The following is a 72,089-nucleotide window of genomic DNA, read 5'->3' on the forward strand; positions in this document are numbered from 1 at the left end:
AAGAGAAGAGTTCACCACTGGGTGAGATCTTGTGCATCTGAGCTTAATGGTATGCATACATCAACGCAAGTTAATGTGCTTCCTTTGGGATCATATAACATGCTTTTCAGCATGGATTGGTTGTTTACTCATATGACCAAGGTAGATTTCTATGAGAAGGCCATTGAGTGTCTGGATGATGATGGAGAAAATAGAATCTTATAGTGAAAGAAGAAGCCTACATTAGTGAGAATGGTTATAGTTATGCAAGCTAAGTGCAGTTGCAGGAAAGGGTGTGTATTGTTTGCATTTCATGTTTCGAGTGGCAAAGGGAAGGATGTTGAGGATTATGACGTCCTGAGGAAGTATCCCATCTTACAACAATACCAGGATGTGTTTCCTGTAGAGATTCCAAAGTTTCCTCCTCATAGAGAGGTGGATTTCTCTATTGAGATAATACCAGGAGCAGCACCAGCATCTAAGGAACCTTACAGGATGAGTACACCAGAGTTGGTGGAATTGAAGTTGCAACTTAAGGAAATGCTTGATAAGGGATACATAAGTCCAAGTGTGTCTCCTTGGGGTGCATCAATGTTGTTTGTAAAGAAGAAGGGAGATACTCTCATATTGTGCATTGCTTACAAGCAACTGAATAAGGTGACTATGAAGAATAGGTACCCATTTCCTCAGATTGATGATCTTTTTTATCAGCTAAACAAAGCAACACTATTCTCAAATATTGATCTGATGTCAGGGTATCATCAGGTGCACATCTACAAGACTGCATTTTTTGCAAGGCATTTGGTCTGACCAATGTTCCATCCACATTTATGTGTTTGATGAAAAATGTGTTAAGCCCTTACCTGGATAAGTTTGTGATAGTGTTTATTGATGATATATTGGTATACTCCAAGAATGAGGAGGAACATGCAGAGCACTTGGCAACAATGTTGAGATTGTTGAGAGAGCATAAGTTGTATGCCAAGCTCAGTAAGTGTAATTTCTTTTAGTCTCAAATCCATTACTTGGGACATGTTGTTTCCAAGGAAGGGGTACTAATGGATTCATAAAATATTAAAGCTATCATGGAGTGGTGAGATCTAAGGAATGTGGGTGAGGTCAGATCATTCATGGGACTAGCAAGTTATTACAGGCTGTTCATCAAGAACTTCTCCAAGAATGGCTATCCTATTACATCTTTGTAGAGAAAAGGAAATAATTTTGAATGGACTAACGAGTATGCAACTAGTTTTAAGTAGTTTAAGCATTTGCTTACAAATTCTCTAGTTTTCAAGATTGCAGATCTTGATAAGGAGTTTGTAGTATGTACAGATGCTTGCAAGAAAGGACTTGGTGGAGTCTTGATGCAGAAAGGACAGGTGGTATTCTATGATTCAAGGAAGATGAATGAGAATGAGCATAACTATGTGACTCATGATCTTGAGCTGGTAGCTATCATTCATGCATTGAATATGTCGGTACATTATCTCCTTCTCAGGAGGTTTGTTCTAACTAGTGATCATAGTGAGCTAAGGTACTTGTTTGACCAACAAAATTTGAATGCAAGGAAAGCAAGATCGTTGGCTATTCTCGGTGAGTTTGATTTTGAGATCAAGTACATTAAGGGCAAGGATAGAAAGGTTCCAAATTCTCTCAGTAGGAGAGTGTAGGTGAACCATATTTCAGCTGTGAAGCCCATTTCCAAGAAGCAATCCATCCAAGGTGAATCTGTGTTCGTGCACGAGGCTTGTTTTTAAAGCATATGTTTAAAGAATGAGTGTGTTGTTTGTTGTTGTTATGTATTATTGAGGTTGAGGGAGTAAACACATAAGACAACATAAAAACCACTTTGGAAGCTAGGATCTAGCCCTGCCAGCTTCAGAGAAGGATCTCCCTGTAAAATTTAGCTATGTTTGATGTAAATTTTAGGCTAGTTATGACTGTACTAATTGTTTTGATTTGATTCTTATAATTCCATTGGGCTATGGAGTCTAAAGATTAACTAGATTTGCATCAAATTTTAGAGGAGTTTCACAGGGAAAGCTAGGTTGTAATATTTGGATCTTTAAGAATATTAAATGAATTGTGAAATAACATAAATGTAAGATTCAGTAGAAATTTATGAGAAATGAAGAATTCCTAAATTTGACTTCATAAAAAAACAGTAAATTACTAACAACCAGAATAGGGTGCTTTAAATAACATATCATATCTATCACAATTCCTGGTATGTAATTAAGATTTCATAAACAACATAGAAAAAAAACAATGATCAAACACATAAACTGAAGAAAAACATCACCATTTTGTACACCGCATGAATCTTGTGAAAATGTCCCTGTATTATTGATGCTTCCAGCAACATCGAAAAATTACAATATATAGAGGAAAATTATCTTCAAAAAACAGCCCTTAATACTTCAAACAGTGAAGTATTTATAAAAATAATTACAAAATCGTTGTGTCAACCGAAAGTGTATTATTAACCTTATTCTAAACAATAAAATTTATCTTTGGCCGGAAAATAGGCAACATAGACAACAACATGAAGAGGTGGCTCTCTTTTGGTGCATTCGATTGATGAATTGGCCTCAAAACTGTGTTGCGCTGAAGTGTTGGCTATTGTGTTAGCTGTTGAGTTGTCTATTGAGTTGGCTGTTGTAATGGCCATTGTTTTTACTGCATCTGAATTACTTTTTAATCTAGTAAATCTCATAATTCCTCCCACCTTTTCTCACATGAAATGGTTAATTTAATTACCCTTTAGTAAATCTCATCAACCTCAGTATACTTTGCAAAAGTTGGCTTTACTGTTAAAACATGTTTTATTTCATTTTGGATATAGAAGTCATTTGTCATAGTTTCTAAGAATTCTCTTGCTATCATACTTCCTTTTATGCCACTGAACTTGACACTGCTTCTGGCCACTTCCTTCATCTTCAGAACATAATCTTCTTGAGTGATTAATTTATCATTAATTACATATATGTTGGGAAACCCTTTCTGGATTAATGCTTCAATTCTGTTGGAAAACCTATTCACTCCCAACTCTAGTGTCTCACACCTTTCTTCCAATTGATCAATGAGGTTTATTTTAGTCAAAACTTTCTTGACTTCCAAGATGGTAGCAGTCTTGTCACTAATTCCTAATACTTCAAGTTCATATTTAGTCTTCGAATTTAGGAATATGATGATATTGGAGGCTTCTGTGGGCATATCTCCCAGCTTTTCCCTTACCTGAACAATGGTTTTTGTGGCCTTTTCTATCAATTATTTCGTTTCAAAAATGATTTGGATACATGGCCAAGTATCATTCATAGAGTCTAGAATACCCATCCAATTTGTTTCCTTGCTTTTGGCCAAGGTCTGACCAATTGATGTATCCTTTTCTACCTTCTGCAACCTCTCCAACAATCTCTATGATTTCTGCACTTCAGCCATATGAGAGGCTTCAATTCTAGCTTTCTGTTCTTGCAGAGCTTTGAGCTTCCCTTGAAATGTCTAGATCTCTTATGACTGGATTGCCATATTCTCCAATTTTTTTTTCACTTGTAGTATGAGTGGAAGGAGTAGTTGTAATGGTTGTTCCTGTTGCTAGGAGTTGAGTGATGGGTATGGCATCCAGGGGGACTATGGCCATCTTCTGAATCTGTTCCTTCTCCTTGATCATTTTTTCCATTTTTGCCTCCATCTGTCTAATATGTATACTTTTCTCTATGATTAGTTTCATCATGTCGACCTTCTACGTCTCATTTTCTTCAATGTCTTTAGTCAAGGGATTCTCTTTGGCTGGAAACTTCAGCTTCTTTCTCAATGCTACAATATCTAGATTTTTATTCTTGGTGATCTCCTCTGCAACATTTATATCTTTAGGATCGTATCCTATCTTGACTACCAAATATTTCAAATATTTGATCCTATTATCCTTTGCTAAGGAGGATACCTTTTCCATTTTCAACTCAGACTGAATTTTGGCATATGAAACCTACAACTTATACAATGACATGGCAGTATTAGTTAATTTAGAAGAAATCATCTCACCAATCTACTTATGCATCTCCATTTGATCAATGGGATGGATATCTTTGGTGTTGAACTCAAAGGTACTACTCTTGTAATATGCTGATGTTTTTGGATGTGGAATTTGGGCCTCAAGGAAGGCCATCTACATATTTCCCTGCTTTGTATCAAAAACTGAGAGTAATCTACTTTGTGAGCTTAAAGTTTTCTTCCAAAACTAATTGTAGGTATTGTTCTTAAGAATCTCATTCTTAAGTTTAATCTCTCGGTACCTATAAACAACAATATTTTCCTTTTATCCTTGGACACTGTGTGAATCTAGCTCTGTTTCTTTTTGACCTTGTGATGTTGAAGTCCCAAAAGGAGATGCAACAAATTTGCTGCTTGTAGGTGGTGAATCTGCAATTATAATGGCAACATGATCTTCTGTCTCCTTTTCAACATTTGTCCTAGGAGTCACTTTTTCCCTTTTCCTGTAACTGATTCTGAACTCTTTGGCTTCACTACCTATTGTTGATGATGATCCCTCCTCTTTGTGTCTCTTACTTGTTTTCTCCTGAGGAGTGGGAGTCTATAAACTTAAAGTAGAAAGCAGTTGTTTTTCAACTTCCTTCAAAATATTCTCTGCCCATTCCAACTGATTTGCATACTTTTCTATCTCAAGTCTTGAGGTATGAATATAGGGAGTAGTTTTATTTTCTACTTTGAGCTTTGAAATAATACCCCAAGGGTCATAAGACCATGTAAAACTCAGGTTGAATTTCATCTCTTTAAGAATTTTGTCTGCCTCTTCTCCTGTTGTCCTGGTATTGCATATAAATGGGCCCACCTGTGTCTTTATGTGAAACTGTGACTTCTTCTTTGCCACCACAAAGTGAATATCATCCAAATTTAACATTTTTCTAATGTATTCCAAGGAAAAAATCCTCATGGGGAGGTATTTTGGGAGTTTATATGGTGCCAACTCGCATCCATAAACTCTGATTTCTGTATAGTTTTGGTATAAATACCAATCTCCAGTCTTGGCCTGATCTATTAGATGTAAAATCCTTTTGATATCTTCACTGATTTTGGGTTGTATGGAACTGTTAAGGATGTTCATAGCTGGGTGAACAAACTCCTCAATAAACTGCTTGTATGAGAATTCTTGCTGCTCTTTCATGACCAATGAAGTCCAAAATATCACAAGCTATTGGTTTCCCTCATCATCTAGCTTTTGCATTGCAAAATTGAACCTGTCTGCTTGATAATAAAGAAACATGTAGATTAAAATGGAAGTGTAATTAAACACTTGCTCTGTTGGAAATTTCAGAAACTGCTCATGGATGCTATCAGCCAAAAATTGACTGAAATTGAACAAAATGGATGGTTTGTTGTCTGTGGAAAAAATAGAAAGGAAGCCTAGAATGGGTTCATCTACCCACTGATCATAATAATAACCCAAAATATATGAAATTATGGTTATAATCTATTTAGCTTGATCAGGGAATATTGAGGAAGGGTATGGAGGGTTCTTCTTGGGTAATTGGGCATTTTCAAGTAAGAAGATCTCAAAGATTTTGGCTCTTGTAGCGAAATCAAGCTTCTGATAGAGCTGGGTGAGGGCTTCTAAGGAAAATGGGGCATTGTTTTCCACAGAGGAGGCTAACATCATTTGGTTTATAGATTGGGCAGTAATGGTAAACAGGATGTCACCAAATGGGGCCATAATAGCTCTTTGGTCAGGGACATAATAGGCTTGACACTTTTTGGTGAATTCAGGGGCATGGAAGGACAAAGGGAAGATATAATGAGGAATATTGGACCCATAGAGTCAAATTTCATCAGTTTTGTCGACATGTTTGTCTTCAAACCAACATTAGATATCTAAAAACTCACAGTCACACTGCGTTTCACTGATCTGATAGTCCCTATCAGCTAAAGGAATGTGATCTAAATCTATGGAGGGAGGGATTAATGGATTGACAAGTTTCTCCAAGGTTTTTCTCTTTGGAGGCATGATTAGATCAATGGATAATAACAGTAATTCATAGGATATCTTACTGGGAACAACTAAGGTAATGAATTGTCAGAGGAAGGAGATAGAGTGCTGAGAATTTGATCAGCTCAGGTTCAAAAAATACTTTGAAAATGATCGCTTTGTAGAAACTGTGAATTACAGGGGATGAGCAGTGAAAGGGAGAAAGCCAATGGTTCGAAAATTTTAAAGGCAAAGAGGTAATTACCATTGGAGGTTTGGCATGGGACCGTTAAAGTTTGAACGGTTATGCAAGAAGGAAAATTGAATGCTGAATGGTAATTTTTTGCTAGGAGAGAAACTAATTGGGCAACGGATATGCGACGTGGTAGGAGATGAGTGGAAAAGTGTCGTGGTAGGGACATGATCGCGCGGATGAGGGAAAGGTGGTTTCGTAGGGGGTAGATGGTGGTAAGCAGTATCGGTCAGGGGTGCGAAATGAGGAGAAAGCGCCACGTTCGGATGGGTCCCGACGGGAGAAAATTCCTTTTCAAACCCCCCTGTTATGTCCCTATACTAATAGTGTAAGCCCTTATTGTTATTAGTACAACCCCCTTATTACATTTTGTCCCCATGTAGTCCCCATATTGTTATTATTGTGCCCCATAGAAGCCCACTATTGTTATTATTGTGCCCTTACATTATTATTGTTAGGTCGGCTCTAATTATATTATGACCCCTCAGACTCCTATATATAGAAAGGAGGTCTTGTCATTTGTATCATCCAAGAATTGTTCATTTGTGTAATGTAAATGAGGTTTCCCCCTTGAAGAGGATTATTTTGGAGGCGTTTATCTATTTTTTTCTATCTTTTTGTGAGCTGGTTTCATAACATTTGGTATCAGAGCTTTGGATTCTCGGGTTTCGTTGCTCCAAACAGGTCATCGTGGAATTTTCGCTATGACGTTTTTTCTGCGACGTTTCAGAAGCTAAAAACAAAACCCATTTGAGATAAAATATCGTTGAACCTCGGGTCTGAATTTCAGATCCCGTCGCGCTATATTTTCGGAGATATGATCTGAGGAAGTTAGGGTTTTGGCAAGCTCGAGAATTCCAGGTTTTGGCAAGCTCGAGAATTCCATCTCAAATAGGACATTGTGGATTTTTCACTATAATTGTTTTTCTAAGCAGTTTCAGACCCTGAATTTAAAACCCATTTGATCTGAACATTTGGTGAATCAAGGGACCAAATTTCAAATCTTGTTTCGCTATATTTTCGAAGATACAGACTAAGATAGTTAGGGTTTCTACAAGCTCCCAAATTACAACCCAAACAGGTGACCTTGGGAAAATCTTCATAACTCTCTCTTGGAGCATCTGATTCAAATTTCATAAAAAGTGACAAAAAGAAGACAACCTTTAGCTTGTTGGGTATTAGTTTCAAAACCTAAGGGCAAAACAGTGACACATGGAACGTCATACAAGTTCACTCTACTGAACCAATCTATAATCAGGGCATCCCGGGAAATTGGGCATAACACTTTCTTCGGGAATTCAATTGCGATCAAACTTGTGGGATTAGAAAGAGGACTCAAAGGGATATCACAGACCGATATTTCATAACTTAAAGATCTAAAATTACTAGTTACAATCGTTTCAAGATTGAGCTCCTAAAATAAATAAAAAGCGATATGAGGAAGTTTGATGGCAAAGATCCGGTAAATTGGATACTACAGATGGAGAAATATTTTGCTCTACCTGAGGTGCAACTGTTACAAAACATACGTATGACATCTTTATATTTAGAACCGAATCAATTTTTATGGTATAAAGGGCTTTGTTCTCGTAAACCACTTGTCACATGGTAAATTTTCACGGAGGAAATGATAGCACATTATGAGGATATAAAGAGCAACACCTTCTTTAGCCAATTGATAAATCTCAAACAAAAGGGTTCAATGGAAGAGCACACTGAGGACTTTCAAAAATTGAATATAAGGGTAAAGGATATTCAGAGAAGCAAAGGATTGATGTCTTCATAGGGACTTTAAAGGATAACATTCAACATGAGGTTCATCTTTGGGAACCTGATTTATTGGAGAAGGCATTTAGGTTGGAAAGAAAAATTGAAAGTGAAATTATGGAAACAAGGAATCCCACCACTCATGACTATAATTATGAAAGTGTTTTTCTCCTAGCCTTCCACAACGTACAAGGTTTACACCACAACAATCGGAAGAAAAAAGAGAAAAAGGGCTTTGTTACAATTTTGATAGAAAATACAGCAAAGGTCATAAGTGTGCTGAGAAGAAATTATTTTACATAGATTATGAAGAGGAGGAAGAAAATGATCAAGAAACATAAAAAAGAGAGGATATACATCAGGAACCAACCCCATAGAAAGAAGAAATGAATCCGACCATATCTTGTAAAGCATTGACAAGATTTACCACTCCTCAAACTCTCAAGATAGAAGGAGATATCAAGAAGAAAAAGGTTCAAGAAGTGAAAGATCACATTGAGAAAGAAGAAATGAATCTAACCATATCTTGTAATGCATTTGATGGAATTATCACTCCTCAAACTATCAAGATAGAATGACATATCAAGAAGAAAAATGTTCAAGTGAAAGATCACATCGAACATCAAGAAATGAATCCGACCATATCGTGTAATGCATTGGAAGAAATTGCCACTCCTCAAACTCTCAAGATAGAAGGACATGTCAAGAAGAAAAAGATTCAATCAGTGAAAGATCACATCAAGCATCAACAACAAGTTCTCCAACTTTTAAAGGATAATGCCACTTTGATGCAGAAACGAATGAAACAACAGGTAGATCAACATCGCAGTAAAAGAAGTTTTGATGTAGGTGATTGGGTATTTTTACGACTACATCTCAAGCAAGCTATTTATGAGAAGGAAACGTTGGCAATACTACATGCACTTAAGAAATGGTGACCTTACCTAATCAGAAGACACTTCAAGGTAAAAATGGATCATGATAGTCTTAAATGTAGGAATTTACAGCGTGAGTTCCTCAGAAAGAACACCAAAAGGACACCGCTCACAACCAGATCACAGATCAATACACCAGTATTTTTGACGTGGTTAAAACCCTCAAAGAGGGAAATAGTCCACGGCCTGCGCCAACGTGGCTACTACAGGCAATTTATTAATCAAAGAATGAAAATTTACATAAGCTTCTCTCATGCACGGATTACCCGAACAATGACCCTCCATGCGCTTTAAATAGAACTCATGGACCAATCAGGTGTCAAGCCACGGATCAAGTGTCGGTAATACCGAGGAGAGAGTGAACCGTCGGATCACTACATATCGTGACCGTCAGATTGTAAGTTACAAAATGTACAACGGTAAAGAAACACACTTTACCTAACTCTATACCTAACTCTAAACTAGACCAAGTTGTACTTAACTATTTCCTATGTGTCGGAATATCCTAACATCCCCCCTTAAGAACAACTTGGGATAGGATTGAAGGATTTACAAATATGACACAATAGGAGAAGGAAGGAGGCACTAGAGCCTATCCCCCCTTAGTGACAACTTCCTGAACTCCAAGCATATATCGAAGTTTAGTGAACTTCGCCTCAGTGAGAGCCTTTGTGAAGATGTCTGCAACCTGATCATCTGTTGAACAATATTGCACTTCAAGAACATGGTCATGAATGAGCTTTCTGATGAAGTGCATGTGTATTTCAATGTGTTTGCTGCGCTGATGCTGAACTGGATCTTTGCATAGCTGAATGGAACTTTGATTATCACACCAAAGTGTGGTTGGATGCTGCTGCTCAAAGCCAAACTCTGATAGGATCTGACGAAGCCACAAGGCTTCCTTACTAGCTTCCACAGCACCACGATACTCTTCTTCTGCTGACGAAAGAGAAATGGCAGCCTGTTTCTTACAAGCCCATGTAATAGGTCCTGAACCAAGAGTGAAGACATAACCGGCAGTAGAATTCCGATCATCAGGGTCACCAGCCCAATCAGAATCAGTGAAACCAGCTAATAGAGGAGCTGCTTTGGCACTGTAATGAATCCCAAACTGAACTGTACCTCGAACATAACGAAGTATTCTTTTAGCTGCTTTCCAATGACTTTCACGGGGGTTTTGCATGAACCGAGCAACAAGGTCAACAGCAAAGGAAAGGTCAGGACGAGTATGGGTTAAATACAAGAGTTTTCCTACAAGTTGACGGTATAATGTAGCATCAACTTCAGGAGAAGTACAAGAGACTGAAAGTTTGACTCCAGACTGAAAGGGAGAAGGGGCTGGCTTACAGTCTTCCATGTGAAAATGATGAAGAATATCACAAGCATACTTGGACTGGGAAAGGGAAATACCCTCCTTGGATTGCAAGACTTGAAGACCGAGAAAATAGTGTAAGTGTCCTAAGTCTGTCATTTCAAATTTCTTTTTAAGGCTGGACTTCACATGGTTGATAAGGTTGGGATCACTACCAGTAAGAAAAGAGAGTTGCCCACTTTCTTGGTGTAGACAGTATTGTCAGAATAACACCGAGAAAAGCCAGATTCTAAAAGAAAGCTATCCATTTTGGCATACCAAGCCCGAGGAGCTTGCTTGAGACCATAGAGAGATTTCTTAAGTCGACATACAAGGCTGGAGTCTGTTTGGATGAAGCCAATGGGTTGTTCCATATAGATTTCTTCATGCAAGTCCCCATGCAAGAAGGCAGATTTAACATCCATCTGATGGACTTCCCATTTTAAAGAGGCAGCAAGGGAAAGAACAAGGCGGATAGAGTTCATTTTGGAAACAGGGGAGAAGGTTTCAGTGTAGTCAATGCCTTCAACCTGTGAAAAACCCTTAGCAACAAGACGAGCTTTATGTTTATCAACTTTCCCATCTGGTCCATACTTGGTTCTGTAAACCCATTTACATCTAACAAGTTTGCGTCCCTTTGGTAGAGGAACAAGATACCATGTATCATTTGTCAACAATGAATGATATTCTTCATTCATAGCTGCTTCCCAATGTGGATGGCCTGAAGCTTCTGCAAAAGTGTCAGGATCATGATTTACTGGAGCTTGAGCCAGTAAAGAAGAGGCTCTTTCAAACTGAGAACGTGTACGTCGCTGATCTGTAGGATCACCGGCAAGATCACCTACTGCATCCCGAGTAGCACGGACCCATCTTGGAAGTTGAGGATCCTGAGAAGGTGGGGGAGGATTATCATCCTCACTTTCATCATCGGAAGAAGAAATGTTTTCAAAAGTAGAAGAGATAGGAAGAGGTGGCACATCCGCCGGACTAGGCTCGCAGGCCGATTTATTTTCATCAAATTTTACATCTCTTCGAATGATAACATTTTTGGACTTAAATGGAATAAGACTATAACCTTTTACATCTTCAGAATATCCAACAAAAGTAAATTTCTCACTCTTAGGTTCTAAAGCTTTATGCTTTTCATCTGGAATATGGGCCCATGCTTCACTTCCAAAAACACGAAAGTGACTTACATCTGGTTTAATGGAACTCCAAGCTTCTTCTGGAGTGATATTCTTTAGAACCTTAGTAGGAGTACGATTGATTATATAATTTGCACAATTAATTGCTTCGGCCCAAAAACTAAGACTGAGTCCTTTAGATTGTAGCATACAATTAGCCATTTCCTTTAAGGTGCGATTTTTCCTTTCAGCTACACCATTTTGTTGTGGAGTGTATGGAACAGTATGTTGCATTTGAATTCCATTTTCGGTGCAAAAGTTGATGAATGTGTTTTTAACATATTCTCCACCATTATCAGTTCTTAGCTTAAGAATTTGATGTCCAGATTGTTTTTCAACAAAGGATTTGAAGGCCAAAAATGTGTTAAATACTTCGCTCTTGAGTTTTAAGAAGTATACCCAAGTGCATCTGGAGAAATCATCAATGAAAGTTAAGAAATACTTGCAGCCAGAGAATGAAGCAACAGGAAGTGGACCACATAAATCACTGTGCACAAGCTGTAAAGGGCTGAGGCGTGCAAAGAGGCACGTTTTTCAAAACTGTCCTGATGATGTTTTCTGAGTACACATCCGGAACAAACACCATCTCTGCAAGATACCATAGGAAGACCTGTCACCATATTTTCTTTACATAGAGGCTGAAGGGAGTGATAGTTTAAGTGACCAAATCGCTCATGCCAAAGTTTGCTCACTTCATCATTATGAGCAACAAATACTGAGGGAAGATTTGATGACCCAAAGTTGTGAAACTTATACAACCTTGTGGAATCATCAGCAATACCAGTAGCTAGAATCTGTTTAGGATCTCTTAGATCCTTGATTACAACATCATGAGGTGAAAATTCAACAATTTTACCTTCACCTGAATGAGTTATCTGATATACAGATAGAAGGTTGCAGGATAAGGTTGGAACACATAATACATCATTAAACTGACCATTGTCTAGATGAACAGTTCCAGTCCCTACAACGTTAAGAGATCTATCATCACCAACATATATATTTTTGGTGTTACAATCATTTAAAGAAGAAAACATGGCTTGGTTTTTGGCCATGTGATAAGAGGCTCCAGAATCAATGAGCCACTCATGAGAAGGAGAAGAAGAAGATACATTTAATGCATAACCAGACTGAGATGATTGACAACGACATGCAGAAAGTGCCATTCCGGAAGTTGAAGTTGAAGTATGCTCCACATGGATGTTATGTTTCTTCATTGCGGCTTCCAAGGCTTCCATCTTCTTAAAGCATTTAGATTCTAAGTGGCCATCTCGATTACAAAAGTTACAATGTCTATCAGTCTTCTTCCATTTGTTTTTATTGGTCTTATCATTTTGCTGAAATGATCTTTCATTTTGAGGTTGAGTTTGCTTAGGACCCTTGTTTGGTTTAGGACCATTCTTTTTAGGATATGACTTCTTAGGATTCTTTGAATTTGGTTGTTGCTGGGCGGCTAACGCTTTCTTGGAAGAGTTTCCAAGATTAAGAAGACCAAGGTGTAAGAGTTTTTCTTGTTCTCTTATTAAGGAATCACAAAAGGAGTCAAAGGAAGGGGCCTTGTAGTCTTTTCCTTGACAAATGAAAGCTTCCCTTGTAGAATGGAAAGTGGAAACAAATACAGAATAGGCTGGTCCCAACTTAGTAAGGATGGAATAAATAAGGTTACCATCTTCTTTCTTAACCTTAACACCTTCAAAGAGATATCTAAGGGTCTTGAATTTGGACAAGAAATCTTCAATGCAAGAAAAATTATTAGGATCCAAAGTAAACAACTCATTTTCAAGTTGATGGGCTCTAATTTCATTTTTAATCCCAAAAACTTTAGCGATTTTTTCCAATGCTTCATGAGGAGTCTCAAGTTCTGCAATATTAAATCTAAGATCAGGAGAAATAGACATCCCTATCAAACCACGTGCTTGATCTTGTCTATTTTCCCATTTTTCAGCCTTGCCTTCATCTTTTGGTTTCTTCTCTTGGTCTGTGGCTATTCTGTAGAGACCTTTACTTCTAAGTAAATCTTCCATGTAGGCTATCCATTGGAAGTAGTTAGTGCTGTCAAGAATGACTTGGCATGGACTTTCCATTTTTTTAAAAAAAACTGAAGCTGAAGATGTTGAAAGTAAGTGTTTCAATGGATAGATCTCGAAAAATTAGGCTGTTTTAAAAAAAACGGCTCTGAAAAAGGCTTCCGGATGAAGAAGTTATGGCTTTTTGAAAAACAATTGTTGAAGTTGCCGGCAAAGTGTGCGAATGTGCGGGAATGAAAAAATCTGCCCCCACAAAATGGAGACTTGAACCCAAGACCTCTACTCTCTTAAAATAGCTTTGAACCAATTGATCTATACAAAAAATTTGAGAGAGAGAGAGGCCTTGGTTTGCGTGCTTGCCTTGAGAAAGCTCTTTTTCCCTACAAAACACAAAACCCAACACGAATATGCAAAGAAAAACGAACCTTGCGGCTCGAAGTTAGCTTTAGCCAAAAAACTAGATATTTAAAAAAAAAATGAACCTTGCGGCTCAAAGTTAGCTTTAGCCGAAAAACTAAATATTTTTCTCAATGTTTCTGATTTTCCGAGATCACACTAAGGTGCAGGGAAAAGAGCATACGCATGAGAAAAATCCTTCCTTTCTGTTTCTGATTTGCCCAGATCGCACAGAGTTGCAGGGCAAAGAGCATACGCAGAAATGAAAGGTATAGATCCGGTTAAAAAAAGGGCTAAATAAACCGAAACTGAAATAAGCAGAGAGAAAATAACAGTAAACTGCAAAAAACACTGTATACCTCCCGATCTGAAAAATGACGCAGCTAGGGCTACCGGAAACCTTTTCGCGTGAAACGAAAGGGGTTCCTCACTGGAAAAGATGCTCCGAACGCAACAGAGTAGTCCTCTCGGCCCGAAAGCAGTCAGAAACAACAGATCTAGGAAATGACAGCCGCATGCAGTTCTACCGGCTTCAGATTTGGATCACCAACGGACGCGGCCCTCAAATAGCTCTGATACCATGTAGGAATTTACAGGGTAAGTTCCTCAGAAAGAACATCAAAAGGACACCGCTCACAACCAAATCACAGATCAATACACCAATATTTTTGACGTGGTTAAAACCCTCAAAGAGGGAAATAGTCCATGGCCTACGCCAACGTGGCTACTACAGGCAATTTATTAATCAAAGAATGAAAATTTACATAAGCTTCTCTCATGCACGGATTACCCGAACAATGACCCTCCATGCGCTTTAAATAGAACTCATGGACCAATCGGGTGTCAAGCCACGGATCAAGTGTCGGTAATACCGAGGAGAGAGTGAACCGTCGGATCACTACATATCGTGACCGTCAGATTGTAAGTTACAAAATGTACAACGATAAAGAAACACACTTTACCTAACTCTATACCTAACTCTAAACTAGACCAAGTTGTACTTAACTATTTCCTATGTGTCAGAATATCCTAACATTAAATACTTTTTAGAACAAATATTATCTTTAGAAGAACATAAAAAATGGGTCACAAATATGTTGGCTGATGACTTTGAAATCATCTACAAAAAAGGGAAGAAAAATGTTGTTGCAGATGCACTCTCAAGAAAGGATGAGGATGTGGAAGAATTATTTTGTGCTATTTCTATTATCCAGCTAGATTGGATAAACGAAGTAAGGGATGAATGAAAGAAGGACGAAGAAGTGTGGCCACTCATTCAAAAGTTGCAAAAGATCCCAGTTCAAACAATATTGCCAGAACTTGATGAGGAAGGAAAAATCATATTAGAACCTGGAGCAGTCACAAAAAAAAGAACCGGACAGCTACGAAATCAATCAATTTCAAAGTATCTCATCAAGTGGAAGAACTTACCCGCTGAAGGTTCCACATGGGAAGATAAGAATTTTATATAGAAGCATAAAAAACTACTCAAGCATTGAGGACAACACTTTTTGAAGGAAAGGGGAATGTTAGGTCCCTATACTACTAGTGTAACCCCTTATTGTTATTAGTACAACCCCCTTATTATATTTTTGTGCCCATGTAGTCCCCATATTGTTATTATTTTGCCCCATAGAAGCCTACTATTGTTATTATTGTGCCCGTACATTATTATTGTTAGGTCAACTCTGATTATATTATGACACCTTAGACTCCTATATATAGAGATGAGGTCTTGTCATTTGTATCATCCAAGAATTGTTCATTTCTGTAATGTAAAGGAGGTTTCCCCCTCGAAGAGGCTTATTTTGAAGGCGTTTATTTATCTTTTCTATATTTTTGTGAGCTGGTTTCATAACACCCCCTCGACAGTAAAGATAGGATGGAGAGGGGGGGGCGAAAAAAGATATGAATCGTTGATCGTGCATATGGGTGAATCCCAAAGTTTTGACTGCGACCCCTTTTAACCACAAACGACGAAATAAATTTTTCCATGCGATCCTTTATTTATTTCTTTTGAACTTAGGATAAAGGTCGAAATATGAAATATATAAAAAAAACTTTATCCCATCGTGCATATTTGATTTTTATAATGTCATTAAACTTAGAATAACATGGCACATAAGCATATTTATAAAACCAACTATTTCTACCTACCCTTTAACTAAAATAACATTTTTATTCTTTTAAGGGGGGCACTTAGACTAGCAAATCCACATTATTTCTTTCATTAAAAATGAAAAACTATCTAAATCCTATCACTTATTTCTCCTATTGATTTAGATTAAATGGTTGAATCAATGTCATTTTCTACCTAACAACTGATTTACCAAGATTAAACTGTTTGGAAAATCTTTATTCTCTAGTCTAATTTATAGAAATTTAAACATGTTTAACCATGATTATACTGTATGATTAAACAAATAACTAGTCATTGTGGCATTTTAAACAAGTTGCACATAACCTTTATTTATCAATGATAAAGAAAACTATCTATCAGTAGTGGCATTTAGACTTGCAACACTTTCAGTATCGTTTCTTTTTGTTTCTCTTTGTTTTGGTGGGGTCCAATCTTATTTTATTTTTTCAATGTTTTTGTTTTCCTTTTCTTTATTTATACCCTCTTTTCATTTTTTATTCTATTTTTATTTTATTTGGAAATCATTTGCAGATTGACAATTATTTACAATATAATATTCCTGAGATAAAATACTAAATCACCTTGAGTTCCTATAAATTATAGGACTCTAACACTGACAACAATGCTTACATGAATGAAGATCAAAACAATGATCTTTCATATGGCCAACTCGGTCACAATGTTGGCATCTACAAATCTATTGTTTTGGAGGAGGAGCAGGAACAGGTGAATATGAACTATCATGCAAAAATCAAGCACTATGAAACTGGATGAGCTTGGAGTAGTATGGAGTGTAAAGAGAAACCTCCTTATCATATCCAATACTTGTTTTATGCTTGTTGTTGACAAGCTCTTTCCAAGGTTTGATAATTGGATTCAGAAGTGTTGGTTGAATTTCTTCTTCTGCATGCAAATCTATTCTTTCAATGACTTGATTAGTTTATGCATGTTGGTGGGAGTCAACTTCCGACTCAAAAAATGAATTGTTCTGAACAAAAACAAGTTCAGAATGACGACTACGCTATTGTAGATCCTCTTGTTGTAGTTGAGATTCAAGCTGCAGAAAATCAATTTTGTCTTGTGCATTTTCTTGTCTTGTCATCATCCATTTTCCAATAGTTTAACTTCTTGAATCCAAATGTACTCCCAAAACCAAATAAAGAATTGGTACCTTTGTTAAAAATAATATGTATTTGAATGTTACAGAAGGACTAGCACAAACACCAAATGTAAGAGTGGTGCAAGATCCAAATATCAAGAGCAAAAATGGACTGTAGCAATGGATTTCTAAAATGAATCTCTTGCGATTTAAAAATTGGTTAGCTTTCATGTAAGACTTGAGAACTTGAGGATTTCATTGGTGGTCGGCTTGATCACATAATTGATGATATCCTAGTGTATAAAATCAATATTCTTCACATTACCCTGGTTGAGTCTCTTATCCACATTGCAAAATTGATGCACACTTGCAATTCTCTTTTACTAAGAAAATTGTTGAGCACCTATAGTTAAAACATAGAAAATATTGTATATTTATCGCACCTGCAAACATACTCATGTAACATACATCTTAATATTTCTATGATATTTGGTCTTTATCTATGTCACTATCAGATTTTTTTTTTTTCATCACCATCAACAGAAAGAGTTCATGCATATGCGCCACATAGTCTTGGTAGGTTATAAATATATAATTTCCAGGAGATATAACACTCAAAGTCTGAATGAATTCACTTTTAGACGCATTTGAAGGGTTTCACGGTGTTCCATAAACACTAATATCCTTTCCTCTTGGAATATAGAGTGATCATCTTATTATGTACGCTATAATGCTCGGGCAGTTCTATATCAAACCAGCGTAGGACCCACTCACAATCGCTTCAAAAAACTGCCAAAACTTTACTAAGGTTCCACAATGGCACAAGGCTTGTATATAGCTTCAATATAAAATGTTAATGTTGTTCACATTCAATAAATAAATCCTTCCTCTTTAAGAAAAGAGAGCATCAAACTCTTGGGAAGCGGATCCAATCTACCCTTTATCTTTTCCATCTTTCTTAGGAAAAAGAGACTAATGAATGTTAGGTAGGACTCCTTCACTAGTAATGATTACAACTCCCAACAACCATCTCAGCTATTGAATCCTTTCCAATGACATCACTTAGTCTTCAGCCATTTTACTGTTGTAGCTGGGAAAATATTGACCAATTACAAAAAACACCATCAATGGGAGCACCAAAGGTCTTGCATTCATATGCAATGAGTAGAATGGAAGGATGAACATCATGGCGGAAGGTGTTTCTTCTCATGAAACATGACCATACTTCTTAGAACATGGATTGATGTCTAGTTGGAGCTATGGTCAATGTGTCAATGAAAACACTCAATACAACACACAAATAAAATTTTGGGTCAAAATTCAATGGACCGAGCTTCAAATGCACAAGGACGAAGGACTGAAGTCACTACTTATAATGAGATTAGTGTAGACTCATCCTTTATCGCAAGCATGATCTCCAATGACTGTAGAAGGAAGGTTTTCTGCAGTGAAAAGGAGAGCAACGACTACCACGTCATGAGATTGAAACCGTACAAAAGCCAATTTGTTGTGCTAAACAAGGTGAATGTTACGAACAATGTTGAACCCATTAGTGGTGATAAAAATACACAACATACTAGAAGGACAATGACATACTGGAAGCAACATAGCAATTGAGAAACATTGGACCTATGTAAGAGTTTTAATGGGAAACAAATATGTCACAGATAGAAATACACTACTCCATCAACACGGGGGGAGAGCACTTCAAAGTAATGGCTCACAATGCGTAGTCCAACATGAAGAGAAAATATTTTCACATAGTTACACTCCTTTTTCAACAAAAGTATATACTAGTCTCCAAGCTTGACATACATTTAAGGCCCAGTTGCTCCTTTCGTGACTTAATTGTTAGCTCACCATATTATAGATTCTACTGGAAAACCAACGTGATAGGAGAGAGTGCACAAAAAATAGAAAAAAATAAAATTTGACGCAAATAGGAGGAGGGGACTGAAACAAATTTGTACAATGACAAAGAGGGAAAGTGTGGAGAGTAATGCCTAACTTGGCAGAATCACACCTGAAAAGGAACTATCGAGCATTGAGTAGAAAAGACCAATGGACAGAGATGGGAGGAAGCATTAGGATTTTGAAGCTAGTGGAAACTAGATGAGTTACATTAACCAAGAAGACAATGTCTAAACTTAGAATCTAGGACCTGCACTTTGAGTATGAGGGAAAAATGCCAATTTTCTATTTCAGAATAATGGGCAGAGGTGCAGGACTGACATGCACAGAAAGGCCACAAAAACCAGTGGCTCAAATTAGATTGAGCAGTTTAGGAACGTAGCAACTCTAATACCATGCTAAACATACATGGAGAAGACGAAATATGAAAGATAAAACATGAATTCCATTTTCTATTCACATTGATGGACATTTATAATACATTGATATGATTGTTGGATTCATATTCCAACGTCTCTTGGACTCCCTTTGAGTGTTGAGCTCCCACACCTTAACCCTTAGCAGATTAGGTGTCTAACAAACACAATGAAAACTCTGGAGGTATTAGTACTTTGCAAATTAAACTGCATAAACATATGATTCTAAAGAATGTAAAATGCATCCAAAAAAATCCGAGGAAATATTCCATTTTATCTATTAGTTAAATTAGTCGTTTATAAAATAAAATGTGATCAACCCTAGCATGGTATGTTGGATCCAAAATCATTGGGTAAAAATGAGAAAAGGTTAATAAGAAGAATTAAACTAAAGGAAGAAAAATAATATTATTAAAATAAAATGAATTGTACATCAAAATAATTTATTCCCAAAACACTTTGGGCGAAAGATTTTGTCACTTTTGCGATACTAAGAAGTTGAAGATAAAAATTAATTTCTCTTGTATTGCCTAGCTCTTAATCACATATGTTCTAATTTTCAAAATATTTGGCACACTACCAACTTTCTTGACTTGTTAAGTCAGCAAAACGACAATTATTTAGGTACAATTTTTGCTCTTCTTTTCGAACATATAGAAATACAATGTTAAAGAATCTCAATTAATCTCTTACTTTCTTAAGGTCCCACAAACCATATTAATCTTAGTAAATGTTAATCATCACCATAATTATATTAAAAATAGTTTTTAGTGTTTCATAATTCAGTGTAGAGCATATATATATATATATATATATACATAATTTTTTAAAAGATCAATCTATCTTTTTTTATCTAGGCGGAAACTAGGCCTAGTCTGCTTATTGGTTGGAAGAAGACTAATCTACCCACAATGGGATGCTTATCACCAAGATTGTGCTAGACTTTGGTCAAGTCTAAACGCCCCTTGGGAAGTTTAATTCCCCCAAAGTGGCTTCCACTCCTAAGTCCCTCCCCATGAGGTTTGAACTTGTGACCTGGCATTGTTCTTACACCATCAAATATTGTTTAATAAATATAATGAATAATCAATTTGTATTTACTGACTAAACCCCACATAAATTAGATGGTCTACGCTTCATGGGTCAATTTATCTTTATTTTAAAGATAGATGTTTATATTTATTTTAAAATTATATTTATTAAACATCTAGAAGATTAAATTTGTTAATTTGTAATTTTTTTAAGGAATGTCTTTAGTGCAAATTTACAGAAAAGCTTCCAAAAAATTTCACTAAAAACAAATTGTTTTTTAATACCAACACATTAATATAAAATATAATATTAAATAAAAAAATAAATTATAATTTGATAAAATGAATTTTTTTATCATTTAATTTTAACCAATAATTTAACTAAAATCTATAATAATAAAATATTTTTAGTAATATTTATATTTTGAAATAATTTATATTTTAAAAACATATAATTAATATAATTTTTAAATATATATATATATATATATATATATGGGGAATAATGCAAAATTAAACTATATTTAAATTGATAGATATATAATTAACGGAATCCAACCCATAAAAATGTTTATAAAATTAATAATATAAAATTAATGTATTTTAGTCCATCAAAAGGATCACCAATTTAAGATATAAAATATAAAAAACATTATATTTAAAAAAAAACTTTTAATTTAAAAATAACACATTGTACAAAATTGTGATATTTCATAAATATTTTATTTTATTTTATTTTAAATTATGAAAACGGAATATTAAAAAAATATTTTATTTGAATGCTTACGCTGCAAATTTCATTTATTTTTTTATTTGAATGTGTATCACGCTGCAACCTCATGCTATGGATTGTGTGGATCCCACACGCAATTCCATAGTTCTACAAGAGACTTAATTTCATTTATCCTCTATTTATTTGAATGCGTATTTTTTAATTGAATGCCAATCACGCTGCAACCTCGGTTCTAATTTGACTGGTCTTTTATGTGGTTGCGGCTCATGGATTTCACACAATTGTTTTTTAAGTGGAATTTTTTGGTTTATTTTTTGAATTAATTTGTTCAAATTTTTTTGGAATTTATTAAATTGATAAATTTGAAGGAATTTTTTGTAAGATCTTAATTTTTTTTTAAGGGTATAGAATAGTAAAAATACGATATAAATAACTCAAATAAAACAAAATCGATTGAGAAGTCTCACACTCCACTCCACTCAAAATTAATGGTCGAGAGAGCGCAATTCCACACTCAAAATCGATTGAGAAGTCTCACACTCCACTCACTCCCGTTGTCCCCGTCAATAAAGATTGTCCTCAAAGAGTAGGTGAACACCGATGTTTGGGTTTTCATTGCAATTTCTGGGTTTTCCATTGCAATTTCTCCACAGTTTTCGTCTTTGTATTTCTCTCCGGTATTTCCAAAGTGGCAATGGCCGCATCCTCTTCCACCTCTGGCTATGGCTCTTACGACGTATTCATCAATCACCGTGGGCCTGACGTGAAGAAAACATTTGCCGGCCATCTGTATCGTCGCCTTCGTTCACATGGACTGAAAGTTTTTCTAGATCAGCCCGAATTGCAACGGGGAGACTCTTTGATTCCTCAAATAGAGAGCGCTATTAGATCCGCTTCCGCCCATGTGGCGGTTTTCTCTCCTGGATATGCAGACTCTAATTGGTGTCTCGATGAGCTCCTCCAAATGCTGAAATCCGGAAAACCCATTATCCCGGTGTTTTACGGTGCCAAACCCTCTGAGCTTCGCTGGACTCGGGGTAGTGATGGAAAGTATGCTCAAGCCCTACAATCACTCGCCAATAAGACTACTGATGTTGATCAACCTCACCAAAAGAGGTTGCGATACGACCCTGGCACTATTGACAGTTGGAGAAACGCTCTTGCTAGTGTTTCATACATATGCGGTTTCGACCTGGAGAACTGCAATGGGTGAGAACTCAACCTCCTCTCTCGTTTCATGGAATTGTATTATTTTATGTTGGATAGACATGTATATATGAAACGAATTGTATTATTTTATGTTGGATAGACATGTATATATTCAGGTTTGTTTATGATAAAAATTGATAATGTCAATTGTTTTACTAATCAAATGTGATTACATATATACACGCACACAATTACATATATACATTCACACAATTTTTTGGTTGAGAGAATATTTCAACTACACACCAATGTAGGAAATAGATCCTAATTACTAGGAACATACTTTTTTAGTAAGAATCATAATGAGACAAGTAGGAGTTACATTTTCCAACACTCCCCCTTAATGACTATTTGTTTGAATATCAATCTACAAAATCTAGTTGTGGTCAAACATAAAAATAAATAAAAATATGTTGATGTCCATATAAAGGAGCAACCATCCACTTGAATGCATGGGTACTAACTGCTGCAACCGCCAGTCTTGTAGGATGTCTTTCGCATACATGGTTCTTTCAACCATTATAACTGCATCCCTGTACGTGTACTTGTAAATCCCCCTCCATCATTGTTAATCTGGGTTTTGTCGGATTACCCGTAACCATGCATTGGGTTTTATCGGATCACCTTCAACCATGCCACAAGGGCTCTCAGTGACCAAGGCTCAACTTAGCCACGAAGGCTCAAGGCACTCCAGCCACTATGGGCCACAAACTTGCCACTAGGGCCCTCCAGCCATTCTGGGCTACAAACCTGCCACTAGGACACTCCAAAGACTAGACTCACCTAGGCCGAGGGTTCAACCATGCCACCAAGGGCTTTCACTAACCAAGGCTTAACTTAGCCACGAAGACTTAAGGCACTCCAGCCACTATGGGCCACAAACTTGCCACTAGGGCCCTCCAGCCACTCTGGGCTACAACCCTGCCACTAGGACACTCCAAAGACTAGACTCACCCAAGCCGAGGGTTTTCTCAACGACTAGACTCAACCAGGCCGAGAGTTTTCTCGCTAAACCTAAACCATGCCAACAAAAATCTCTGTCACACCTCACTCTTACACGAAGTAATCAATAATTCTTGCAAATCACTCTTACACGAAGTAAGCAAATTTCTGTATTGTTAAAATAACCCGTTCCAACATAGTTATCAGAACAATGACAATAGTTGCTCAGAACAATGTCAGTTCAATGACAACCAAAAAAAATACGATGATACAATTACCTCGAGCCCATTACTCGTATCCAATGCTTTGCTGCCATTCTCCCTGATAATATCCATGACCTCAGTGTCCTGATCCTTTTTCTTTCTTTCCATGGCCCAACAGGGGCTCGTGATTCAAATCCCGAATTTGGGTATTATCATACACAGGTAGAGAATCTTTGGGAGAATTAAATCCCTGGACTGGATGCGTTTTAGCAGGTTGGGATTTCGATTCTTCCTCCGTGAAGTGATCCTTTTCTATTTGAGGAACACCCACAAGAGGAGCCACAATGCGCTTGTAAACAAGACCGAATTCTTTATCAAAACAACACGAACAGAGGTTGAGCCCTTCACAACCTCTGTTTTTCAACAATTTCTTGAACTCATCTCTGACATGCTCCAGAAATACAAAGAGTTGCAGTTTCCCGAGCGCGTCATCCACTATGGCACAGTAAACAAATGAGCCGTCCATTAGAAAACTGTACATTTTTTCTTTTCGTGGTATGCGTGAATCGGCTGTGTAAAGGCGGAACCCTCTCTAAACATTCCGCTGCTACTTCCTCCAGCTCTGCATCGCCTTCGCTGTGCTCTGCCAGAATCATGGCGGCCTTCGAAACGCATGAAAAGTACACCAAATTTAGCACAGACCAGGACGCCATTAGATTTAGCAGGATCCAAAGCCTCAGACGATTGAAGAACAACTGGCCTGCAAACGTTGAACACAGGGCCACGCCATTCACTGCGGCAGACAGACCGCCCCAAACTTCAGCGCACGAGAACACCGCCCACACTGCTGTTGTGGGCAGATCCAAGATCATACACTGCACGTTGTCTTTGATCCGATCCCTATTGGATTGCTGACAACATATCGCTCCACGCTGCTTCACAAACAGGCATCAGCAGCACCATTGCAACTGCTTGCTGGTTTACACTTGGACGAGCAGCAATTCACCACCGCAGCTCCCGCACTTCCTCTATACCACCGTTCCACCAGCATGCAGACCCGTCTGTTTAAAATCAGCCTTCAAAACTCGTCCACACTGGATCCAGATCCGCGGTCTCCACACATATGCACAGAATCGGTCAACGCAGCAGATCTGCGCTCCAACGGATCTGCCCTACAGCAGCGATCTTTTCCACAACGGGCCACCACTCCAAAAACACAGCAGCAGCGCTGCCAGTCGGCCTCTGCCAATGCTGCCAGTCCGCCAGGTCGACCGATCTGCTGCCACGCGTTGCCAAAATCGAACCGAATAAATGGACAAACCAAAATAAAATATTCAATAAACTTTTTATTTCCCCTTAGCCCAGGACGGGCCAAGCCCTTTACCTATATTTTCCAACAGTTTCTTACTGGCTCTATTTGATTTTCTTGTGAACAACCAGGGACGAAGCCGAGTTGCTGGATCTGGTAGCTGAAGGGGTTTTGAAGAAAGTGAAGAAGACAACTTTGCATGTAGCCAAATATCCAACGGGTCTCGATGAAAAGATAAAACATTTTGAAAATGAATTTTTATTGCAGCAGCAAGAGCAAAGTGGAAAACCTCTCGTCCTGGGAATTGTTGGGTTAGGTGGTGTAGGAAAAACAACCCTGGCAAAAGAACTCTTCAATCGAAAGAGTTCGCAGTACAAAAGATGTTGTTTTTTATCGGATGTGAGAGAAAATGCAGGTAAAGGCACTTTAATTTCATTGCAGAAAAAGCTTCTTAAGGATTTGACTGGATCAGATCAACAAATAGACTGCGTCGATGAAGGTATGGAGAAGATTAAACAACATCTCTCATCTTTTCATGCCTTGATAGTTGTCGATGATGTTGATCAAGTGGATCAGATTGATTCGCTTTTGCCCGATCAAACTGTTGTCCCGTCAGATAGTTTAGTATTGATTACATCCAGAAATAAAGATATTCTCACAAGCTCAGGAATTGAAAATTCATCCATTTATAAGCTAACTGGGCTTAGCGAACAACATTCACTAGAACTCTTCTGCTCCCATGCCTTCAAGCAACCCTATCCACCATCACAGTTTGAATCTCTTGTAAATAAATTCTTAGAAGCCTGTGGGGGACTACCTCTCTCTTTGAAAGTGTTTGGGGCACTCCTCTGTGGAAAAAATAAGCAATCTTATTGGGAGGAACAATTGGACAAACTTGGACGGATACTTCACAAGGACATAAAGAAGAGTCTTCAAATTAGTGTCGATGCACTCGATTCTGAGGAACGGGAAATATTCCTAGATATTGCGTGCTTTTTCATAGGTGAGGACAGGGATATGGCCGTCAGAATGTGGGACGGGTGCAACTGGAATATTAAGCAAAAACTCTGTTTTCACCCTGAGAAATTACTGAGCTGGGTTTACTGCTGTAAATCCCCTTTTACATTCACTGCAGTGAAAAACACTTTACTGATGTAAAATAAAATTTACATATGCATGCAAATGCGCTCCACCATTTTCCTTATGCACTTCTGTGCAAAACCACACATGGTTTTTTCTCACACCTCTGTTTTACAAAATGACACACAAAACATTACAACCCTCTTCTTGTCTTTTTACACACTGCTGTGTGTTTCACCTTTTACTGCACCATCATTTTACAATGCTCCACACAAAAAAAAAATTCAACCCACGAGCTCTTTTCATTTGGCTCACATTTCATTACAATGAGGAACTAATTTTTATGCACTGCTGTGCAACACTTCAAATTCTAGATTCCCTTTCTGCGTTCCTCCTTTTTACTCTGGTCTGCGTATTGCCCCCATTTTTACTCTACCCCCTATCCTCTTTTCACACGCTACAATACCAAAAAAAATACCACGAGCAGCCACACAACTCTTATGTATGAGGGCGTGAACTTACATAATATATATAAAAACATATATATAAAAAACGTGGCCCATAATAATATTAAAGGCCCACCTAAACTACGTACATATAAAAAATATAAAACATATGTGCCCATAATCATTTAAAGCCTTTACCAAAAAAAACTACGACCAACCATTAAGAGCATTAACGCTTCCATCCTCGGCGGTCAGCGGAAAAGTCAAACACTCCACGCAATGCATTGAATTGACGCAGGCGGGTAGCAGCTTCCGAGATCGACGGCAGAGGACGAAGAGGAAAATCGGACGGCGGTGGTGAATATCGGAAACCATACAACTGCTGAAGTTTACCTCCCGAGAACGTGACGTTGCGTTACGTCAGGTCAGAAACACGTGGCGGCTCCAAATTTTCTCGGAGCTCCTTGCCGGTTTATTCCTTCGTCGGAAAGCTGGCCCGAGAGAATCCGGTGCCGAATTCCGGTCAATCCACCGCGCTGCTGAGGTTTTGGGTGCGCAGTCCTGATGCCGCCGTTGTCCATGCTGCGTCCACGAGCTTGGCTGCAGTTGGAATTAACATTCCAACACTCCCCTTTAATTTCAACTGCTGGGCATTCAAACATACCCAAACACTTCCTCACATCGAGGGATTCTCCAACTGCTTCTGATGCAGTTCCACAAACAAACAAAGTTGTCTTCCTCTTAATAGAGGGATTAACCTGAAACTGTGCTTAAGAGCACCTTCCTCGTAACAGAGGGATTCACCATAACAATGTGCTGAAGAGCACCTTCCTCTTGACAGAGGGATTCACCTGTGACTATGCTGAAAAGCATCATCCTCTTGATAGAGGGATTCACCATGTGTATGCTAAAAAGCATCTTCCTCTTAACAGAGGGATTCACTAATGACAATGTGCTGAAAAGCACCTTCCTCTTTAACAGAGGGTTTCACCAAATGACTGCTTCAAGTGCAGTTCCAAAACAAACAATCATTGCACTGCTGTGTGTGCAAACTCATTACATTGTTCTCTTATGCTGATGCATATTCTCTGCTGCACAGTTGTGCCATCTTCTTTACTGTGTCTATCCCACACTGCTGTGTCTACGCTTGCACTGCTTCTGCACATTTCAAAGACAAAATACTCTGTCTTTTCTGGAACAATTACACTGTCCCAATTTACAAATTTACACTGCTGTGTGTAAACATTTACTGCTGTTGCATATATTGCATTTCAACTCAATGAACAACAAATTCATTACATTTACCTTCACTGCTGTAAGGAAAATCTCTTTTGCATGTGCTGCTGTTCAAAACTTCTTGCTGCTGCATTTTTTGTTTGCATTGCTGTGTGCTTCTCCTTTTTCACGATGGGAAAACTTTTCTTCAAGCTGCTGCTGTCCATACACTTGCTGTTGTGTTGCTGCTGCAATTTGCACTGCTGTGTGCACATACACTTGGCACTTCATTCTCCACGAAAAAAAAATTAACACGGGCTGTTGCCTTTTCTTATGCACCCTTGCTTCACAAAATCTTCAGCTTCATTCATTTTATTTTCACAACGCACTGCTGTGCAATTCCTTTGGCTTTCTGCTGCCATACACATTCTCATTCATCCATGTGCATTAAAAATCTGCTGTCCCTGTTTTTCTTTATGTATTTCTTTGCATGTTGCATTGCATACAAAAAAAACATTACATTTTTCACTGCTGTGTGAAAATTTTCATTGCATTCTCAGTCACTGGGCATTTACGCTCTGCTGCGTTTTGCCTTCTTCTCATTTTCTTCTCACTGTTTTGCATTTTCATTCCCAATACAAAACATTTCATCTGCTGTGCATTACACTCACTCTGCTGTGAGTATATTCTCTCACATTTCAAAAAAAACTACATTCCATTGCTATGCATTTCAATGCATGTGCACCACAAAAAAAATTTCAAACTGTTGTTCATTCTAATCCATGTGCTCCAAAAAAAATTTCCAAACTGCTGTTTTATATTCTGTCTTCCCACTGCTGTGAGGGTTTCCATGCTTTGCATTTTTCTCTTATCTAGCTGCTGCTCTTTACATTTCAGCGCTGCCATCTTTTATTCTTTATGCATTTCTGTGCATATTGCATAAACACAAAGCAAAAACATTGCTGATTTCATCACTGCTGCATATTACCTTTTAGAGGGATTAACAAGGATTTCATTTGCAACTGTTGTGCTGCAATACATCCTCTATCAACAAATGACTGTTAATACAGTTCAGCAACAAAAAGTTACAAGCTCCCCTTTAATGTGTGCTTGTCTTCTTTTGGCAGACTCTTCTCAAAACAAACTTAGATCAGCTGCGTTGCTTAAGGGGCTTTCACACTGTATTTCTTTTCTCCTCCATACTTGTGTAACTTTCTTCTTTTGCATGGGTCTAGCTTGTGTAAGAGCCCATGTCAAGTTACAGTCACGTGCCATATGCCCAATGTTATGACACTTGAAGCATTCAACTTTATTCATGAATAAGAATTCATGATTTCTTCTTGTGAAATTATTTCTTGGAGATTGTTGGGAACCACAACATCTATCTCCATGAAATGCTCTACAGTCTTTTGCCATATGACCAAAGTTTGAGCAAGCATAACAATAACCAAAAAATGAACTTTGGTACCTGGGAGATGGAGGTTTTCTTAATGTACTTCTGAAGCCTTGCTGCCTTGAGATCCTTTGACGATCATCATTGCCTCTTGCCTCTTTGCCATCAGCTACATTTCTTCTTGGAGCTGGTTTTCTATTTGGAGCAGGATCTCTTCTATTGCTGCCTTCATTTTTCTCCTTGCCTTTGCTGGAACTAGGAGCATCACCATCTCTTTCTGGCTTCTTCACATCTCCTCTGCTTAAAGCATCCTCATCCTTGTTTGAGGATTCAGCTACATACCCAAGTCCTGATTTATCAAATGGAGATCTATGATAGCTGAGCATGTCATCCAGAGCTTGAGAGCTCTTCATGATTTTGTTCATCCCTTCAACCTTCTTCCTGAGGAGGACAATCTCTTCTTCTAACTTTTCACATTCATTATTTTTCTTTGCTAGTTGTCCCTCAATTTCTTCTTTGCTACGAGTAGCTTCAGCTGCTACTACTTTGAAGGAGATAATCTCTGTCTTCATTTTGGAGATTTCTTCATCTTTTGCTTGACTGCTCTTCATTTTCTTTACAACTCCTTGTGCCTGCTTCCTGGCTTCTTGTAGTTCAGACTTAAGGGAGGAGACCTCTACCTTGTACTGTCCAATCTCTTCCACAAGCTTACTCACTCTCATGTGCCTTTGTTCAAGTTCACTTGTCAAGACATCTGCTTGCTTCTTTGCTTCATTCAGCTGATTTGTCATGGATATGACTTCTTCATGATGCTTCCTCTTGCATTCATCAAGCTCCTTCTTGAGCTTGGCAAGCTCTTCATCCCTTTCTCTTACTTGAAGCTTGATGAGGTCAAGCTTTTCATTCTCAGCTTCTTTGATGGGTTCTTCTTGACTCATTGTCATGGTCAGTGCTCCCTTTGCATGAAGGTCATGCAGTCTGTCCCAAATATCCTTTGCTGATGAGTATTTTCCTAGATTCCTCTTCACAGAATCAGGCAGTCCATCCAAGATAGTCTTTGCTGCTTGTGCATCATACTCCATGGATTCTTTATCCATCTTGCTGTCATCAATCACTGACTCCCAGACTTCAATCCCCTCAGACATTAGGAAAGCCCTCATCATTATTTCCCATACATCAAAGTTTCCATCAAACTTTGGGGTTTGAAATAGAATGTATTCTAATGGATTGCCTTCTAGTTTAGTAGAGGAGGGAGACACATTTTTAGCAGGCTTGGAGGCTTTCTTCTTTGACTTTGCCATTCTTATCTAGGCTTCAAATACTTGACTGTGTTTTCTTTTTAAATCACTGACTGTTCCTTCAACAGTAACACAAAGAAAAGCTTTGAGAAATACCTTAACTCTTTTGGCTGTGGCTTCACACTGCTGTAGAGGTTTGACTGCTGCAACCACACCTTCCTTCAGCTTCTTTGAGCCTTCAAAGAGCCTGGACTAGCTCTGATACCACTGTTGGGTATTTTTAAATGGGGAAAATACCAAAACCATACCAACAAGCACCACAGAGCCAATGCTCTATTTCATTTCTTCCAGGACCTTTGCACAGCGAAGCTAATAAAACCAATTGACTCATAACAGTCCATTACACAGCATAAAAACATTTCTATTGCTTAAAATATAATGCCTCATACAAACATTCATCCTCTTTGCTGAGAGGAATTCACCAAAAAAAATATTAAGCAAAAACTCTGTTTTCACCCTGAGAAATTACTGAGCTGGGTTTACTGCTGTAAATCCCCTTTTACATTCACTGCAGTGAAAAACACTTTACTGCTGTAAAATAAAATTTACATATGCATACAAATGCGCTCCACCATTTTCCTTATGCACTTCTGTGCAAAACCACACATGGTTTTTTCTCACACCTCTGTTTTACAAAATGACACACAAAACATTACAACCCTCTTCTTGTCTTTTTACACACTGCTGTGTGTTTCACCTTTTACTGCACCATCATTTTACAATGCTCCACACAAAAAAAATTCAACCCACGAGCTCTTTTCATTTGGCTCACATTTCATTACAATGAGGAACTAATTTTTATGCACTGCTGTGCAACACTTCAAATTCTAGATTCCCTTTCTGCGTTCCTCCTTTTTACTCTGGTCTGAGTATTGCCCCCATTTTTACTCTGCCCCCTATCCTCTTTTCACACGCTACAATACCAAAAAAATACCACGAGCAGCCACACAACTCTTATGTATGAGGGCGCGAACTTACATAATATATATAAAAACATATATATAAAAAACGTGGCCCATAATAATATTAAAGGCCCACCTAAACTACGTACATATAAAAAATATAAAACATATGTGCCCATAATCATTTAAAGCCTTTACCAAAAAAAAACTACGACCAACCATTAAGAGCATTAACGCTTCCATCCTCGGCGGTCAGCGGAAAAGTCAAACACTCCACGCAATGCATTGAATTGACGCAGGCGGGTAGCAGCTTCCGAGATCGACGGCAGAGGACGAAGAGGAAAATCGGACGGCGGTGGTGAATATCGGAAACCATACAACTGCTGAAGTTTACCTCCCGAGAACGTGACGTTGCGTTACGTCAGGTCAGAAACACGTGGCGGCTCCAAATTTTCTCGGAGCTCCTTGCCGGTTTATTCCTTCGTCGGAAAGCTGGCCCGAGAGAATCCGGTGCCGAATTCCGGTCAATCCACCGCGCTGCTGAGGTTTTGGGTGCGCAGTCCTGATGCCGCCGTTGTCCATGCTGCGTCCACGAGCTTGGCTGCAGTTGGAATTAACATTCCAACAAGGTTTTCAAAATTTAGAAGAGAAGTGTCTAGTTGAATTGGACAGTGATAATGTGATACATATGCATGATCACCTTCGTGATCTGGGAAGAGATATCACCAAGGCTCCAGGATTGGTGCGTGGGACAGACAATATTGATGACTTGTTGCAATCATCCTCTGTAAGTGTTAAATCATTCAAACCTATATAAATTAGGGAATTCAAAATTGATGTTTAATTCTTCATCTTTTGTCGATGTTGAACAGGTAATAACCGAAGTGCGAGGAATTATGACGGTTGAAACTAATATATATAACGATGAGGATGAAAACGGGCTCTCAGAAATGACATGGCATCGAGGAATATTGCAAATTCCTGCAAGTGAAGATGATCTCCTGGAGCGCATTTTGACAAGGGTGCACTCACCAAATCTCCTATGGCTTCGCTGGTACAACTGTCCCTACTCTTCTCTTCCTTCCTGGATTCCAATGCAGAATTTGAGGGTTTTACAAGTGCGCGGGAAGGAATGGACATCGCTGTGGGAAGGCGAATTGCAGGTGCATAGAAATTTATTGAGTTAATGCTTGTATGGTTAATTTGCATTTAATATGGCCTCGCGTGATTCTGAAAAAAATTGAAAGGCTTTGTGTATAGGATTTTTTCATATAGTTGAAACACGGAAAAATTTTGCAGGCACCTCTGCAGTTGCGGGATTTAGAGACTGCAGGCTTCCTCTGGAATTTTCCAAGCTCTATAGGGCGGCTCAAGTACCTCGAACGGATTAATATTACCCCGGGTGGCCACACAGTATACTTACACCAAATATTAAGATTGCCAGAACAATTTTGTCAGCTTCAGTCATTGAAAACCTTGCAGTTAACCAACTGCGTAAAAATGAAGTCACTCCCAGATTCCTTTGGTGATCTAAGAAACCTCCAACGCATTGAACTCGGCCATTGCGACAATTTGGAGAGGCTGCCAGAAACCTTCGGGAATTTAATCAAACTTAAATATCTTGACTTGGGGTCTTGCTCAAAGTTAACCATGTCAAGCGAAACACTCGGAAATATAAGCACGCTTCAGCACATAAATCTTTTCTTGTGCCGGGAGATTGAAGTATTGCCTCTCAAAATAACACAACAAAGGTCGCTGAAAGAGTTAAATTTGTCGTGTACAAATTTAAAGGAATTGCCAAATGCAATTGGAGAGCTAAGCAATTTGGAAGATCTGTGTGTGGGAAGCCCTTTGCTGGACACGCTGCCTTCTTCGCTCGGTGACTTAAGGAACTTGAAGAAATTGAGCGTGGAGTATTGCCCGGAATTAAAATGTTTGCCGGTCTCTGTTGGACGGTTGACTCAGTTGACTGAGTTGGAAGTACAGGATTGTTCCATAAGTGAACTCCCCCACTCTCTCGGTGACTTGAGGAACTTGAAGACATTGCATCTGTTCAGATTGGAGGAATTGAAATGCTTGCCGGTCTCTGTTGGACGGTTGACTCAGTTGACTGAGTTGGAAGTACAGGATTGTTCCATAAGTGAACTCCCCCACTCTCTCGGTGACTTGAGGAACTTGAAGACATTGCATCTGTTCAGATTGGAGGAATTGAAATACTTGCCGGTCTCTGTTGGACGGTTGACTCAGTTGACTGAGTTGGAAATACGCGATTGTTCCATAAGCCTACTCCCCTACTCTCTCGGTGACTTAAGGAATTTGAAGAAATTGGAGCTGCTACGATGCGAGGAATTGAAATGTTTGCCGGCTTCTGTTGGACTGTTGACTCAGTTGACTGAGTTGAGAGTATATAGTTGTCCCATAACCGAACTCCACGACTCTCTCAGTGACTTGAGGAACTTGAAGACATTGCGGCTAAAGGATTGCTGGGAATTGAAATGTTTGCCGGCTTCTCTTGCACGGTTGACTCAGTTGACTAAGTTGAGAGTATGCCGTTGTTTGCCGGCTTCTGTTGGACTGTTGACTCAGTTGAATAAATTGGCAGTATTTGATTGTCCCCTTAGCGAACTCCCCCACTCACTCGGTGACTTGAGGAACTTGAAGACATTGAAACTGTGCGGATTGGAGGAATTGAAATGTTTGCCGGCTTCTGTCGGACTGTTGACTCAGTTGACTGAGTTGAGAGTAGAGGCATGTCCCATACGCGAACTCCCCTGGCTCTGTGACTTGAGGAATTTGAAGATGTTGTCGCTGGATGGTGGATGCGAGTTAGAAGAGCTTCCAGGGCTTGAACATTTGAGGTCTTTGCTGGAGCTTTGGGTCTCTGGATGTGTGAAACTAAAGAAAGTGAGAGGGTTGGCGCAGTGCACAAAGCTTCACACGCTTGATGTTTCTGGGTGCTTTGAGTTAGAGGACTTGGAAGGTGTTGAACAATGTCCGTCCTTGAGGGTGCTTAATGCCGAAGAATGTCGAAAGCTCAAGAAAGTGAGAGGGTTGGCGCAGTGCAGAAAGCTTCACACGCTTGATGTTTCTGGGTGCTCTGAGTTAGAGGACTTTGAAGGTGTTGAACAATGTCCGTCCTTGAGGGTGGTTAAAGCCCAAGAATGTCCAAAGCTCAAGAAAGTGAGAGGGTTGGCGCAGTGCAGAAAGCTTCACACGCTTGATCTTTCTGGGTGCTCTGAATTAGAGGACTTGGAAGGTGTTGAACAATGTCCGTCCTTGAGGGTGCTTTGTGCCTACGAATGTCCAAAGCTCAGGTGGGGTGGGGGAGTAGTGGAGCAGCTGCGCCAGCGACTGAAAGGAGGACTCTATCTATGAATAGCGAAGTAGAAGTTGTACAATGAAATCATTACAATCTTCGGAGAGTGCCCACTAGTCATGAGGAGCAGGTCCATGTCTATATTTTATGCGTCTTCCCAGATTTACACTAATTTAATTATTTATTTAATATGCTTTCGGAGTCTTGCATTTAACATTATTAATCATTTGGTATGTGTTTTCGTATCAAATGGAAATTAAATATAGAAAACACCTAAAAAACGAAATAGATTATAAATTAAAATAAATAAAATAATTTTATGAGTTTTTCATACGCTAGAGTGTAAAGGAAGCCAATATACTCTTAAAATTAAATATAATGAGAGCACGTAAGAGAGAGGCTACAGATTATTTTTATAATGTTAGAGGTAAATGGTATTAAAGTATGTTTTTTCCGCACTAATGAATACGTTATTATTAAGTTTTTTTTTTTAATAGAATAAAAGAGTTTGTTAAAGTTTACTCATTTTTCTTTATCTATTTTATTTTCTAAAAGTTTAGTTGATAATTTTTTCCTTAACTTGTTTGAGTAGATATAATTTTTTGAATTTTTTTTGAGTAGATAGTCTTCAAAGTTTAGAAATATGAATAGGTATTAGATATAGATATCTATTATTTAGAGAAGTCACTAATATGTTAGAAGGGATATTGGATTTAGAAACATAAGTTTATAAGAAAAATTCTAAGTAATTTTAAAGGAGACCTTATTTTATAATTCAATATTAAAGAAGTCATAGTTTGAGAGAAGGTAGTGATAAGGTAATGAGATGCCAACTTAATGATAGGTATGCCATTGGAAACCAAAGATTGAATTAATTAATCTCTTTCCAAATGTAGGGAAGTTAATGTTTTAAGGGACTTAATGAGCCATTGGTTTCTTTAAGGAGTGTTGGTGGGCAAGGATATAATCATTTGAATTGGATCCTCACCAAATATCTTTGTAAACTTTGTAATTAACATTTATTTTTAGAAAAGTTTAGGAAATGTACAAAATTTATTTGGAAGTTTAAATGAACCATTGTGATTGGTGGCCTTCCAAGGCAAACCATTAAAAATGAATATTGTGATGAAGAGGGGCATTCAATAAAGAGGAGAGACAAGAAGGAAATGAGGATTCGTAGCAACAAAGATGATAACTCAAAGAAGCAATATGCTTGATGATTAGAGGAGAATAGACATTGAATCTATCCCATGATGAGTGAGGATTGTTGTTAAGCCATGACCATATGCAAATTTCCTACCAATGAGTAACAATATGCTAAATATGTGTATAGCTCACCCTTTTGTAATCAATTTATTGCTCAATAAAATCCCATAAAATTTGGTTTTCCTGCTTAAAGTTTCCATGAAAAAATTTGTGTTTTTTGCATATTGGAAATCTCTATCGTATGTTGTGTTTATGTTGTCGTGTGATTGAATACTCTAGTTTAAATCTTATTTGGACTCTGTGTTACCACAAGAACACCCCAATCTATTCGATGGAAAAATGGTGAAATGTATTTGCATTCTCTTCAGTTGATTTTGAGTCCTAGCATTAAGGATTTTGAGTGCAATAAGTAATGATGGTATAGTGCTAACCTACAAACATCAACCTTTGAAAACATATAAAATTATATTGCTTGTATATGGGTTTTTGAATTGCATGTGTTGTTGATACAATGTTTGATTTGTTTTCCACTAGCATAACAAAATTGAAAAGTGCACTTAACTTTATTGTTGGGCATTGACCTTGCCACTACAACTAGGTAAACCAAATCATGGAACTAGATCTATTATAGAGCACATTCATGTCCATCAATGAACACTAGCCTTAGTAGTTAAAATTTTATATTGCACTCAGTTTTGTAGAGGATCCATTTTGACAAAACGAACAGGCCAGATGCCTACAATTTATGAAACATATAATATCAAAGAATCTCCATTAGAGACCTAGAAACTGCTACCATGGGAAAAGCCTTGAAGAGGGAGATGTTGGAAGAATTAAGAAACTTAAAAAAGAAGTTTCAAGAGAAAAGTTAGTATTGGAGGAAGAGAGGGGATGAGCTGGAAAAATAACTTGCCAAATGCTAGGGCTCCTTCACAACCATTGATAGGTAAAATTCCATGGATATTTCATTGGATAATTTGTCGTAACATATATGATAAAAACATATCGAAATTCGAAAATCTATACTATGAGGGTGTTGAAAATGGTTTTTATTGATACCAAAGGTTGGCATCCAAATGAAAGAGAAAGTTACATAAAAAACTAGCATTTTTCAAGACCTTTATAGTGATAGGTGGTACACCTATTGACTCCTCGCGGTTGAGGAGAAATATATATATATATATATATATATATATATATATATATATATATATATATCACAAGTTTGCCCAGCTAGTGGACAATTCGGCCACAAGACTGTTGGAAATAATACTGAGAGGGGGGGGGGGGTGAATCAGTATTATCAAATCAATAAAACTTTTTCATTTCCATATTAAGATTCATATACGCTACTTCAGTTAAGGATACCCGCGTATATACGCTACTGTGTTTAATGCAACTAGCGTATATCCAGTAAACTTATGATTCAGTTAGTTGATCTTCAATGAGTGCATCAGAACATTATTAACCATATTAACAGTAAACAGGTGCAGTAAAACAGAACAGATCATCACACATAAGGAGCACACATGAACACCATGATATAAGGTGGAAACCCAATATGGGTGGAAACCCAATGTGGGTGAAAACCACCTGCTGCAATTAGTCTCTATCTTCCTTTAATAAGAAACTTCTTTTTACAATAGTATTGGTGCAGTCTTATACTAGTACGCAGGCTTCTACCTGCAGAAGGCTACAACCTTCTCTCGTTCTCCAGACTCTCCTGGAAGGGAGCTACAACCCCCTTAGCTCTTGTACTAGCTGAAGTACTAGTACGTAGGTGCTGACCTACAGAAGGCTACAACCTTCTCTTTTCTTCCAGGGACCACGTTTCATACATTTTCATACTAGATCCATAAATACAAAACAATCACTACTGCAATACAATCATCAACTTATACCTGCATCATAAATCTCTAAATCACCCAATACTGAATCACTGAAACCCTGTCATCAAAACACAGTTACCAGAACACAGACCAGAGCCCAGAACTCTGCAACAACCACTAGAACCAAACAACAACCTGAAACACCAAATCTCATAATGCATACGCTACTTGACTATATCAAAACCGCGTGTATACGCACTTTCACCAGAGAGAACCCGCGTACAGATCTAAAGATAATTACTTATACCTTCGCTGCCATTTCCAACTTGAGCCAAGCATCACAAACCCATAACCAACATACTAGATCTTCACACTTCATCAGACATTCATTACTTGCTCATCCACCTTTGCCTAATGATCTTCTCCTTATATAGGTTTAGGCTTCTCTCAATACCATGGTCCAAAACCATGTAGAAACAATACCTTGGACCCAATACCTGGGATCAACACTTCGGACCAAATACCACGAACCAATACCAAAATACCATGGACCAAATACCACGGACCAAAACTTAGTTTTCCAACATGTACGCGCCTTTCCTTGCATGAAAGTGCGTGTATACGCATACGCGTCTTTGGAACGTCTAACCCGCGTGTATACACAGCTTGGTCATGATGAACCTGCGTATATCTCTCTCTTGACCTGTTGTACTAAGATCTATCCTCTGATTGAGTTACCATCACCTGTATCATACCTCTGAGTGAGTTGCCATCAAGGACAACACTTGTATCATAATGCCAACAATCTCCCCCTTTGGACTTGATGGCAACCACCACACCAAGTCACTCTCCCCCTTTGACATCAAGGGCAAAGGGCAGACCAAGAAGTTCTCTCCCTCTGCTGTCCATACTCCCCCTGAGTACCTGTTGAAATCTTTGATTGGGCTCCCCCTTTGTATATGTCAAGATGTATCAATCCATCCATGCTCCCCCTGAGCACATGCAAGTTCAAAGACCAGCAATCCATTCAAGACCATGATAGTCATTAGCCACTATCATACATCATATATGATCTGCACCATAAGCATCAGCATCCAAACCTGCACTACCATTCCTTTGATCAAACAACAAGATGTATCATTTAGCCTCATAAGCTTCATCACAAAAGACTTCTTACCATAATGCCAACAATGCATTATTTGAAGTATATGCTCCCCTTGAGCCTGTGCCAACCATCATATACCATGACCGAACCATTTCCTAAGTCTGTTCTACTGCCTTTTTCTTCTGAGCTCCATATACGCGACTCTGCAGCCTCTAGATCACGTATATACACGACTTATCTTCATTATATCAGCGTATGAAAAATGGAATACTGAAGGTCTTCACTTTCAGTTTCCCCTGTGTCTGTTATGTCAGCTAACTGAGTTATGTCACACCTTTCTGTCTCTAATTCTGTCTTCTTCAATACCTGGAGTTGTGATGATGTATAATCCTCTTGCTTTGGAGTTTGAATTTTTCTCCTGCATTCCCTTGCTTTATGTCCAAACTTGTTACATGCATAACATATTACATGATTTATGTTCCTTCTATTGCAATCAATTGCTTTGTGGCCAAACATATTGCAAGCAAAACAATATCCTTTGAAGTACCTGGAATGTGATGATCTTGTGTGATGGTCTTGAACCATTCTACTTCTGCATTTGGCTGCAACATGTCCAAGATTATGACATACATAACATTCAACATTATCTAATGGAGGAAATAATCGTCTATCATGTCCATAGTTAGGAGTAAAGGATTTTCTTTAAGGAATTTATTTCCTTGGTTGTTGATGAGGTTGTCCTCCCATCTCCTTGTTGAGCATTTCAGAATTCTTATTAGAGTTCCTTGCCTCACCTTGTGAGCTAGATTCGCATTCAATTGATCCATAAAAGCCAAGACCAGTTTTGATAGTAGGGGATCTTTGACTACCAAGAATGTCATCCAAAATCTTAGTACTATCTTGAAATCGTAACAGTTTATCCTTTTCTTCTAATTTACTTTTCAAGATATTTACCTCAACCTGATGTTGTTCTTCCTTTTCCAGATACTGCTTCCTTATGTTTTCTTCAGCTTTTCTTCCTTCTTCCACTTGTTGCCTTAATTCGATCACTTCATGTTCTTGTTCTTCAAGAGCTTCTCTATTCTGCTTCTTTGATTCTTTAAGATCTTCCTTTAGAGAGAGGATCTTTGATTCAAGTCTCTGAATTGTTATGCTCTGATCTTTTACTACATCCTGCAATTGCTCCCTTACTCTGGTTACTGACTCCAATTGTTCTTTTAATCTGGTAACTTCTTCTGTTTCTACGTCCTTCTTTTCATATGCCATGAGAAGTCTAATGTCTTCATCACTGTTGGATGAGTCATTACTTTTAACATGGGTATAATAACTTCTATTACCTACTTCAGACATCTTTCCTTTGTTATGAGGGCATCTAGCAGTGTAGTGACCAACTCTACCACATGAAAAGCATTTGAAAGGTAGCTTACCTTGGAACCTTCCAGATCCTCATTCAAGATTCTTGACAAAATTTACCTCATCTTCTCCTTTTGAAATATATCCTGATTCATTTGCTGATACTTCGAATGTGGCTTCTCTCATATCTGATGGTCCTACTTTTCTCATCTCATAAGCAGTTAAGATTCCGTGAAGCTGTGAAATAGTGATTTTCTGCAGATCCTCCTTTTCTTCTATGGCAGAAACTTTGGAATCAAATTTAGCAGACAGGATCTTAAAACCTTTTCAACTAAGACAACTTCCTTAAATTGTTCAACCAGATTCCTCATACGATTGACAATCTCATCTATACGCAGAAAGTAATTAGCTACGCTTTCATTACTATGCATTTTAAGATTTTCATACCATATTCTAAGAGTTTGAAGCTTTGCTCGTTTTACCTGTTCATCTCCTTCATACTTAGAATGATTTTGTCCCAAATTTCTTTGGCTGATTTGAAATGCATGACCTTCATAAATTCTGATTGTGACAAGCTTCCCAATAAGACAGTAACAACTTTGGCATTGAGTTCATATTGCTTTCTCTCTGCTGTATCTGTAGGAATTGCTGATGGATATGTGTATCCTCCTTCCACGATTCCCCAAACATCCGTTCCAAGCGATTGTAGATATGCTGTGGTTCTTATCTTCCAGTGGAAAAAGTTGCTCCCATCAAAAATTGGTGGCCTGATCGATGCCTCTTTCTCGTAGCTGCCCATGATGATAGATCTTCCTTCAAGCGGTCAAGCTTCTTCTGAAGAACCTGCTCTGATCCCAATTGTTGGAAATAATACTGAGAGGGGGGGGGGGGGGTGAATCAGTATTATCAAATCAATAAAAAATTTTCATTTCCATATTAAGATTCATATACGCTACTTCAGTTAAGGATACCCATGTATATACGCTACTGTGTTTAATGCAACTAGCGTATATCCAGTAAACTTATGATTCAGTTAGTTGATCTTCAATGAGTGCATCAGAACATTATTAACCATATTAACAGTAAACAGGTGCAGGAAAATAGAACAGATCATCACACATAAGGAGCACACATGAACACCATGATATAAGGTGGAAACCTAATGTGGGTGAAAACCACCTGTTGCAATTCATCTCTATCTTCCTTTAATAAGAAACTTCTTTTTACAATAGTACTGGTGCAGTCTTATACCAGTACGCAGGCTTCTACCTGTAGAAGGCTACAACCTTCTCTCGTTTTCCAGACTCTCCTGGAAGGGAGCTACAACCCACTTAGCTCTTGTACTAGCTGAAGTACTAGTACGTAGGTGTTGGCCTATAAAAGACTACAACCTTCTCTTTTCTTCCAGGGACCATGTTTCATACATTTTCATACTGGATCCATAAATACAAAACAATCACTGCTGCAATACAATCATCAACTTATACCTGCATCATAAATCTCTAAATCACCCAATACTGAATCACTGAAACCCTGTCATCAAAACATAGTTACCAGAACACAGACCAGAGCCCAGAACTCTGCAACAACCACTAGAACCAAACAGCAACCTGAAACACCAAATCTCATAATGCATACGCTACTTGACTATATCAAAACTGCGTGTATACGCGCTTTCACCAGAGAGAACCCGCGTACAGATCTAAAGATAATTACTTATACCTTCGCTGTCATTTCCAACTTGAGCCAAGCATCACAAACCCATAACTAGCATACTAGATCTTCACACTTCGTTAGACATTCATTACTTGGTCATCCACCTTTGCCTAATGATATTCTCCTTATATAGGTTTAGTCTTCTCTCAATACCATGGTCCAAAACCATGTAGAAACAATACCTTGGACCCAATACCTGGGATCAACACTTCAGACCAAATACCACGAACCAATACCAAAATACCATGGACCAAATACCACGGACCAAAACTTAGTTTTCCAACATGTACGTGCCTTTCCTTGTGTGAAAGTGCATGTATACGCATACGCGTCTTTGGAACGTCTAACCGGCGTGTATAAGTGGCTTGGTCACGATGAACTTGTGTATATCTCTCTCTTGACCTGCTGTACTAAGATCTGTCCTCTGATTGAGTTACCATCACCTGTATCATAACGTCAAACACTATATATATGCCACTAATGTGGCTCATTTGAGAATCATCTTTGGCTTTGGGTAAGAAATAAGGTCTGTAACAAACCACAAGGTCAAGCCTCGTAGAGATAAGGCCAAGCTAATGAGTTGTATGTTCCTAAGGAAGCATGTGTTGTGATAGGGAGGATTACAAAGTTTATAGGAGGATATTTTGCATTGTTTTTGGGAAATATTTTAGAATGTTTTTGAGAGGGAAAAGATAGCCTATAAGTCTAAACTAGGCCAAGTTGTTGATAGAAGTAAATCCCTAATTGCAAGCCAAAGAAACCTTGTTACATGATTTGTTGTAGGCCCAAATGTTAGGATATTCCGACACATAGGATATAGTTAAGTTCAACTTGGTCTAGCATAGAGTTAGGTTAGAGTTAGGTAAAGTGTGTTTCTTTACCGTTGTACATTTTGTAACTTACAATCCGACGGTCACGATATGTAGTGATCCGACGGTTCACTCTCACCTCGGTATTACCGACACTTGATCCGTGGCTTGACACCCGATTGGTCCATGAGTTCTATTTAAAGCGCATGGAGGGTCATTGTTCGGGTAATCCGTGCATGAGAGAAGCTTATGTAAATTTTCATTCTTTGATTAATAAATTGCCTGTAGTACCCACGTTGGGACAGGCCGTGGACTGTTTCCCTCCTTGCACTCTGAGGGTTTTAACCACGTCAAAAATACTGGTGTATTGATTTGAGATCTGGTTGTGAGCGGTGTCCTTTTGGTATTCTTTCTGTGGAACTTACCCTGTAAATTCCTACATGGTATCAGAGCTATTTGAGGGCCGCGTCCGTTGGTGATCCAAATCTGAAGTCGGTAGAACTGCATGCGGCTGTCGTTTCCTAGATCTGTTGTTTCTGACTGCTTTCGGGCCGAGAGGACTGCTATGTTGCGTTCGGAGCATCTGTTCCAGTGAGGAACCCCTTTCGTTTCATGCGAAAAGGTTTCCGGTAGCCCTAGCTGCGTCATTTTTCAGATCGGGAGGTATACAGTGTTTTTTTTGCAGTTTACTATTAATTTCTCTCTGCTTATTTCGGTCTCAGTTTATTTAGCCTTTTTTTTAATCGGATCTATACCTTTCATTTCTGCGTATGCTCTTTGCCCTGCGACTCTGTGCGATCTGGGCAAATCAGAAACAGAAAGGAAGGATTTTTCTCATGCGTATGCTCTTTTCCCTGCACCTTAGTGTGATCTCGGAAAATCAGAAACATTGAGAAAAATATTTAGTTTTTCGGCTAAAGCTAACCTTGAGATTTTTTTTAAAATTTCTAGTTTTTGGCTAAAGCTAACTTCGAGCCGCAAGGTTCGTTTTTCTTTGCATATTGGTGTTGGGTTTTGTGTTTTGTAGGGAAAAAAAAAAGAGCTTTCTCAAGGCAAGCACGCAAACCGAGGCACCCCCCCCCTCTCTCTCTCTCTCTCTCTCTCTCAAATTTTTTGTATAGATCAATTGGTTCAAAGCTATTTTTAGAGAGTAGAGGTCTTGGGTTCAAGTCTCCATTTTGTGGGGGCGGATTTTTTTCATTCCCGCACATTCGCGCACTTTGCCGGCAACGTCAACAAGTTTTTTTCAAAAAGCCATAACTTCTTCATCCGGAAGCCTTTTTCAGAGCCGTTTTTTTTAAAACCGCCTATTTTTTCGAGATCTATCCGTTGGTACACTTACTTTCAGCATCTTCAGCTTCAGTTTTTAAAAAAAAAATGGAAAGTCCATGCCAAGTCATTCTTGACAGCACTAACTACTTCCAATGGGTAGAATACATGGAAGATTTACTTAGAAGTAAAGGTCTCTTCAGAATAGCCACAAACCAAGAGAAGAAACCAACAGATGAAGACAAGGCGGCAAAATGGGAAAATAGACAAGATCAAGCACGTGGTTTGATAGGGATGTCTATTTCTCCTGATCTTAGATTCCACATTGCAGGACTTGAGACTCCTCATGAAGCATTAGAAAAACTTGCTAAAGTTTTTGGGATTAAAAATGAAATTAGATCCCATCAACTTGAAAATGAGCTGCTTACTTTGGATCCTAATAATTTTTCGTGCATTGAAGATTTCTTGTCCAAATTCAAGACCCTTAGATATCTCTTGGAAGGTGTTAAAGTTAAGAAAGATGATGGTAACCTTATTTATTCCATCCTTACTAAGTTAGGACCAGCCTACTCTGTATTTGTTTCCACTTTCCATTCTACAAGGGAAGCTTTCATTTGTCAAGGACAAGAATACAAGGCCCCTTCCTTTGACTCCTTTTGTGATTCCTTAATAAGAGAACAAGAAAAACTCTTACACCTTGGTCTTCTTAATCTTGGAAACTCTTCCACGAAAGCGTTAGCCGCCCAGCAGCACCCAAATTCAAAGAATCCTAAGAAGTCATATCCTCAAAAGAATGGTCCTAAACCATCTCAGCCTCAAAATGAAAGATCATTTCAGCAAAATGATAAGACCAATAAAAACAAATGGAAGAAGACTGATAGACATTGTAACTTTTGTAATCGAGATGGCCACTTAGAATCTAAATGCTTTAAGAAGATGGAAGCCTTGGAAGCCACAATGAAGAAACATAACATCCATCTGGAGCCTACTTCAACTTCAACTTCCGGAACGGCACTTTCTGCATGTCATCGTCAATCATCTCAGTCTGGTTATGCATTAAATGTATCTTCTTCTTCTTCTCATTCTCATGAGTGGCTCATTGATTCTGGAGCCTCTTGTCACATGGCCAAAAACCAAGCCATGTTTTCTTCTTTAAATGATTGTAACACCAAAAATATATATATTGGTGATGATAGATCTCTTAATGTTGTAGGGACTGGAACTGTTCATCTAGACAATGGTCAGTTCAATGATGTATTATGTGTTCCAAACTTATCCTGCAACCTTCTATCTGTCTATCAGATAACTCATTCAGGTGAAGGTAAAATTGTTGAATTTTCACCTCATGATGTTGTAATCAAGGATCTAAAAGATCCTAAACAGATTCTAGCTACTGGTCTTGCTGATGATTCCAAAAGGTTGTATAAGTTTCACAACTTTGGGTCATCCCATCTTCCCTCAGTATTTGTTGCTCATAATGATGAAGTGAGCAAACTTTGGCATGAGCGGTTTGGTCACTTAAACTATCGCTCCCTTCAGCATCTATGTAAAGAAAATATGGTGACAGGTCTTCCTATGGTATCTTGCAAAGATGGTGTTTGTTCCGGATGTGTACTCGGAAAACATCATCGGGACAGTTTTGACAAACGTGCCTCTTGGCACGCCTCAGCCCCTTTACAGCTTGTGCACAGTGATTTATGTGGTCCTCTTCCTGTTGCTTCATTCTCTGGCTGCAAGTACTTCTTAACTTTCATTGATGATTTCTCCAGACGCACTTGGGTATACTTCTTAAAACTCAAGAGCGAAGTATTTACCACTTTTTTGGCCTTCAAAGCATTTGTTGAAAAACAATCTGGACATCAAATTCTTAAGCTAAGAACTGATAATGGTGGAGAATATGTTAAAAACGCATTCATCAACTTTTGCACCGAAAATGGAATTCAAATGCAACATACTGTTCCATACACTCCACAACAAAATGGTGTAGCTGAAAGGAAAAATCGCACCTTAAAGGAAATGGCTAATTGTATGCTGCAATCTAAAGGACTCAGTCTTAGTTTTTGGGCCGAAGCAATTAATTGTGCAAATTATATAATCAATCGCACTCCTACTAAGGTTCTAGAGAATATCACTCCAGAAGAAGCTTGGAGTTCCATTAAACCAGATGTAAGTCACTTTCGTGTGTTTGGAAGTGAAGCATGGGCCCATATTCCAGATGAAAAGCATAAAGCTTTAGAACCTAAGAGTGAGAAATGTACTTTTGTTGGATATTCTGAAGATGTAAAAGGTTATAGACTTATTCCATTTAAGTCCAAAAATGTTATCATTAGAAGAGATGTAAAATTTGATGAAAATAAATCGGCCTGCGAGCCTAGTCCGGCGGATGTGCCACCTCTTCCTATCTCTTCTATCTTTGAAAACATTTCTTCTTCTGATGATGAAAGCGAGGATGATAATCCTCCCCCACCTTCTCAGGATCCTCAACTTCCAAGATGGGTTCGTGCTACTCGGGATGCAGCAGGTGATCTTGCCGGTGATCCTACAGATCAGCGACGTACACGTTCTCAGTTTGAAAGAGCCTCTTCTTTACTGGCTCAAGCTCCAGTAAATCATGATCCTGACACTTTTGCAGAAGCTTCAGGCCATCCACATTGGGAAGCAGCTATGAATGAAGAATATCATTCATTGATGACAAATGATACATGGGATCTTGTTCCTCTACCAAAGGGACGCAAACTTGTTAGATGCAAATGGGTTTACAGAACCAAGTATGGACCAGATGGGAAAGTTGATAAACATAAAGCTCGTCTAGTTGCTAAGGGCTTTTCACAGGTTGAAGGCATTGACTACACTGAAACCTTCTCTCCAGTTTCCAAAATGAACTCTATCCACCTTGTTCTTTCCCTTGCTGCCTCTTTAAAATGGGAAGTCCATCAAATGGATGTTAAATCTGCCTTCTTGCATGGGGACTTGCAGGAAGAAATCTATATGGAACAACCCATTGGCTTCATACAAACAGACTCCAGCCTCGTTTGTCGACTTAAGAAATCCATTTATGGCCTCAAGCAAGCTCCTCGGGCTTGGTATGCCAAAATGGATAGCTTTCTTTTAGAATCTGGCTTTTCTAGGTGTCATTCTGACAATACTGTCTACACCAAGAAAGTGGGCAACTCTCTTATCATCCTTGTTCTTTATGTTGATGATCTTATTCTTACTGGTAGTGATCCCAACCTTATAAAACATGTGAAGTCCAGCCTTAAAAAGAAATTTGAAATGACAGACTTAGGACACTTACACTATTTTCTCGGTCTTCAAGTCTTGCAATCCCAAGAGGGTATTTTCCTTTCCCAGTCCAAGTATGCTTGTGATATTCTTCGTCATTTTCACATGGAAGACTGTAAGCCAGCCCCTTCTCCCTTTCAGTCTGGAGTCAAACTTTCAGTCTCTTGTACTTCTCCTGAAGTTGATGCTACCTTATATCGTCAACTTGTCGGAAAACTCTTGTATTTAACCCATACTCGTCCTGATCTTTCCTTTGCTGTTGGCCTTGTTGCTCGTTTTATGCAAAACCCCCGTGAAAGTCATTGGAAAGCAGCTAAAAGAATACTTCGTTATGTTCGAGGTACAGTACAGTTTGGGATTCATTACAGTGCCAAAGCAGCTCCTCTGTTAGTTGGTTTCACTGATTCTGATTGGGCTGGTGACCTTGATGATCGGAAGTCTACTGCCGGTTATGTCTTCACTCTTGGTTCAGGACCTATTACATGGGCTTGTAAGAAACAGGCTGCCATTTCTCTTTCGTCAGCAGAAGCAGAGTATCGTGGTGCCGTGGAAGCTAGTAAGGAAGCCTTGTGGCTTCGTCAGATCCTATCAGAGTTTGGCTTTGAGCAGCAGCATCCAACCACACTTTGGTGTGATAATCAAAGTGCCATTCAGCTATGCAAAGATCCAGTCCAGCATCAGCGCAACAAACACATTGAACTACACATGCACTTCATCAGAAAGCTCATTCATGACCATGTTCTTGAAGTGCAATATTGTCCAACAGATGATCAGGTTGCAGACATCTTCACAAAGGCTCTCACAGAGGCGAAGTTCACTAAACTTCGATATATTCTTGGAGTTCAGGAAGTTGTCACTAAGGGGGGATAGGCTCTAGTGCCTCCTTCCTTCTCCTATTGTGTCATATTTGTAAATCCTTCAATCCTATCCCAAGTTGTTCTTAAGGGGGGATGTTAGGATATTCCGACACATAGGATATAGTTAAGTTCAACTTGGTCTAGCATAGAGTTAGGTTAGAGTTAGGTAAAGTGTGTTTCTTTACCGTTGTACATTTTGTAACTTACAATCCGACGGTCACGATATGTAGTGATCCGACGGTTCACTCTCACCTCGGTATTACCGACACTTGATCCATGGCTTGACACCCGATTGGTCCATGAGTTCTATTTAAAGCGCATGGAGGGTCATTGTTCGGGTAATCCGTGCATGAGAGAAGCTTATGTAAATTTTCATTCTTTGATTAATAAATTGCCTATAGTACCCACGTTGGGACAGGCCGTGGACTGTTTCCCTCCTTGCACTCTGAGGGTTTTAACCACGTCAAAAATACTGGTGTATTGATTTGAGATCTGGTTGTGAGCGGTGTCCTTTTGGTATTCTTTCTGTGGAACTTACCCTGTAAATTCCTACACCAAATTGACTTGGTTGTAGGCTTGAATTACACATGGTTGCAAGTCCAAATTACCTTTTTTTTACAGGCCCAAATTGTCTCGGCTGTAGATACGAATTATCCTAGCACAAGAAGTAGACATGTTGGATTATAGATTAGAATGAAAGCCAAGTTTTTGTGCTTGAGTAGACAGAATTATGGGAAACCTTTAGACTAGTTTTGGAGTAGGTTGAGCCTTTTTAAAGGATTGGTTTGTAACCCCTATCATAATAGACATCAGACCTGTTGAGTAGACCAAGCCCTAAATCATTGGATATTTCTTATTTATAAGACATTAGAGTTGATTGATTGCAAGGAACAAGGAAAATTTTATGGAAATTTATCTTAGAGTTTAGAAACATTGGCAAATCTTACTAGTTCCTAATATGTAAATTATAAAATGTTTGGCAATATTTTTATAAATATATTCAAATTCCTAATGATTTTATGTAGAATTTTTTACTATAGATCAACCTGATAATGCAATATAACTAAAGAAAAATACTTTAATCTAATTCTACAATCATTTAGCAGAAGCTTAAAAGATTTGAGCAAGATCAAGCGGAACACATATAAAAGAGAAGAATCAATGCACATGAAACACAAAAGATTACTCAGGGGAAAGCCTCAGCTAAAAACCCCACTATCTGTATTATCATTACAAGTTGGAAATATCTCAGAATTATACACAAAGGCCTTCTCCTCTGCCCACCAATTCTCCTATTTCCTTGCGCAGTTTCTCTTGGGTGATCCTATTGTTACCAAGTGTAACATTGATCACTCACATTGATCTCACAACCTGTAAAACTGTGCAATCCTCAAGGAATGAATTCCTTCTGCATGCATGAGTTTTGTTTATAGGAAAACACATGCAACTGATAGTACACTATCCCTGTCTTTAATCTCAATTGGGTCTTTCTCAGAATAGACATGCATGAGTTATCAATGAGAGAATATTCAGTTTTCTGGAGTACACTTGTTGGATGCATGCAAGCATTAACTGACTGAACTCACAATTAGTTCCTCAAATAGTTTGGAACTAATTTAACTGGACTTAACTCAGTAAACTGAGCTAACTAATTACAACTCAAATACAACTCAATATTATCTCCTTAATTAAGGTATAATCTCCTTAATTTAAGGGATAACAGTTGCATGACTTCAGAAAGACTTCTAACTTGAATTTCTCCAACTAATTAACTCAAGATGAATCAATTAATTATTTTTCAAGCAGCTGGTGAGACTAAATTCGAATTTTAATTCTCAATTTTAATTCAAGGACAAATTAAAATTGGAATATTCTTTTTGCCACATTTCAACACTCCCTCTCAACAAGAAAATGATTATCTGCCACCCCGATCCTGTCTCTATGGAACTCAAATTTACACTTTGACAATGCCTTTGTCAAAATGTCTGCATCTTGCTCCTATGTCAAAATATACTGCAACAACACGATCCTCCTCGCTACACAGTATCTGAGATGATGATACCGGATGTTGATGTGCTTGGACCTATCATGAAATACTAGATTCTTAGAGATTTTGATACAACTCTGATTATCACAATAGATCACAGTTGGATCCATCCTTTGATCAAACAAACCAGCTAAGATTTTCTGCATCTAGATGACCTCACATGCTGCCTGACTTGCAGCCATGTATTCAACCTCTGCCAAGCTAAGTGCAATCGACCTTTTTTTCCTGCTGTACCAAGAAACTGCAGCTGAACCAAGGTTGAAAATCCCTCCTGATGTGCTCTTCCGATATGATGGAATCCCTGCCCAATCTACATCAGTGAAGCCCTATAGCTTCACTCCCTCTGTCTGTATGTACCATAATCTATATTGAGATGTGCTTCTGAGGTATCTCAAAACATGCTTTGCTACCTTCCAAAACATCTTGGTAGGCTGAACCATCACTTGACTCAGCTGGTTCACCACATAGCACAAATATGGTCGCGTGTTCACTAAGTACATCAGTGAACCCACAAGCTGCCTATACACAGTAGTCTCTACTACTTCTCCTGAAGTAGCACCCTCCTTCCTCCAGTTACCTACTAGAGGAGTCTGCATGGGCTTGCACTTCTCATGTGGAATCTCCTGAGTATCTTGTTGGCATGCTTTCCCTGAGACACAAACAACTCCCCATCCTTTTGCCACACTCCCATGCCAAGGAAGTAATGCATGAGACCCATGTCTTTCATCTCAAATTATCTTGCAAGCTCCTCCTTGCAAGACATGATCAATTGATCATCACTTGTCAATATGATATCATCAACATAAAGTATAGTGATCAATGGCTTACCTTTCACCATGATGTGGTATAGGTTCGCATCCGCTTCACTCTTTGTGAAGCCCAACCCAGTGAAGTAGTTGTCTATCATGGTGTACCAAGCACGAAGTGCTTACTTTAGCCCATACAAAGCTCTCTTGAGTCGGCACACATGAAACTCATGATCGAAGGTCTCAAAACCTTCCAACTGCTCTATGTGCACCTCTTCCTTAATCTTGCCATTGAGGAATGCAATCTTCACATCCATCTGATGGCTCTTCCAACCCATCTGTGCTGATAGTGCCAACATCGATATAATAGATGAATACCTTGCAACAAGAGCAAAAGTCTCATCATAGTCGATCCCCTCGACTTGTGAAAATCCATAGGCAACAAATCTTTCCTTATGCTTCTCCACACTACCATCAGTAGCTTTCTTTACCTTGTAAAGCCAACAGGAACTCACAACTGACTTTTTCTCCGGTCTTGGAACCACGTCCCAAACACTGTTCCGAACTATGGAGTCATACTCCTCTACCATAGCATCAATCCAAATCTGCTGCTGCATTGCTTCCTCAAAGGAATATGTCTCGGTCTCAACACATTCTCCAACAAGGGCCATGTATCTAATGTACCTCTCAAGTGACCTCCTCTATCTGCACTGAGAAGATGGTGCTCCCACATTCTCTCTAGCATCCTCCAACAATTTGTCAGCTTCTCTTGTGCGTTTCCGTCCATCTCTAGAAGACTCTGCTTGAGTGGATATCTCCACTCTTGGAACCTCTGCATGTGGCTACTCCACATCATTCTGAGGCTCCTCCTCCTTAGCAACCAACAGTTCCTCTACAGCCTGTAGTTGGAGCTCCCTCTCAAGGGAAACTCGCATGGCCTTCTGGTCATCAAACTTGAGATCTCTACGAACCATTGTCCTCTGACTAGTAGGAAAGTACACACGATAATTATGAGGTGTATTAGTGTACCCCACAAGTATCCCTAACTCTACTGTTGGCTCAAGCTTCCTCCGTGCATCCTTTTTCACATGGAAATATACCGATGAGCCAAAGATCCTGAAGTGGCCCACATCTAGTCTCTTACCAGAGAAATCTTCCTCTGGTGTCTTCATCCCAAGTATGCGATGCAAGCTTCTATTCTGCAAATTAACCGATGTGTCTCATGCCTCAACCCACAAGTGAAGTGGTAGGCCTTGGTCATGAAACATTGCCCGTGTTGCCCCTACAATAGTTCTGTTCTCCCTCTCGAAAACCCCATTCTACTGTGGGTTATGAGGTGCCGTCAACTCTCATTTAATTCCTTCTGCTGCACAGAAGTCCTTAATCTCTTGAGAGACACATTCTCCACCGTTGTTGCTTCCCAAGGCCTTGACCTTCTTCCCTGATTCTTTCTCAACCAAAGCTTTAAACTCACAAAACTTTGAGAAGGTTTGGTCCTTCTTCTGCATGAAATAAATCCAACATTTACAAGAATAATCATCAATGAAAATCACATAATACCTTTGCTTTGTTGTGGATATCATCGAGAATGGTCCACACAAATCAGTATGAACTCCCTCTACGATCGCTTCTGCTCGACTATCTCGATCATGAAAGGAAGACTAGGCGTACTTTCCCAAGGTACAACCTTTGCTTGTGTCAACTTGCTCAAGTTTACCTTTGGGAAGTCCTGTAGATATCCACTACATTATCTTCAAGGCCCCATGATGCAAATGGCCCAACCGCCTATGCCATAACTCACCAATGTCTTGGCTTTGCACCAATTCTTCTTTCAAACTCAATGTTGCATAATCATCTACCTCTATTTTATAGAGATTCTTCACTTGAATCCCGATCCTCTTGGTCTAACCTATGGCTATGTGTCTTAGGAATGCCTTTCCTTTATTGAAGACAACATCGTAGCCTTTGTCCTCCAACATCGCGACCGATACCAAGTTCTTCTTCAGTCTAGGCACATACTTCACATCTGTCAAGGTGAGAGGAGCTCCATGCTCCCTCTGAAAAGCAATCGTGCCCACTCCTGAAACACTTTACTTTCCATCGTCACCCATCTCTATGCGCATCTTGAGGTCTCTCTCCTCCAAGGTACTGAATAAACTTTTAACACCAGTCATGTGGAATGAGGCTCCACTGTCAAGATACCAAACACAACCCACCATCGATGACATTAAAAAAGCAAATGGTTTTTGTTTAGAATAAAATAATTTTAATTTGGCGTAAGAAGTCTTTCATATGTTAAAATGTAGAAGAAGCCAACATGTTCTTAAGGATAAATATACTAAGAGTGGGTAAGAGAGAACTCGAACATTTTATTTTATTTTATTATAATGCTAAAGGTAAAAGATATTAAAGTATTAATTGAAAAATAACTTTCCAAATGCTAGGACACTTTCACAATTATTAATAGGTAAAAGTCCATGGAAATTATATTTGATAGTTCGTCATAACATATTTTATAAAAATATTGAAATCCAAAAATATATACTATGAGGGTGTTGAAAATGGTCGCTATTGATGACAAAGGTTGTCCAAATAAAAGAGAAAGTCACATAAACAACTAGCATTTTTCAAGACCTTTTATTGATAGATGGCACATTAGTAACTCCTCATGGTTGAGGAGAAATGGATTTTTGAACACATACACACACATACACATATCCTATCATTTGCACAAGTTGACATAACTAGTGGATAGGCTAGATAGGTCGACCCCTAAAAACTTGACGTCAAACACTATATATATGTCACTCGTGCAGCTCAATTAAGCATCATCTTGAGTTTTTGGAAATTATCAAGGCATGTGACAGACCACAAGGCCAAGCCTAATAGACACATAGATGATCTAATGAGTCATATCTCATTATGGAAGACTATGTTGTGATAAGGCATACTGTAAAGTTTGTAGGAGGATCTTTTGCACTATTTTGCAGATAGGTTTTAAATTAGTTTTGATAGGGAAAAGACAAGAAGAAACTAGGCCAAGTTACTCACAAAAGTTAGGCCTTGATTGTAGGACGAAGAAACCTTGTTGCAAACTTTGTTGTAGGTCCATGTTACGCATGGTGGTCAACCAAAAATATCGTTTTTTATGGGTCCTAATTGTCTTGGTTGCAGGTACGAATTACCCTAGTTGTAGGATGTAGACAAGCATAATTATAGACATAAGTGAAGGCCAAGTTTTTGTGCTTGAGCATACTGAATTCTGGGTACCTTTTACACTTTTTTTGGAGTAGGTCGAGCCTCTTTAAAGGATTGGCTAGTAACCCCTATTAGAACAAACATTAGACCTATTGAGTAGGCCAAGCCCTAAATCAATGAATATTGCATATTTATGATAGCTTTTTAAGGCCTATTGTGGACAATTTTATGCACAATAGTTGAGTTAGTATTAAGTATGAGATAGTGTGTGACAACCCTTTCTGTCAATCCTCATGTAAATATTATTATGAAATGTAATTCATGCAAATTATGTGAAAATGTAACACATTGAATGGCTAAGAAGGTGGCACAGATTCAAAGGTTTGAAGGAGGAGGAGTTGCTTGTAAACCCAAACCTTGCATTTATTTCATCACCTAAATTCTTGAGTGGTTCTATGGAACTATTGTGTAGCCACTTACTAAGGAGAATGGGCTCCTGAACCAAAGGATGAGTCCAAAGAATGCCTCATGGATCGTGTTGAAAGATTCAACAAGTAGGAGGAAATTCAGGAGTGGGAATGATGCATAGTAGGGGACATTATGCGTAAGTTAGTGGGAGATTATACACTGAGCATAAGAATGAGAGACTAGTATTTTTGGATAGTGTATTCCTTGTGTTCACACAAGCTCGTGTTTGTGCTTGTGAATTCCTTGTGTTCATGCATGCTTGTAATTGTGCCTATGGATTACATGTGCTTCCTAGGGGCATCTATTTGTTACTATGTGTGCTTTGTTGAGGCCTATGTTGTGTCCGTATGTTGTTTCTAGGGAGGGTTCGATGGAGTTGGAATACCCACGTGCTTGTAGGGTTGATAAACCTATGAGGGCTTGCTCGCTAATAAACCTCTTGAGTAGTGGCTTGCCTTGGGGTTGATAAACTATTGGGTAACTTGTTGTGCTGAGAAACTACTTAATAGGTTGAGGCACCTCAATACTTGTGGGACTGAAAAACACCATGTGTATCCTTGGGGATGATAGCACTGGTTCTAGTACCCTCAGATAAACTATTGGGTTGGGGGTGCTCTTATTCCTACATTAACTAACACAACTGATAAACTTCCCTTTGTTCATGAATTTCCTCCCTTGAACTGAACTAAGACTCTTTGTGCACTACCTAATTCCCTTGTGTTGTTTTCTTGTTGGTTGAGTGCCACTATGGTGTTATAACTGGAAGTTGTTGAGAATCACCTGTGGGATGGGCTTTGTCCCTTGAAAGTGAGTGATTGGTTGAGAACTCCTAAGAAATTTTCTTCCTCAAACTATGAATCTAGTTGGGGGGGTGGTTGTCTACAAGAAAGAATAGTAGTGAAATTATCCTATGGTTGGGTGGAGAGTTGAAGTCCCACTCTCAGTTACAATTCAATTCGAGATAATAAGATAAGTGTTTACTTAAAATATACTTGTTTCACTTGACTATTGAATGTTATTGTTGTATAACATTGGGTGTGGATCAACACTGCCATTATAGAAAGTGTATCTCTATATGTATTGTAGGATTGTTCCGAAGGATATGAGGGAATTGAATTTCCTTATGTATACTGACATATTCTTGAGTTGCAGGGTAATTTGTATGACTTATGTTATGGATGAGAATCCAAGTTTAATTGTTAAGGTGTTTAAAAGTCAATGGTTGAATGTTCTATACTGCTAGAGGAGCTTTGTGCTTAAGTAATAATTTTTGTTGTTAACAAAAGTATGTTGACTGATTATTGACTCCTAGTTTGGAGTATGCAAAGTGTTTCAGCTAAATGTACCCAACTACTAGGAGCTATGCTTTGTAGTCCTAGCCTTCAATCATACTACTAGATTAATAGGATGACAAATGAAACATGCACAAGTAGATTTCCACACAATCCAAATAGATCTAACATTCATTCATGATCTAACCTAGAAGAGGGTTTCAATCCTAACCTGGGATCCACACAACTTGGTGAAGAATATTGAATCCAACAGGAATAAAATTTCTCTTAGTCCAAGAGATATGTTCTCCGCGATAACCTAGACCCTACACACATGCACCACCAAACAAGAAAACAAGTGGTCTTCCACAGAGGACCATTAGATCAAACTAAAACATGAACAATAAACATAGATACACAATTTAATGGTAAGGAATAATTATTTCATTAATCATCAAATGAGAAATTACAAAGTATACCTTCAATAGTGCACGGGGACTTCACTGACAAAATAATACCATATCATGTGCATTCATATTGGGGCATAAAAAATGAGGAAAAAATGAAATAAAATCATATACTAGGGGGGTAAAAGCTTTTTATATGTTGTAAAGCAATATGTGTATTATAAGGTATTGTTTATACAATACATTGGCCATGCAGAGGCAAAACACAAGTGGGCTGGAGAAATAGAGGTTCAAGAGTATTTTAGGAGTATCAAGAGTGGGAGGGAGAAAGAAAAAACAATGGTAATATTAGGTCCATAATAGCCTAATATTAAAAACCATGGCCATAGTATTGACATGCAATTCATGGTAATGTTAAATTTTTAAAGTAAAAGTGGCATTCTCCTTTATCTTCCATTTTCATCCTTTTACTTAAATATTTAACATTACCATGAAATGGCTTAGGATGTTTGAGAGTGGTTCTGACCTCAATAGGTTTCATATGGAGAAAGTAGAATTTTAGATCTCAGTCAAAATCTAACAAGCTTTTTAGTTTTTCAGGATTTTAGGATTGGGGGATTGTAATGTCTCCATTGGATTTTGTCATGTAATAGGGTATGGAACTCATATTTAATCAAGAGAACCAAATCCTCTATGTACCTTGATGTTAGTGACATTTGTTTTCAAACTCCTCTATCATGACCCTACTAAAAATGTACCTATCACTCAAATAAAATATTGACTTGACATGCTACGTTTTTTCTATCTTATGTTAACGCTTGGAGGGTGATATTAATGAAAAAAATCCCAATACAGGTGACGATTTTGATGATATGTAGGTAGTTTTTGTAGCATGATTTTTTTGGATGCTAGAGGCCATCCAAAGCCCATTTTTTGATGTATTTTTGGTTAAGAGATGGATTGCACTCGATGTTATTTTGGTTATGTGCACCCTTACATGCTATATAAATGAGAACTTGTAATTTGTGGACCTATGGTTGATGAAGATTATAACTACTAGATGAATGATGTTATATGGTTTAATCCATGTTTTAATGTTTTTAATCACAAATTCATCATTCTACAAGATTTTTTTTGACATACATGCATCAAATATAAAAATATATATATAATATAAAATTCACTCCCAAAATCGTTGCCAACCTAGGAGCTTTTGAAAATGTCACTCCTCACTCCTGCTTCCACTCCCACTTCCTGCTTCTACTCTTGCTTCTCACTTCTTCTCTTGCTCCCAAGAAACCTTGTTCTAGAACAGACATGCATCACATTAATAATACCTCTATGATCTATGTCTAATGTGTGTGTTAATATTTTTTCCTGATGCTAACCTAGTGATCCTCCCAATGATGGGGCAATAGAGAACACAACACATATGGCACCTTCATCCTTTCCTTACATTAGTGATGAATAGGTTGAATACAAGTGAAGGAGACAATGATACCAACTATTTCTTGGTAGAGGACACATGCATGCCATAAGAGATATTGAAATAAACTATTGTTTGGAAGAGGATGCATGCATGCTAAGGGCACGCTTTTTACACCTTCAATTACTTCTAGTTTAGATATTGTTTCAAATTTAGCAATTTCAGTTTTGGATAGAGTTTTTCTAATATTAAATCTTTTCTTTTGTTAATTTTAGCATGCATGATTTATTATTACTAAGAAGATGTAGATCCTTAGTCAATTAGAATACTTATGCATGACAAATTCCCATCTTAGGTAGAGGACACATATCTCAAGGAAGGGATGCAAGCTTGCATGCTCCAGTTCATATTTTGATGGAGACACACTTACTTGACACTCTTACTATGAAACTATGGTACACTAGGTGATTAGGTTACGGCTATTATTTGACAAAGTCCAACCAGATAGGATTTTGCATGTGTCCATATTTATTGTACTTTCTCTCCTCTTCCTATTCTATAAGCGAGATGAAAGGTGCGCTATTGTGTTGGTTATCAAGGTTTTCTTTTGAACTCTTGTAGTGTATCTTTTTCAGTGTTCAATAGAATATAGATGCAATTGAGAGTTCAAATATATGTATTTTCCATTCAAATTTTCCAAAATATATATTTGTAAATCAAACAACTTATATTGCCTCTTTTTTACTGAAACTTTCAAGTTTGCAACTCCTTTGTGTTTAGGTTATTCTTTCTAGGTGCAGAATATGCTTACCATTGTTAATGAAAATAAAGGGATATAAATATAAAGGGGTATAAAATATGTTAATGAAAATTTTGATTTTAAATTGGGAAGGTGTATTGGGTTCATATTGGTAGGGGGTTAAATAAAGTGATTTTAGAGGCATTTTCCAATATGTAGTCAAATTAAGGGTATTGTTTAGTATGCCACGAACGTACATGATATGTTAGAGGTTCATTGAGTGAAGCCCCCGTGCAATAGTGGCACCTCCTCTCTAGAAGATGGCAGAGTCTTCCCCTCTCTAGGTTGAATGACCTTGAGCAAAACAAGACTCACACAATCTCTCTCAATGGAAATGTGACATAATGTATGTATGAATCTCTCTTCAGTGCTCCCATGACTCTCAAGGACAGACCAGTATATATAGGACCAAAGAGTCTCTAAGGAGGATGAATGTGGATGCTTGGGGTGAAGAGAAGTTAGGAAGCTTATCCAATAATGTGCCCAAGTCAGCTCGAATAGATAGGATAATATGAGAATCCGAATTGATCTCCTAGGAAACATAAGTCTCTAGAACACGATCCCTGGCTGCACTGTCAACACTAGGAAATTTCGGCTGCAGCCACACATAAGAAGGGCTCTCCATGTGGCTAGAGGATTATAGATTCCTTGATAAGAACTAGGTGCATTCGACTAGGGAGAAAACTATGTCAAAGAGGTAGTCAAAATCCAGAAAAACTCAACCAATATTATCACTTATAAGTAATGAACAATGTTTTCATATCGTTGAGCATACACTCACAATCGATATTGAAGACATATATTTATTGACTATGCTTTCATGCAGAGGAGCTCTTGTTTCATTATTCAGTTACCGAAGAGGTGGAGAATCAACCAAGTATTATAGATCCACATATTGTGTTGATGATGCCCAACCAAATACTGACCGAAAAATCGAAATCAAAGATGTTCAATATCTTCCTTTGAAGACAATACTCTTTAATATAGTGTATATATTTGGAATTGTAGCTCTACACTTGGTTACCAAATCTCAGATGCAATACACATTATAACGTTTGGAGCCAACCATATTTAACTAGTGCGAAAGTGATATGAAAATGGGGCTCTTAGGTTTCTTGTCTAGCTTACAAGAACCTCTCCCACTTCCAAAGCTTGAATTTTCCCGAGTCTTTTAAGATTAACCAATGCGGAATTAATTAATGCTTGAAAATATAGGTGTATGCTTGTATTTGTTTTCAATTGATTATTTACTTTAAAATCTATTGTTTGTGTTGATATGTGAATGTGCTTAAACTGGTATATAAATGCATATAAAAGTAAATAAAGCAACAGTAAAAACAAACACATAAGACATAAAATTAATCTGGAGTTCACCCACAACTCTTGGGCTACACCTCCGTGAGCTCTAGTTAATTCAACTAGGCTCTCTGGGATTATGGTGTAAGTCTTTTACAAGTCTTTCACTCAACTCCTGTTGTTCTGTATAAAAACAGTGGGTTCAGATACCATTTTATCCCTTCTGGCTCTTGAAGCTCTGGCTTTTGGCTTTGGCTCTTTGGCTCTCCTGCTCTGGCTTCTTTCTACCTTCTGCAACCTTCACGCTCTATAGCTTTTCACTTGAACTTCATGTGACCCCACAGGCTCCCTCAACTGCCCTTTTTCTTCTGTGTTGTCTCAACGCTACCTCCTTGGATTCTACGCTTCAGCAAATCGGCCACCATCAACAGTTTAGCAGCCCTGCGTAGTAGCTCTTTGACTCTCTATCGCTCTTCTCTCTCGGCTCTCTAATGCTACTACTTTCAACATTCAGCAACAAACAATAACTTGGCCATCGTTCAACAACCTAGCAGCCCTCTATCTGTGACATTCATGGCTTAAAAAGCAAAAACACGCTACTTGTTGGTTTTCCCTTTTGGGCTCTGCAACTTCCAGCCATGTCTACTCGAATCCCTCTTGTGAGCATTCATTAATCATTGCATAATGCCCTTTGGGAAGGCGACCACCTATTTTTGCTACAAATGGGGGCAATCAGTGCTTGAAATCATTAGTAACAGTCGTTCTTTATTTACACAGAGAACATTGTGAAAACACGGGAAATCCGCATAAAACACAATATATCGAACTTGAAACATTCATAATCCCACTTTATAGCGCCATCAGGTCCGCCTGGGGATCGCCATTGCATATTGAAATTGGCCTGCTCCTTGGTTTTCCCTTTGTATTTAAAATACATTGAAAACAACGAAAATTAACGTAAAACGGCTTTGGGCGGATCTGAAATCATATATATTTCCATTCCGGCACCCTTTCGGGTTTGGTTTACATCGCATCAGCGCTCCCCTTTGTATTTCGCTTGATAAACGAAATACACAAAAACACGTTAAAAATGCCAACAGACAGATTTCAAATCTTATGAAACAGCGTTTATATATCTATTGGGTCCGTAATATCGCATCGAGCATATAATATACAACATATCAGCCCCACTCCATTGTGTTCGCTGATCGCGATCCATTGATATCAGTGATCGCGGTATCGCATAGGCCCAGTCCATCGCACTATGCCTCCAACTGCCCCCCGACTGCCTTTGCTAATTGCGATCGTCGATCCGCCTATCACCGCCGATGCGATATGCCGATCAGATCTAGATTGTTGATCAGCCAGATCTGACGGCCCCTGTGCAACCACCGTTAAAGCCTTCGATTGCCTCATTTTTAAGGTTTTCTTTAGGTTTTTAAGGCCCGATAGTGTAATGTGATAAGTCCAAGACTTCTCCTTTTGCCGCTTGTTTTTCCTTTTTGGGAGATTTGGAAGACTTAGAGGGTTTTTAGACCCATTATTCAAGGGATTTTTGCCTCTTTTTCCTTTGAAAAAGGGCAGCTTCATTTTATAGTAGCTTTCCCATCTGAAGTCCATTTTCTCCCATTTAAGTTGCGTTGGATTCAGAATGGAGGGATCCCTACAATGAGACTATGTCTGAGACAATCCCACGATTTTCATTTTCCTCTGATTTATAAAGGATTTGTGCCATTTGGCACCTTTCACCTCTTGCATGAAGTCTTTTAGACATAGAGGTTTATCTAAGATCCATTTTTGGATCATGCCTTCCAACTAAAAGAAATTTTGGTCTCCAAAAGACTGATATACTGATCTAAACAGTAAATGAGAGTGACTCACCCTCTTCTTTCAGCCTCCCTTACACTTGCCTTTGCATAGTGCCTTTGTACCAAAGTTTCTGACCACTTCCTTCTCTAGATGGGCTGGTCTTCCTGAGAAGAATTGTCTTCCTCTTTGCCTTCCTGCAGAACTTCTACTGAAATGGTCATAGAAGGTAGTTTGAGCATCTTTTCCTTGATCATTGATCCAAGGTGGCTCAACAAATGTGAAGTATATCTACTCCACAAAACTTTCATTTGTACCTGTTTGACAAGCTGCCAACAACAACTGTTAACAACAACATGCATACATAAAACAACTGGATGGACTAAACTCCTGCTTCAACAAAAGAAATATATTTTCACATCTTGTGAACACCTCCATGTCTTATAACTGCATACAAATGATGGACTAGATAACAAGCCCACAAAACATGCCTTTAAACAAATGACTCTTCAAGTCAAGCATGTAGAAAAAGACCATTAGGACTCTTTTTCCAAAATATGAAACTTTCATCATTATCTCCATTTGGAGACCAAGTTAACTTCTTTCAAGTCAACATGGCATCACATGCAATGCATGCATTTCATCCCTCAACTTTCACTTAAGCACACTGTACTTTCGAAGCTGAAATGAAATATAATGTAGATGCATCAATAGACATGCAATCTTAATCGGATAAGAACTCTAACTGTTCCTTACCAATCCCTTTCAAAGGTACTACCTTTTCCTGCACATCAGCATCATCAGGTGAATCATTTTGAGACACATCATTCATGGAATCTTCACTTCCATTCCTGCCATCTTCTCTTTCCACTTTCTTCATGTTTAGTGGAAGCATTGTTGGATTTAGTGTCCAACACTTTGCAGCAATATGTCCTTATGGCAGTAAGTGCATTGTATGTGCATCCTCTTGATAGCATGATTTGCCTTGTTCAATGGAACTTTGACTTCTTTCTTCTTTTCCTTCTTCTGCTTCCTGTATGTGGCCATTTTCTTCCAACATCTAGAAACATCATGGTTATCCAAACCACAAAAGGAACATGCAACTCTTTTCCCATACATATGTGGAAATTCATCATGCTTTGCAAAATCAAAAGGAATGTGTTTAGAACCAGATTTATACCTGCCTCTTTCACCTTTATTGCCTTCATGAGGAGGTGAAGCAAATGAAGAAGTGGCTCCCTTTGGAACACCATCAAACTCTTCAAGGCTGTTAGAGTCTCCCAAACTCTCTGGTTCAAGTGTGTGCTTCTAAACACCTGCATCCTGCAATTGATGTTTCAAGCTATTGTATTCCTCTTGGATACAACCTTCACACTTTTGAGGTAGAGGACATGAAATGAAACTCCTTTTTGGGATTGTTTTAATGGCTTTCATGGCAGCTTTGGAATTCTCTCCATAAGACTGTCCATAGCCAAGACCCAAATATTTAGGCCTTTCCTCAACCATTATTGGTTCAACAATACCTTGTGCATGCTTTCCCAAGCCCTTTCCTTCATAGCCCATCTTGGACATTAGCTTGGAACCTATGCCTTTAGTATGTTTCTCAAAAGAACCAATACAAGCATTCTCAGAAGAATTTGAAGAAAAACTGGAATGGCTTACCTCTTCTTCAAGTTGGTACTTTACTAAGACTTCTTGGGCAACAAAGAGTTGTGTTTCCAACTCATGCATCCTTTTGAGGTTCACATTTGCAATATGAAGTTGCCTCTCCATTTCGTGCAATTTGTCAGCAAGCAACTGCTTCTCTTCCTTCATGGAATTCAGTTGCTTTCTAAGCATGCTGCTCTTCCTTCCATCCTCATACATTTCTCTCACCATATCCATCATGGTGGAAAATTCTTGCTTCATGCCTTCAACAAGGAATCTTGTGAAGAATGCAAAATTTGAGGACCCACTTGAAGAAGTTGTCAGTATGCCAATGAAAAAAAAAGGCTTCAACAAGATAAATAAAGAGCTTATTTAAGCAACCTCTTGCAACAAACCTCTTGTGCTTTGGATTGCCTTAAGGTCCTTTGGGATAGAAGAATGCCTTCATCCCTTATTCCTATTTGTCCTTCTTGGACTAAGCTATCAATAGCTTTCCCTTCACCTCTGCAAACTCAGCAAATAGTCAGTCTGCAAACAAGCATACAATCAGCCTCTTGCTGTTCAAACACCTTTCAGACAAGCAGTCTTTGCTCTGTCAATCAAGCATTCTGATATAACCTTCTTAAAGGTGTGGTTAATCAATCTTAAGCTCTGATACCACTTGATCTGAAAATGGGCCTCTTAGGCTTCTTGTCTAGCTTACAAGAACCTCTCCCACTTCCAAAGATTGAATTTTCCCAAGTCTTTTATGATTAACCAATGCGGAATTAAGAAATGCTTGAAAATATAGGTGTATAGGTGTTTTCAACTAATTATTTGCTTTAAAATATGTTGTTTGTGCTGATATGTGAATGTGCTTAAACTGATATATAAATGCATATAACAATAAATAAAGTAGCAGTAAAAACAGACATATAAGACACCAAATTAATTTGGAGTTCACCCACACCTCTTGGGCTACATCTCTGTGAGCTCTAGTTAATTCAACTAGGCTCTCTGGTATTATGGTGTAAGTCTTTTACAAGTATTTGACTCAACTCCTACTGTTCTGTACAAAAACAGTGGGTTCAGATGCCATTTTATCCCTTCTGGTTCTTGAAGCTCTGGCTTTTGGCTTTTGGCTCTTGGCTCTTGGCTCTGGATCTTTGGCTCTCCTGCTCTAACTTCTTTCTGCCTTCTATAACCTTCATGCTCTCTGGCTTTTCACTTGAACTTCAAGTGACCCCAAAGGCTCCCTCGCTGCTCTTTTTCTTCTGCGCTGTTTCAACGCTACCTCCTTGGCTTCTACGCTTCAGCAACTCGACCACCATCAATAGTTTAGCAGCCCTGCTCAGTAGCTCTTTGGGTCTCTATCGCTCTACTCTCTCGGCTCTTTGATGCTACTACTTTTAGAATTTAGCAGCAAACAATAACTTGGCCACCGTTCAACAACCCAACAGTTCTCTGTCTTTGACATTCATGGCTTAAAAATCCAAAACGCGCTGCCTGTTGGTTTTCCCTTTCGGGCTCTGCAACTTCTGGCCATTTATGCTTGAATCCCTCTTCTGAGCGTTCATTAATCATTGCATAATGCCATTTGGGCAAGCGGCCACTTATTTCTGCCACAAATGGGGGCAATCAGCACTTGAAATCATTAGTAACAATAATTCTTTGTTTACGCAGAGAACGCTGTGAAAACATGGGAAAATCTGCATAAAACACAATATATCAGACTTGAAACATTCATAATCCCGCTTTATAGCACCATTGGGTCTGCCTGGGGATTGCCATCGCATATCGCAATTGGCCTGCTCCTTGGTTTTCCCTTTGTATTTAAAATACATCGAAAATAGCGAAAATTAACATAAAATGGCTTCGGGCAGATCTGAAATCATATATATTTCCATTCCGGCACCCTTTCGGGTCCGATTTACATTGCATTGGTGCTCCCCTTTGTATTTCGCTTGATAAAAGAAATACACGGAAACACATTAAAAATGCCAATGGACGGGTTTCAAATCTTATGAAATAGCGTTTATATATCCATTGGGTCCATAATATCACATCGGGCATATAATATATAACATATCGGCCCCGCTCCACTATGTTCGCCGATCGTGATCCGCCGATATCGGCGATCTCAGTATCACATCGGCCCGGTCTGTCACGCTATGCCTCCGACTATCCCCCGATTGCCTTCGCTGATTGCGATCGCCGATTCGCCTGTCACCGCCGATGTAATATGCTGATCGAATTTGGACCGTTGATCGGCTAGATCCGACGGCCCCTGTGCAACCACTGTTAAAGCCTCCGATTGCCTCATTTTTAAGGTATTATTTAGGTTTTTAAGGCCCGATAGTGTAATGCGATAAGTCCAAGACTTCTACTTTTGCACTTGTTTTTCCCTTTTGGGAGATTTGGAAGACTTAGAGGGTTTTTAGACCCATTATTCAAGGGATTTTTGCCTCTTTTTCCTTTGAAAAAGGGCAGCTTCATTTTATGATAGCTTTCCCATATGAAGTCCATTTTCGCCCATTTAAGTTGCGTTGGATTCAGAATGGAGGGATCCATGCAATGAGACTATGTCTGAGAGCAGCCTGTGATTTTCATTTTCCTCTGATTTACGAAGGATTTGTGCCATTTGGCACCTTTCACCTCTTGCATGAAGTATTTTAGACTTAGAGGTTTATCCAAGAACCATTTTTGGATCAGAAAGAGTTTTGTCTAACTTGAAAGAGCAGGTTAATAGGGAAAAAACAAGATGTTAACAAAATTTGGATATGTTTCCATTGTGGTCTTCTTTTCCTTGCAAATGATTCCTTTACTATTCATACAAAGGATTTTGATGGAGATTTAAGTCCCAAAGATGCTCGCATGGGGCAATCGGTAGATTTGATGGCCTGCTATAGAGGTGGTCTGATGACGAGGTTTACTCCTACATTTTTTAGATGTCTGAGACAACAACTGATTATGATCAAGGACTACCCATATGCGGGTGTATATTTTAGAGGTGATCCAGACCTCGGCCTTCTTGATGGCATGCAATGGGTCGATTCAGGTGAAAAGACCCATTCATTTTGGTTTTTCAAATTTTCAAAGTTTTATGTATTTTGTTCTTATGTCAAGACTAATTATCTTCTTACTATGTAGATTTTGTACTAGTTAGCTTAGTGGGGATGCCATTATCGTGGAGGTGTGCACAACCCCTAGTCCACATCGACGCTGTAGACCCAAAGACAATAGAAACATTGATTAAGATCAAGCATAATCTTGAGGGACATATTCAAGATATTCCTGATATAGGGATTGGCGATCTCTCAACTCGTTTTCACAGGAATTCAACAATGGTACCTGGATGGATTGGTCATCTACTACGATGAGTTTCTTGGGCCATTGTATGCTACTATGAGCGTAACTAGTTTCTAGGATTTTTGAGCTATATTTTTCTTTTTGGTTTTATCGGCATGTATTCAGATAATAAAGGTCATGGGCCCTATGTGTCTTGGACACCAGTTTTGTAAAAATAAACTTTTTACAAACTTTTATCTATGGAGACTACTTCTATTTACTCTGTCTATTTTGTATAATCATGTGGATGTTTGTTATTTTTTTAAAATGTTGCAAATGTCGATTTAATACATAGTTTACCAATGCATCAATTAATGTGTTTAAATGTATTAGAATATGTTGAAATTCAATGTAATCAAATTCCCTTTCCAAGAGACAAACCTACAAAAACATCCTTAACATTGACAGACTTCTCACTAAATAGACATTACTCAAATGTGATACTATGAGTTGAGAATTGAATCTAACAACTAAACAATGAATACCAAGTGAAATGGAATTAGATAATAGTTCAATGAATGCGCTATACTATGCAATGTTGTTAGTTGTTTGACTAAGGCATATCCCATGTAAACTCACTAACTCATAGGTAGGCATGTAAATTTCCCATGCAATGGAAGAAAGATTTCAAGTATTACAACTAGCACCATCACCATAGCCAATGTAAGGTTGAGGGAACATTGACATCCACAAACCAAGTGTAACACAAGATTAGCAGGGGAAACAAAAGGAGTTCGTAAGAAAAAATAAAATCGCAACACACCAAAAAATATGGTACAAATATGTACAAAGTACCCATGTAGGAATCTAAGCATATTACTTTTTCAAATAAAGCCCATTTATGGGCTCAAATAAAGGAATCCCATCATAGTCTACCAGCTCATAGGCGCCTTTTGTAAGTGCAGATTTTACAATGTAAGGACCATGCCACATGGGCTTGAATTTTTCAGTTCCTAACTTATCATGTTCCTGATAATATAGTAAGAACAAGTCACCTTCTGAAAAGACATGAAGGTTATCAATTTTGTCAAATTTTACTTCAATTTGTCTCTTATGAGCCTCGCTAGCCAAAGCAACATCTTGATGGGTTTTATCTAGATGAGCTAAGTATAAAAAAACCTCTTCCTCTATTGATGTAGTAGGGAGCAATTCGATAGCTAGTTTAAGTGATGAGATTTTTCACTCAATCAACAATAGAGCTTCCAAACCATATATAAGTTGGAAAGGCGTAAACCCAGTCACTATTTTTGCTGAAGTACAGTATGCCCATAATTCTGAGAAAATCATTAAATTCGAAGTCCTTTTATGAATTCCTATCATCCGTTGAAGCATAGTAGTTAACACTTTGTTCACAACTTCCACTTGGCCATTGGCTTGCGGATAATAGGGAGTTGAGCTATCGTGACATAGACCCAACTTGGCATTCAACTCTGACATCATAAAATTTCGAAATTGGGTGCCATGGTCAGTGACAATGTCTTGTGGGACACTGAATCTAGCAATCACATGATTGAATAGGAATAGGGAAGCGATTTCACCATCGTTCTTATATGTAGGCATCACCTCATTTCATTTTGAAAAATAATCCACTGCAAGGATAATATACCCATGCCCCCCGGTTGAGTGAGGATTATATGTTGTAACAACCCCTGATTGATTTTACATGTAAATAAAATAATACCAAGGTCATGGGACACGTATTCCAAGATAAATGGTGGGAAAAACAATATAGTGGTCATCACTTGTTATTTATTTATGGATATGGAAATTGGCAAAGGAAAAGAGGCAATAATTGACATTTAATTATGAAAATAAAGGAAAATAAGAGAAAATGGAGATGAAGAGACACAAACATGCATGAGAGGGAAATTAAAGGAAAAAAGAAGGAAAATTAAGAAAATAGAGACATCAATGATAAAAAGGCATTAGAGAAACAATTCATAGATTTTTCTCAGTTTTAGCTTTTGGATAGTTTTTTATTTTGGTTCCCTCCTTTCACTCTCACACTCTCATACTCTTGCACACTTAGAGTATTCTTGGTGCACTCTAGTATTCTCTTGGATTTGGAGGAAGAAAAGCAAGTAAGCAAAGGGCAAGCAAAGAAGAGAAAGGAAGTGCAAGGAGACAGTTGGATGAACAACTAAAATTGGATTTTTTTTTTATTTTTTATTTTTAGGTAATAGGTTATATGTGTGATTTCATTTTTGGTTTATCGATGCATGATGTATGTATGTGATTCTCTGGTTATGTGATATCATTGGCATGGATATTTTCCTGGTTTGACAATGATTTCATCCTTGCCTTGCCAATTCTTGGATAGCCACGGTGTTGTGGGTTTCACACTTGGTTTTTGATTGGTTCTCAGGTTCCCTCTGGCTATGTGTTGGAACAAACACTCTGGAGGCCTGTAGCATCTTGCGTTGAGTTACTAGTTCTTGGATTGTTAAGCCCCTATACTACTAGTGTAACCCCTTATTGTTATTAGTACAACCCCCTTATTATATTGCTATTGTTATTATTGTGCCCTTACATTATTATTGTTATGTTGGCTTTGATTATATTATGACCCCTTAGACTCCTATATATAGAAAGGAGGTCTTTTCATTTGTATCATCCAAGAATTGTTGATTTGTGTAATGTAAGGGAGGTTTCCCCCTCGAAGAGGCTGAATTCTAAGGCGTTGATCTATCTTTTCTATCTTTTTGTGAGCTAGTTTCATAACATTTGGTATCAGAGCTTTCAATTCTAGGGTTTCGTTGCTCCAAACAGGTCATCGTGGAATTTGCGCTATAACTTCGTTTTTGCGACGTTTCAGACACTAAAAACAAAACCCATTTGGGTTGAAATCATTCTAAACCTCAGGTCAAAATTTCAGATATTTTCGCTCTATATTTGCGGAGATATGATCTGAGTAAGTTAGCATTTTCGCAGACTCCCGAATTACATTCCAAACAGGTGACCTGGGGAAAATAGTCATAACTTTTGTTTTGGGCATTAGATTGAAGTTTCGTAAGAAGTTACAGAAAGAAGATGGACTATAGTTTATACATTTTTCAAATCCTAAGGTCAAAATAGTGACACATGGCACTTCATACAAGTTCTCTCTTCTGAAAAGGTATATAATCAGGTCATCTTGGGAGATTGTGCATAACCATTTCCTGGCGAATCTAAATTCGATCAGACTAGTGGCATTGGGAAGAGGACACAGATGGCTATTGCAGGTCGCAATTTCAGAACTTAAAGATCTGAAAGTACAGAGGTACAATGGTTTCAATATCAAGCTCCTAAAATCAAGAAAAAGCGAGATGAGGAAGTTTGATGGCAAGGATACAGTAAATTGGATACTACATATGGAGAAATATTTTGACCTACATGGTGTACCACGATTACAAAAGGTATGTATTGCATCTTCATATTTAGAACAAGATCAATTTTTATGGTATAAAGGGCTTTGTTCTCATAAACAACTTGTTACGTGGTCAATTTCCACAGAGGAAATTATAGCACATTATGAGAATACAAAGAGCAACACCACAACAATTGGAAGAAAAAAGAGAAAAAGGGCTTTGTTACAAAGTGGAAAGCAAAATTATGGCAACAAGGAATTCTACCTCTCGAAGAGGCTGAATTCTAAGGCGTTGATCTATCTTTTCTATCTTTTTGTGAGCTGGTTTCATAATCAATAATAGTGCTACCCCTCACAACTATAAATATGGAAGTATTGTTTCTCCTAGCCTTCCAAAACCTACAAGGGTTACACCACAACGATTGGAAGAAAAAAGAGAAAAAGGGCTTTGTTACAATTGTGATAGCAAATGCACTAAAGGTCATAAGTGTGCTGAGAAGAAATTATTTTACATAGAGTATGAAGAGGAGGAAGAAAAGGATCAAGAAACATCAAAAGAAGAGGATATATGCCAGGACCTAACCCCAAAGAAAGAAGAAATGAATCCGACCATATCTTCTAAAGCATTGGCAAGAATTACCACTCCTCAAACTATCAAGATAGAAGGATATATCAAGAAGAAAAAGGTTCAAGAAGTGAAAGATCACATCAAGAAAGAAGAAATGAATCCAACCATATTTTGTAATGCATTGGCCGGAATTACCACTCCTCAAACTAGCTAGATAGAAGGACATATCAAGAAAAAAAATGTTCAAGAAGTGAAAGATCACATCGAGCATCAAGAAATGAATCCGGCCATATCTTGTAAAGCATTGGAGGAAATTACCACTCCTCAAACTCTCAAGATAGAAGGACATATCAAGAAGAAAAAGTTTCAAGCAGTGAAAGATCACATCGAGCATCAACAACAAGTTCTCCAACTTTTAAAGGATAATGCCACTTTGGTGCAAAATCGAATGAAACAACAGATAGATCAACATCGTAGTGAAAAATGTTTTTATGTAGGTGATTGGGTATTTTACTGCTACATCTCAAGCAAGCTATTTATGAGAAGGAAATGTTGGCAATACTACATGCACTTAAGAAATGGCGACCTTATCGAATGGGAAGACACTTCAAGGTAAAAATGGATCCTGATAGTATTAATACTTTTTAGAACTACTATTATCTTTAGAAGAACAGAAAAAATGGGTCACAAATATGTTGGGTTATGACTTTGACATCATCTATAGAAAAGGGAAGCAAAATTTTGTTGCAGATGCACTCTCAAGAAAAGATGAGGATGTGGAAGCATTGTTTTGTGCTATTTCTATTATCCAATCAGATTGGATAAACGAAGCAAGGGATGAATGGAAGAAGGACGAAGAAGTATGGCCACTCATTCAAAAGTTACAAAAGATACCAATTCAAACAATATTTCCAGAACTTGAAGAGGAAGGAAAAATCATATTGGAACCTGGAGTAGTCATAGAAGCAAGAACCCGACAGCTATGAAATTGATCAATTTCAGAGTATCTCATCAAGTGGAAGAACTTACCCGCTGAAGATTCGACATGAGAGGACAAGAATTTTATTCAGAAGCATCAAGAACTACTCAAGCGTTGAGGACAACACTTTTTGAAGGATAGGGGCATGTTAGGCCCCTATACTACTAGTGTAACCCTTTATTGTTATTAGTACAACCCCCTTATTATATTGCTATACCCATGTAGTCCCCATATTGTTACTATTGTGCCCCATAGAAGCCCACTATTGTTATTATTGTGCCCTTACATTATTATTGTCATGTCGGCTCTGATTATATTATGACCCCTTAGACTCCTATATATAGAAAGGAGGTCTTTTCATTTGTATCATCCAAGAATTGTTCATTTGTGTAATGTAAAGGAGGTTGCCCCCTCGAAGACGCTGAATTCTAAGGCGTTGATCTATCTTTTCTACCCTTTTGTGAGCTGGTTTCATAACATGGATCCTGCACGTTGGGAAAAACACTTTGGAGCCTTGTGGGTTGAGTTATTAGTCTGTGGAGCCGCGATTGGAATAAACACTCTGGAGCCCTGATTTAGCTGTGGATTGAGTTACTAGTTCTTGGAGCCCTGGATAACTTGGGTAGAGACTGATATGGTTGTTGTTATTGATTTTTTTACTGGTGAGGTGAAATCACTGTGGTTGAGAGTTGAGGTGGTTTGGCCTCTGTAAAGAATGGTTGATTTTGTTTTGTTTTAACCCTTATGATCCCAGATTCATGCTTGGAATATGATGCGAGGTTGATTGGATGAAAGAAAAATTTGGTTCAACCCAATC

General features: G+C 38.4%; 2 protein-coding genes and 1 pseudogene across 2 annotated transcripts; 2 read left to right on the plus strand and 1 right to left on the minus strand.

The window, feature by feature from the left end:
• Nucleotides 1-21,850: 21,850 nt before the first annotated feature.
• Nucleotides 21,851-26,752, plus strand: LOC149257601 (disease resistance protein L6-like). Its single transcript, XM_089380407.1, has 3 exons — nt 21,851-22,411; nt 24,997-25,963; nt 26,690-26,752. The coding sequence occupies exons 1-3, from the start codon at nt 21,897-21,899 to the stop codon at nt 26,750-26,752; spliced, it is 1,545 nt and encodes a 514-aa protein (XP_089236533.1). The 5' UTR covers nt 21,851-21,896.
• Nucleotides 23,645-24,990, minus strand: LOC149257602 (phytolongin Phyl1.1-like; annotated as a pseudogene).
• A 5,081-nt stretch (nt 26,753-31,833) lies between the features above and the next one.
• LOC149257603 (uncharacterized) lies at nt 31,834-34,711 on the plus strand. Its single transcript, XM_089414442.1, has 3 exons — nt 31,834-31,986; nt 32,072-32,362; nt 32,499-34,711. The coding sequence occupies exons 1-3, from the start codon at nt 31,888-31,890 to the stop codon at nt 34,572-34,574; spliced, it is 2,466 nt and encodes an 821-aa protein (XP_089270568.1). The 5' UTR covers nt 31,834-31,887; the 3' UTR covers nt 34,575-34,711.
• Nucleotides 34,712-72,089: the final 37,378 nt, after the last annotated feature.

This window comes from Pinus tabuliformis, chromosome 6, assembly GCF_031772625.1.
Source record: "Pinus tabuliformis cultivar Carrire ecotype Pingquan chromosome 6, CPIR1, whole genome shotgun sequence".
NCBI classification, from domain to species: domain Eukaryota; kingdom Viridiplantae; phylum Streptophyta; class Pinopsida; order Pinales; family Pinaceae; genus Pinus; species Pinus tabuliformis.

What these genes read in the sequence shown, in the direction of transcription:
- LOC149257603 (XM_089414442.1), top strand. Translation starts at nt 31,888, where the DNA reads ATGCATGATCACCTTCGTGATCTGGGAAGAGATATCACCAAGGCTCCA. An exon ending in ACTTGTTGCAATCATCCTCT is followed by an intron (nt 31,987 to 32,071) that starts GTAAGTGTTAAA and finishes GATGTTGAACAG; the next exon opens with GTAATAACCGAAGTGCGAGG. An exon ending in TGTGGGAAGGCGAATTGCAG is followed by an intron (nt 32,363 to 32,498) that starts GTGCATAGAAAT and finishes AAAATTTTGCAG; the next exon opens with GCACCTCTGCAGTTGCGGGA.
- LOC149257601 (XM_089380407.1), top strand. Translation starts at nt 21,897, where the DNA reads ATGGCCGCATCCTCTTCCACCTCTGGCTATGGCTCTTACGACGTATTC. An exon ending in GACCTGGAGAACTGCAATGG is followed by an intron (nt 22,412 to 24,996) that starts GTGAGAACTCAA and finishes GTGAACAACCAG; the next exon opens with GGACGAAGCCGAGTTGCTGG. An exon ending in CTGAGAAATTACTGAGCTGG is followed by an intron (nt 25,964 to 26,689) that starts GTTTACTGCTGT and finishes GAATTGACGCAG; the next exon opens with GCGGGTAGCAGCTTCCGAGA.